This window comes from Argopecten irradians, chromosome 3 (genome assembly GCF_041381155.1).
Source record: "Argopecten irradians isolate NY chromosome 3, Ai_NY, whole genome shotgun sequence".
Classification (NCBI taxonomy): domain Eukaryota; kingdom Metazoa; phylum Mollusca; class Bivalvia; order Pectinida; family Pectinidae; genus Argopecten; species Argopecten irradians.
This window is the reverse complement of record NC_091136.1, coordinates 24,262,982-24,335,070: the sequence shown is the minus strand read 5'-3', so window position 1 is coordinate 24,335,070 and position 72,089 is coordinate 24,262,982. Positions and strand designations below refer to the sequence as shown.

At 35.7% G+C, this 72,089-nt stretch overlaps 4 protein-coding genes and 1 long non-coding RNA gene across 5 annotated transcripts in view; 1 reads left to right on the top strand and 4 right to left on the bottom strand.

Moving 5' to 3' along the window:
* Window positions 1-2,390, bottom strand: part of LOC138319990 (uncharacterized) — a 5,375-nt gene extending 2,985 nt beyond the window's left edge. Inside the window, exons 1-3 of the long non-coding RNA XR_011208062.1 lie at window positions 2,260-2,390; window positions 1,237-1,266; window positions 562-759 (exon numbers count right to left, since the gene is read on the bottom strand). This is a non-coding gene — a long non-coding RNA (uncharacterized lncRNA). The remainder of the gene's footprint in view (window positions 1-561; window positions 760-1,236; window positions 1,267-2,259) is intronic.
* A 9,746-nt stretch (window positions 2,391-12,136) lies between these two features.
* On the bottom strand, window positions 12,137-31,525 carry LOC138317940 (ribosomal protein S6 kinase delta-1-like). The gene is made up of 15 exons (XM_069259919.1): window positions 31,401-31,525; window positions 29,598-29,633; window positions 29,010-29,127; window positions 28,475-28,590; window positions 27,612-27,814; window positions 26,841-27,082; window positions 26,328-26,398; window positions 25,438-25,912; window positions 24,899-25,020; window positions 24,170-24,325; window positions 21,627-23,254; window positions 21,117-21,244; window positions 20,094-20,176; window positions 18,929-19,024; window positions 12,137-18,092 (listed from the first exon to the last, which is right to left on the bottom strand). The coding sequence occupies exons 1-15, from the start codon at window positions 31,500-31,502 to the stop codon at window positions 17,973-17,975; spliced, it is 3,696 nt and encodes a 1,231-aa protein (XP_069116020.1). The 5' UTR covers window positions 31,503-31,525; the 3' UTR covers window positions 12,137-17,972.
* Window positions 31,526-31,708: 183 nt separating this feature from the next.
* Window positions 31,709-39,111, top strand: LOC138317942 (ADP-ribosylation factor-like protein 2). Its single transcript, XM_069259922.1, has 5 exons — window positions 31,709-31,874; window positions 33,368-33,478; window positions 34,082-34,244; window positions 34,579-34,659; window positions 36,292-39,111. Exons 1-5 carry the CDS (start codon window positions 31,810-31,812, stop codon window positions 36,424-36,426), a joined length of 555 nt encoding a protein of 184 aa, XP_069116023.1. The 5' UTR covers window positions 31,709-31,809; the 3' UTR covers window positions 36,427-39,111.
* On the bottom strand, window positions 38,891-45,788 carry LOC138317941 (uncharacterized). The gene is made up of 8 exons (XM_069259920.1): window positions 45,630-45,788; window positions 44,206-44,296; window positions 43,407-43,596; window positions 42,818-42,924; window positions 42,040-42,207; window positions 40,464-40,598; window positions 40,015-40,149; window positions 38,891-39,697 (listed from the first exon to the last, which is right to left on the bottom strand). Exons 1-8 carry the CDS (start codon window positions 45,728-45,730, stop codon window positions 39,563-39,565), a joined length of 1,062 nt encoding a protein of 353 aa, XP_069116021.1. The 5' UTR covers window positions 45,731-45,788; the 3' UTR covers window positions 38,891-39,562.
* A 5,265-nt stretch (window positions 45,789-51,053) lies between these two features.
* Window positions 51,054-55,013, bottom strand: LOC138317939 (calmodulin-B-like). The gene is made up of 5 exons (XM_069259918.1): window positions 54,894-55,013; window positions 54,452-54,488; window positions 53,768-53,908; window positions 52,421-52,675; window positions 51,054-51,804 (listed from the first exon to the last, which is right to left on the bottom strand). Exons 1-5 carry the CDS (start codon window positions 54,894-54,896, stop codon window positions 51,749-51,751), a joined length of 492 nt encoding a protein of 163 aa, XP_069116019.1. The 5' UTR covers window positions 54,897-55,013; the 3' UTR covers window positions 51,054-51,748.
* Between the last annotated feature and the right edge of the window lie 17,076 nt (window positions 55,014-72,089).

The following is a 72,089-nucleotide window of genomic DNA, read 5'->3' as shown; positions in this document are numbered from 1 at the left end:
ATGATATGTTAATCTTAAATCATATATCAACAAATTAAATATTTAATAAATATTGTTTAAATGGGATGAAAATAGATAAAGTTAATGTAGAACTATATTTTGTGTACTCTCTGAATTTGACAACATTTCCGCCAAATCGAAGCCAGCTATTCTGGGATTCCATCAATTGACCGGTTGTTCCAACAATCGTATAACATTGAAAAAAAAACATTATTTTATTTGAACACTTAATTTTTAATGAAATAGTCGGTCGAAACGTAAATATAAGGAATGATTATTATTGTTTGTTGTTTACTGGTGTGTAAACTGCATTTTTTGTACAGATATTTCAACATGACGCGCTAACAATATCTTGTACAAAAAATATCTGTACAAAAAATGCTGGTTTATACACCAGTAAACAACAAACATAAAAAAGTTCTTAAATAAAAAACCGCACTTATATAATATACGTTTCTATTTGATAAGTTATCATTTTCCTGGGTACTAGACATAAAATAAGAGGAACTCAAACAGAAGTTTGGTAGGAATATCAGCTGTATTAAAGAGTTGGATACTTACTGTTTGTTTTTTACACTGGTGTTGGTGTACATGGATCGGGGGTGACCGAACTGCGCCATTCACATATTTTGTTGCTGTCATCCCACACAAGACCACCAGGGCAGTCATACATGTATTTTATTTCATTAGCACATTTGATAAATTGGAAGCAGTTTGCTAGGTTAGGATACATTCCGTCTGATTGGCCCGCGCAGGAAACTATGAAATGAAATATCTAAATAAGCATATTACATACGAAAACTCAAAGGCTTTTAAAACTGGTATCAATTATTTGGGCAATGGTTTTAATGTAACTTAATGACAAAAGTTTTAGTTAGGAGTATATTTACCAACAAATTCATTTCAGTTATAATTCAATTTTTTATACAAGTCTTTGGAGTAGATAGAAAGTGATTACTCTTTAGCACGCGTTTCTCTACGTAATACTTGTCTGATGCATATTTTGTTGAACTACGTTATGTACGTAATAGTCTACTGGCATTATCTGTTTTCAATAAAACAATTTTATTGCCATTATCGACGTTATACGAATACTATTATTAAAAAAATAGATACCATCCTAGCGCATGACATTATCATGCACTAGTTTTACTTACAACCTATATTCCAATTTGTTATCTTATCGTTATATAAGATTAAAGGTGTAAAACAAAGTGTGATATTAGCATTACTCACATGAACCGTAAACGCATTCTGCCACATTAGCTAAAAAAGAAACCGAAGACAATAATTATCAAGAAATACATGTACATGTATTACCAACTCCAACTCCGCAACTCGTCATAGTATTCTAGTGCCTCTTTTTTATTTTAAATCAACTATGTAATTATTTCAGTGAATCTGTTTTGTAGTTTTTATTTTTATTATAATGTAATTATTTGAGTGAATCTGTTTTGTAGTTTTTATTTTTATTATAATGTAATTATTTGAGTGAATCTGTTTTGTAGTTTTTATTTGTATTATAAAATATTTTGACCGATGATATTCCTACCAAAAACGAAACATTTGAATATATATGACAATCTTAATTACGTACTAAATGAATGTTGAATGTTCTAATCATTTTCAAATTCTGAAGAGGATAGGTTTGAACTCGTTTATCATATGAAAATTATAATTCTGAAAAGCGTAAAAGCTTAGATTGTTATTGAAAATCCATAACAGTAACATGAAAATGTGCACGCACTGTTGTCAAGTCGCCAGTCACAACTCCATAAAATTTAGCAAATGTCGTAACACGAACATTGCAAGAAGTCAAGTCACGTGCAGTACATGTACCAGACAAAATCTATTAAATGATTAGTTGACCAATTAACGAATATTATTAACGATTAACAACAGTTTAACACTGTAACTCTTTAACGTATGTTAAATAAGCATCGCTAATAACAATGTAGTAGAATTAAGCATTGATGTCACAATCATTTAATATCATAGGGTAATGGAAATAATTTTGTTCATAACGCAACGAAATTAAAAATACGTTTTACTCTACGATTCCATTGATGTTTTTACAAAGAAATTCTTCATCAAAATCGATACCTATTACCAATGTCAATTGGTGCCTTTCGTTAGCGCCCTGTATTCGCGACATTAATGGATTCTTGCTCATAGTAATATGAAAAGTATTGGCCAATCAGTTTGTCAGTGTGAAACCAATACAAGTTAATTATGTATTCATGAACTATATGTACTTACTCAGAGTTAGCACCAGCGCCAAGGCTAGCAGGACTGTAGATGAATTCATTCTGAAGACTTCCAGCTGCAATAAACCTGTCTGAAATAGCCTTGATAACACTACCGCTTATATAACAGATCTTGGATATAAACTCTTCACCTTTGTATTGCAAACATAGCAAGTTATGTCGCCTCCAGCTAATTTTAGCTTTGATATGAAAGATACGTTTCATTGCAACTTTATTATTAATTGCAACAAAGTCAGCAAACTACAACCATTGACAACAATTTGGTTAAACTTGTTTTACTTTTTTAGTAATGTAATTATTTCCACAATTTCTGATATAAACAACGAAAACTTACTAAAGTCTCTATGATTGATAACCACATTCTCTGAATAATTCCATGTGTCGTTTCAAATGTGTGTGCTGTGTTCATATCTTTTAACTAAATAAAACAACAATCAGTCCGGCGTCTTGTGTGAGAAGACACCAACAGAATATGTGAATTGGGCCACTCAGTCGTCCCTGATCCATGTTAACTATACAAAACAAACAGAGGTATTCAACTCTTTAATATAAATTTGATATTGTTCCCATTGTTGCATCTTTCGTCGGGGTTCTTCTTTATTTGATGCGTTTTACTTTTTCCCTTTGCAATTCTCTATTCCCTTTTTGAATGGACGTTAAGTACACTTATAGATAATCATCGGTCTACTCTATTAGCTCCCTTCACAGACATTACTTTTGTTGCTATATATTTTTGAATACCAATACGTAGATAGCTTTACATTAATAATAATATTTTTTTGTTTCGAAGTGAAAGGTTTTACGGTGAACATAAAAGCGATTGACCTTATCTCTGATTTTTTCTGTCGCCTTTGACAATCGGAATGCAGCATTGACATTGAAAATATAATGTTGATTGTTATGTCATTATTTTTTGCGCGAAAATTACGCCAAATTTCGTATAACGAAATGACGTTATGATCACAAAAATGCGCCGAAATAATCGCAGGGAAAATAACTCTACAATATTACAGTCTATTAACAGCCAAGGTCATGTAAGGACGGCCTCATGTATGCGGTGTGTAGCGTGTGTGAAGTGTGTGTTTTGGGAGACTGCGGTATATTCGTGTTGTCTTCTTGTAAAATGGAAATGTTGCCTTTTTTATAGTGTTATATCAATGGAGTATGCCGCCGAAGACACCAAGCAAAACACCCCATCCGGTCGTATTACACTGACAAGGGGCGAACCAGTCGTCCTACTCACTGAATGCTGAGCGCTAAGCAGTGGCAGAAACTACCAATTTTATAGACTATGGTGTGTCTCGTCTAGAGGACAGAACCCAGAACCATCCTCACATAGGAGAGCTCCCAACAGTCTCCTTAAATACGCGCCTAACACTTCATACACGCAACACACTGCATATATGGTGACCGCCTTATATCTCTACGGCCCAATAGTCCGAAGGCCTAGTCCTAAGTACGCGCATCACCCTCACATGTGACCCGTTTGCATGTCATCGTAACAGAAGCACGTCAAGCGACACCTCATAACCCTATCCCCATTTCCACACCACGTTGTTACATTAAAAGTACAACATATGAATTGTTGCAGAAATCTGTGCTTCTATAAAACGGTATTCAGCTTCATAAAGATTAAAAGTAGATTAATATTGAAATTGAGTGAACTGTCTTCTGTAGAAAAGCAACATTTGCTTTCATCCCCGCACACAACAGCCTGTCCGCCATTTTGACGTCTTGGTCGAAGCGCAACGTTATAATGACGTAATGTAATGGTGACGTCACAATACATTCACGTTCAAGTTTGCGCCACTTCAATAGTGCCCGCTTGCCCGGGCACTATTGCAAATAGTATCCATCTGTGTAGCCAATCATAATCCAGCATTCTGTCACGTGATGTACTAATGTACAATATATATGGTAAAGGGTACATGTATTCAACGACTTATTTTTGCTTCCCCATTCTCTGAATTGTTTTCGGACTATCGGGCCTTCGGACTATATGGCCTTCGGACTATATGGCCTTCGGACTAACGGGCCTTAGGACTAATGGGCCTTCGGACTGACGGGCCTTCGGACTATTGGGCCGTAGAGATATAAGGCGGTCACCGTCTTTACATGACCCTGGCTGTCAATATGACGTTAATTTAATTAAAGACTTTTATAGGTTTATCATAACTCTTACAACAACTCCTACAGGTACGAGAAAATGAAATTTGAGCTTTAACTTTGATACAGAAATGTGGTTAAAATTCATAAATTTCCATTTAAGGTAACAAAATATCGCTCAGGTCAGAATTATTCATTATATCTTAGTTACTAATACCTTCCTTCATAAGATAAGAATAAATTCTAGTCCTAAGAGTACTTGTAATATGTTATATGGAATATGGAAAGGGAGATAATTATACGTTGCTTATGGGAATGAGAGGAGGGGCAAACTTTTCTTCAGAATTTTGAAAGTTTATTAGATGTGCTGTTTATCCCTTTTGCATATGATAAGGATTCATTTCTTTTTGGAAGAGTTTTACAAAATTGTAGCTTTGTTGACAATAAAATTTTGATACTTATGAAACATTACATATATAAAACCAGATGTCTTATTAACTCTTTGAATACCAATGCTCTTATAATTGTAATTAAGGATAATTTTGTAGTTACGTGTATAATAGTCAAAGTGGCAATGTTAAAAGGCAATTTGAGTTTGGCTGGGGTAAATGGAAACTTTTATTGGACCTTTGAGTCTATACCTTTACCCTAGTTTTACACTTAGTCAGTCTATTATTACTGCTAATTTACACTTTAATTTTCTCTTATCTTTTGTTGGGGTTTGTATGGCTGACCAGCCCAATGATTTCACATCTGAGCAGTTTTGTTTATTTATAATAACTATCTGTAAGCTATAATATACTTGTATATGTGTAATTCAAAATGGTGTGTGATGGTGTGTGTAATGGAGGGAGGGTGATGGTGTGCGTGATGGAGGGTGTGTGTGATGGTGTGTGTGGCGTGATGGAGGTGTGTGTGTGATGGAGGGTGTGTGTGATGGTGTGTGTTGGAGGGTGGGTGATGGTGTGTGTGCAATGGTGTGTGTGATGGAGGATGGGTGATGGTGTGTGTGATGGTGTGTGCTGGAGGGTGGGTGATGGTGTGTGTTGGAGGGTGGGTGATGGTGTGTGTGATGGTGTGTGTGATGGAGGGTGGGTGATGGTGTGTATGATGGTGTGTGTGATGGAGGGTGTGTGTTGGAGGGTGGGTGATGGTGTGTGTGATGGTGTGTGTGATGGAGGGTGGGTGATGGTGTGTGCGATAGTGTGTGTGATGGAGGGTGGGTGATGGTGCGTGTGATGGAGGGTGTGTGATGGTGTGTGTGTGATGGAGGGTGGGTGATGGTGTGTGTGGATGTGTGTGTGATGGAGGGTGGGTGATGGTGCGTGTGATGGAGGGTGTGTGATGGTGTGTGTGATGGAGGGTGAGTGATGGTGTGTGTGATGGTGTGTGTGATGGAGGATGGGTGATGGTGTGTGTGATGGTGCGTGTTGGAGGGTGGGTGATGGTGTGTGCGATGGTGTGTGCGATGGAGGGTGGGTGATGGTGTGTGTGTGATGGTGTGTGTGAGGGGTGATGGTGTGTGTGATGGAGGGTGGGTGATGGTGTGTGCGATGGTATGTGTGATGGAGGGTGGATGATGGTGTGTGTGATGGAGAATGGTTGATGGTGTGTGTGATGGAGGGTGGGTGATGGTGGTGTGATGGAGGGTAGTTGATGGTGTGTGTGATGGAGGGTGGTTGATGGTGTGTGTGTGATGGAGGGTGTTGATGGTGTGTGTGATGGAGGGTAGTTGATGGTGTGTAGATGGAGGGTGAGTGATGGTGTGTGTGATGGAGGGTGTGTGATGGTGTGTGTGATGGAGGGTGGTTGATGGTGTGTGTGATGGAGGGTGTTGATGGTGTGTGTGATGGAGGGTGGTTGATGGTGTGTGTGATGGAGGGTGGGTGATGGTGTGTGTGATGGAGGGTGGTTGATGGTGTGTGTGATGGAGGGTGGGTGATGGTGTGTGTGATGGAGGGTGGTTGATGGTGTGTGTGATGGAGGGTGGTTGATGGTGTGTGTGATGGATGGGTGTTGATGGTGTGTGTGATGGAGGGTAGTTGATGGTGTGTGTGATGGAGGGTGTTGATGGTGTGTGTGATGGAGGGTGTGTTGATGGTGTGATGGAGGTGTTGGTGTGTGTGATGGAGGGTGGTTGATGGTGTGTGTGATGGAGGGTGAGTGATGGTGTGTGTGATGGAGGGGTGATGTGTGTGTGTGATGGAGGTGTGTGGTGGAGTGTGTGATGGTGTGTGTGATGGAGGGTGTTGATGGTGTGTGTGATGGAGGGTAGTTGATGGTGTGTGTGATGGAGGGTAGTTGATGGTGTGTGTGATGGAGGTGTAGTGATGGTGTGTGTGATGGAGGGTGAGTGATGGTGTGTGTGATGGATGGTGGTGATGGTGTGTGTGATGGAGGGTGGTGATGGTGTTTGTGATGGAGGGTGAGTGATGGTGTGTGTGATGGAGGGTGTGATGGTGTGTGTGATGGAGGGTGAGTGATGGTGTGTGTGATGGAGGGTGTGTGTGATGGTGTGTGTGTGGATGGAGGGTGTTGATGGTGTGTGTGATGGAGGGTGGTTGATGGTGTGTGTGATGGAGGGTGGTTGATGGTGTGTGTGATGGAGGGTGAGTGATGGTGTGTGTGATGGAGGGTGGGTGATGGTGTGTGTGATGGAGGGTGGTGATGGTGTGTGTGTGATGGAGGGTGAGTGATGGTGTGTGTGATGGAGGGTGGTTGATGGTGTGTGTGATGGAGGGTGGTTGATGGTGTGTGTGATGGAGGGTGGTGATGGTGTGTGTGTGATGGTTGATGTGTGTGTGATGGGGTGTGATGGTGGTGTGTGATGGTGTGTGTGATGTGTGTGTGATGGTGTGTGTGATGGAGGGTGTGATGGTGTGTGTGATGGAGGGTGAGTGATGGTGTGTGTGATGGAGGGTGTGTGATGGTGTGTGTGATGGTGGTGTGATGGAGGGTGTGTGTGTGATGGAGGGTGTGTGATGGTGTGTGTGATGGAGGTTGTGTGATGGTGTGTGTGATGGTGTGTGTGATGGAGTGTGTGTGATGGTGTGTGTGATGGGGTGTGTGGTGTGGATGGTGTGTGTGGAGGGTGTGTGTGATGGTGTGTGTGATGGAGGTGATGGATGGTGTGTGATGGAGGGTGTGTGATGTGTGTGTGATGGTGTGTGTGATGATGTGTGAGGGTGTGTGATGGAGGGTAGTGATGGTGTGTGTGTGATGGAGGTTGGGTGATGGTGTGTGTGATGTGTGTGTGATGTGTGTGATGGAGGGTGGGTGATGGTGTGTGTGATGGAGGGTGAGTGATGGTGTTTGTGATGGAGGTTGGGTGATGGTGTGTGTGATGGTGTGTGTGGATGGAGGTTGGGTGATGGTGTGTGTGATGGTGTGTGTGATGGAGGGTGTGGGTGATGGTGTGTGTGATGGAGGGTAATTGATGGTGTGTGTGATGGAGGTTGGGTGATGGTGTGTGTGTGATGGTGTTTGTGATGGGGGTGAGTGATGGTGTGTGTGATGGAGGGTGGTTGATGGTGTGTGTGATGGAGGGTGAGTGATGGTGTGTGTGATGGAGGGTGGTTGATGGTGTGTGTGATGGAGGGTGGTTGATGGTGTGTGTGATGGAGGGTGTTGATGGTGTGTGTGATGGAGGGTGGTTGATGGTGTGTGTGATGGAGGGTGGTTGATGGTGTGTGTGATGGAGGGTAGTTGATGGTGTGTGTGATGGAGGGGTGAGTGATGGTGTGTGTGATGGAGGGTAGTGGGATGGTGTGTGTGATGGAGGGGTGAGTGATGGTGTGTGTGATGGAGGGTGAGTGATGGTGTGTGTGATGGAGGTGGTGATGGTGTGTGTGATGGAGGTGGTGATGGTGTGTGTGATGGAGGGTGGTGATGGGTGTGTGTGATGGAGGGTGGGTGATGGTGTGTGTGATGGTGGGTGGTGATGGTGTGTGTGATGGAGGGTGGTGATGATGGTGTGTGTGATGGAGGGTGGTGATGGTGTGTGTGATGGAGGGTGAGTGATGGTGTGTGTGATGGAGGGTGTGTGATGGTGTGTGTGATGGAGGGTGGTTGATGGTGTGTGTGATGGAGGGTGGGTGATGGTGTGTGTGATGGAGGGTGGTGATGGTGTGTGTGTGGAGGTGGATGGTGGTGTGATGATGGAGTGGTGATGTGTGATGTGATGGGTGGGTGATGGTGTGTGTGATGGAGGGTGGTTGATGGTGTGTGTGTGATGGAGGGTGGGTGATGGTGTGTGTGATGGAGGGTGGGTGATGGTGTGTGTGATGGAGGGTGGGTGATGGTGTGTGTGATGGAGGGTGGTGTGGTGTGTGTGATGGTGGGTGTGATGTGTGTGTGATGGAGGGTGAGTGATGGTGTGTGTGATGGAGGGTGTGTGTGTGATGGTGTGATGGTGTGTGTGATGGAGGGTGGTGTGATGGTGTTTGTGATGGTGGGTGTGTGTGTGATGGTGTTTGTGATCGAGGTGGTTGATGGTGTGTGTGATGGTGTGTGTGTCATTTTTTTATATCAAGGACGCTGTTGGCGGTTAGAAAATACTGGAAAAAATGGAAATTGAAGATTAAAAAATGATGATTTGATCTTAAGGTTCCTTACATTATGGTGAACTCATGAATTATCAAAGTACAGAGACTTATAATATTGATTATGAATTAATGTCTATGGGTTTTGAGTTAAAAAATCAATACTTTAACAAACCGTAAACTTTATCAATTTTTAAAGCATTTGGTAAAACTTAGTAGGTCATTGAGTTCAAAAACAAAACCACACGTACTATCAAATACTTTTGAATATTAAACATGTCTATAAGTGGATTGATCGATATACGTAGTAGGTCATTTGGGACGTTTCAGGTATTCGCCCCCTTTGTCCTTCGCCCTTTTCCATTTTCAAATTATTCTTAAAACGCCTACATGTACATACACTTAGTACACTACATATTTGCGTTATGTCAAGGTACGTCGTATTCATTTTAGAATTATTTTTTCATTGTTATTTTATATGTACCCTCTGTAGACGATAAGATGCAATAATTATATGGTTATTTGGTAAATGAATTCAGTATGACCCTACCTGTAAAAAGAAGCATTGATCAACACTTAAGACGTGATGTAAACGAACAAATTTGTGCAATTCGATACAACATACAAATTATCGCTACTATATCAACTTAAACAGGGTCAAACACCTTAATGTCAACTGATGAGTTAAAATGTGCAGTTCTCATCACGAGGAACCAGAATGTGTCCAAGCTATTTATATTCCAATCGTTCGCTATCGTCTGAACAATGTGATGTCCGAAATCTATGTCAGCGTTTTTACCCGGGTATTTTGTCAGCGTTTTAAAGGAAACTAATTTATGCTACGTATCAAAGCAACACACATGGGTCAATTTTTTGGTCACTTTTTACAAGAGGAAACTTGGTATTTATGCATATGCGTATCAAAAGCGGTGTACTGGCAACACACATACAATTATTCTTAACCTCGAAAAAAAAAACGAATCAAAGGAATTTGAATCAAGAAAATGGTGTGAGAGCCCTTCTGCGAAAGGGAAATACATGTATCAATATGGTTATTTATATTGATTTATTGCTTTTTTTAAATAAAGGAAATGTAAATGGGAGTAAAAATCATCGACCTTATCATATTTATTTTAAACTCTCCGGATTTCATGACAGAGAACCATTCTCATCTATCGTGATACTTGGATGAGATGGATTATCCCGTGATCCTATATGACTCTATTGATTAACAAAGACAAAGAGGCCCACAGGGCCTGTATCGCTCATCTGGTTAGTAATGCCAAGTTATATTCTGAAAACAGGTTCACTGTTCCTTTTCTGAAGGAACTTTAATTTTACCTGTAATTTCCCTATTGATACCTCTCATTCTGCTCCAGGGGGTCAGAGCCAAAATGTATACAAACTCTGTTCCCTTCCCCCAAAAATGTTGCTGGCCAAATTTGGTTACATTCCATGCAGAACTCTATGACTAGTAGCGATTTAAAAGATTTACCTCTATTTCCCGTATTGGGCCCCGCCCCTCCTCTCCCCAGGGGGTTAGAGCCAACATTTATAGTAATTATGTTCCCCTTCCCCTGGGGATGTTTCTAGTCAGTTTAGTTATAATCCATGCAGAACTCAATGACTAGTAGCGATATTAAGGATTAACCTCTATTTCCTGTATTGGGCCCCACCCCTCCTGTCGCAATGGGGTCAGAGCCAAAATATATACAAACTCTATTTCCTTTCACCCAAGGATGTTTAATCTAACATTTGGTAACAATACATGCTTAACTCTATGACTAGTACCGATTTAAAGTATTTACTTCTATTTCCCTCTTGGGCCCCACCCCTCCTGTCCCCGAGGGATCAGAGCCAAAATTTATACAAACTACGTTCCCATTCCTCAGAGGATGTTTCTGTCCAAATTTGGTTAAAATCCATGAAGAGCTTTATGACTTCGGGCCAGGTGAGCTAAAAATGGCATAAATAAGTAATATTATAATAACATAAGAACAGTTTTGTCAATGGCCAACGATGAAGTTACAACTTAAAACAAAATTTCCTTGTGTAAATCTATGTTAATAAAGAAGGCTCATTTTGCAGCTCTGTCGCGTGGTGCAGTGTATCCCCAAAGTAATAAACGTGTCTGTAAATGTACCGACCTCTTGATGAAAGAATGAAAGAATGGGATTTTAGCACCATATATATCATTGGAGGTAAAAAAAACAACAACAAAAAAACCAACACATTAATAAATGTTCTGTTCATGAATAATTGCAGGTTTGGAGTCATTTAAAGAAAGACTAACAATTATAGCAAATAAACATAAATCAACATGAAAACTGTTTTGGTTAAAAAATAATAGTTTTGGTTTGTTGATAATACATGTGTGATTTAAGGACGTCTCCCGAGTATTTGGTGTCTTACCTGTGAAGTGCGAGTTACGTGTTTTAGGAGACTGTGGTATATCCATGTCGTGTCTTCTTGTATAGTGGAATATATCATTGCGGCATGCCTCCGAAGACACCAAGCAACGGACATCGGGCGAACCAGTCGTCCCGATACCTTAATGCTGAGCGCTAGGCAGGAGCAGATGAACTACCATTTTTATAAGACTATGGTGTGTCTCGGCCTGAGCATTCCTCACAGAAGCGAGCGCTCAAGTGTAGACCAAACGTGAGGCAGTGTCAAGGGAGACGTTGGGAAGGACAAAGTCAGAAAGAGAAAAGATAAGATCCTAAAATTATACGCCTTTTGCGATCATGCAATTGGGGCAGTAGGTACAACTGTGGTCGATCCTTTCAGATGGAATCTCGCGTATTTGCGTTTACCACAAACATGTTTTTCTTTTTAATTTTCCTGTGTTGTAGAAGTTATACATTTTCCGTTTATATACAATTTATCAAATGACAATTTCATACTTTTTTTTCCTTACTTACTAATGCATTAATTTTGTATTTATTGATAGGAAATAATATCACTGAAAAAGTTAAATCTTTCAAAAACTTACACTTAGATACTTCGAGTAACTTGAAAAAATACTAACATGTCTTTAACTTCTTTGTGTCAAATCAGAGGAAGAAAGTACCTTTGTAATATCAGGTAGATTGGCCTGTTGTGGTCGTCAGATAAGTCCCTAGAAGAAGGGAAACGCGCATTACAGCACATAACATGCTCACAATGTTATTTACGTTTCTGGGTGATTTACTTATCAAAAGAAATACAAAATTCCAATGCTTTGAATGTTTACAATGTTTTATTTTTTTCTCCACAGTCACGTTTTCTTTATACACCGACATAGTGTATATTGCACCAGGTTTGTATACATGAAACATAATCCAAATTTACCATACATATATCAAAATAGATAAAAGAGGTACATTATAATGTTAAATAATAAATACACTATCTGTATGTTATATCTCCTCGTTGGAGGCCCATTGTTGCACTACGCTACGCTTCACTTCTCAAACAATAGTGATAAAAGTAGCGTAGCTCAGTGTAATCAACCGTGGGTCTCTGACGATAGTTATGTTTATTCCAAGTGGAAATCAAACTTAAGATGTAGATATAGAAAACCATAGCTGACATAATATATAAACTGTTCAAAACAGTCAGACTCTTATAGCTCTATAGCTTAATGGTTTTTATGCACACTGATTGGAGGTAACTCGAACAAATAGAACTGCAATTTGGTTAGAAACTGCATTTAAATTCAAATCCCAAATATTCAATTAAAATCAATACAATGAAATCTACCCCTATTCTAGCAGAAGATATTCTGATTACTGAAATAATTACTTGTTCTGATAACTTTTTACCATTCATAGATGTGCAATAAATTCATTTGTGTTGAAGTATTTCAAAACGCTGGATTTTGTTAAGATACTAATACAGTAAAACTCGAATATAACAAACTCTGTTAAAACGAATTTTCATGTAAAACGAAATTAAAATCAATCCCCGACTGCAGCACTATGAAATATTAGTGATACAAACACGTTTATAACGAAGTTAAAAGTGAATACGTTAGTTAGGCAAAGGAAGGCTATAGTCGGTAAAAATGTTATAAATATATCCAGTATAATTTCTTATGAAAGAGAAAAATAAAACTTCCTGTCAAAATTGATCTGCATGTAAAGAAATTAATTTTTATTATAGGAATCCTAAAATGTCCTCTCGGCTGGCTATCCATGATGACATTGTTAGCCGAATTTATTTTTAGAACAGTGATTAATTTACACGGGGCTTTCCGATAAATTCAATGGTCATTACTGGACAACATAAGCAGAACTTGACTGTCGTTTTCAATAATTTGATATATATACTTTTATAAGGCCAATGCATGCATTTTGACTTGTTTTCTTTGTCCGACTATTCACTTTAAATAATAATATTTGGTTTATAACAAACTCTTTCTCGTATTCGTTCCCCTCTTTTTTTTGATAATAATTAAACATTTTCAACAACAACCTCTAAGTTTTCTTTTCTGGAATAAGAGAAAGGTTGTTCGCTTGTGAACACAATGCTATCTGAATTCTGTATTTCTAAAGTAAATTTTGGAAAAGAAATAATTAATAGTATAGGTACTCACATCAAGTTCTTTCAATTTAGCTCTATCTATACAACAAAGTACTGAACTCCCATGTCAGTTGCAATTCCTCATAAACGAGTAATTTTGTATTGTTACATTAAATTATAAACAGATGAAGAAGATCGACGTTGCTCTCTAGACTGTGTCATTTAACAGGTGACAGAGGGCGTATAATTTTCATCAATAAAGAGTGTCATAAAAGAAACATTCATAGATTTTGCCTTGAAAGAGGTGATAAAACCAATGCTTTTTATGGTTACCCATGCTTTGCAACCTTCTAACATCACTGCGTCGACAAAAGTTTTATTAGTAAAATTTTAACGTTATTTTCAGAGACAAGCATGGTAAGCCAAACAGTGGGATTTGCATTGACTGGCAGTGATGGGTTTTCTTCGAATTTATTACTGCAGAATTTCCAAAATGGTGATATATGTAATTGTAAAATTCTAATAAAAACGTTATGGTACAAGAGAAAAATACTCTTTCATATATGTATGTGGATATGAAGGATAGGGATATTCTACCCTCGGTATTCCAACATGTTGTAAAACATCAGCAAGCCTAGCTACATTTTGTTGCCCTTAGCCTTGGAAGAATATCTATATCCACATATAGTCTTATAATACTGAATTATATATAGTCCTAATAACATTTATACTCCCAAAATATTTATCCCTAAACGTTCATTTGGACTCTCCCGATTCTAAAGGTTGAACAGTTCACTAAACATTTAACGGATGACAGGGTACTGATATTCAAGATGTTGTGATATAGTTAAAATGAAATATAATATCACAATAATCAACATTAAATGAGACAAAATCAAATTACATTGATAAAATATTACATCTAAAAGAACACATTTATTCAGGTGGGCTGAATCAATATTGATATATATATATATTACTAGAATTCAAACAAACCTTGCTCAGTGTGTAGTTCGCTGTTGTTTTCCACTTATGTGCACTGCAGAACAAAACATTTCAGATTTTTTTTAATTACAATAGTAAAACATGTGGAGAATAGCATATCACGTACCTCTGTATACCGTCAATGTATTACAATCACTGTCTATACACATTCCATATGTATATTCCTGAATCATTTTACAATCAATTCCTATAGCATAACATGTGTGTGTGAATCTTGAAATGTGTATTTTCCTTGAAAAACAAACTGAACATAAAGTAAATCAATTAAATTCCTGGAGCATTTCTAAACTAAGTAATATGAGTTCTTCATTTTGAATTTAGGAAAATATATGACAGATTTCTCAAATAGTTATTTATGTATTTATAATAATCCTATAAATATCTATGATATATTGTACATATTACAGTGTTTACATACTATCAAAGATATAACATCAATAATTGTGACTTGTATGACGATTGGCATGAAAATCAATTGATTTAAGAAAGACATATAGTTACATACACAGTACTTAAAAAAACAACAAATTAAAAATTAAAACATTACAGGCATACCACTTAATATTTCCCTTATAAAATATTTTGAACGATATTTTTCACATTTAGTCACACGGAATTAAATTTTCCACATTTATCACAAATGTTTTACTATGTAAAAGGCATGAATTATCACAAACATCAAACAATATCTCAATCAACGTAATCTTTAAATCCATTCATCAATTAAAATGTCACTTCCCATAAAATTTTCAAACCTTTAAGAGAGAAAACTCACAGGGGTATAAAAGTCAGACCTCAGTGCCTATAATGTCAGCCTACATAAAATTTTCATATGGCTGGCTATGGGTGTAGATAAAAAAAAATCACAATTTTATAATAAAACGGAGAATTAATTTTTAAATGATCCTAATTTCGCTATCTTTCTAATAAGAGGATATATAATTTAATACTAAATTTATCGGTTTGTGCATCACAATTCCTCAACAACAACAACAGTACCCTGCTGAATTGTGCGGAAAAAATACTTGCAAAAAAACATTAAAAAAATTTAACAGAATATATATGCTAAACTGGCACCAAAACTACTCAAAACCTTTATCGGCATATACAATTTACAACAGCCTCTTGACAGCCCATCATAAAATATCATTATGTACTATATGGATTAGGGTCAAGTCCACATATATATTGAGATTTCAATGTAAATATTTGTTACATAAATACAGTTATCTCCCCACACTGAAAATGAAACATCAGTTTGTCCTCATTTTTGCCTTTTATAGCGCCGATTGCCCTATAATTCATTGGCTCTCCCCTTTGTTGTGGAGGTATCAAAACTCAACCCAGCACTTATATTACACATCCTTTCCTTTCCTTTTGTAAAAAAACCCAAAAAAACCCCATTTGTATTCCTTATTAAAAGCTCATATTTATACTGGTAAGCACACATTGTATACTGTAAACCAACTTCCATTATGTGCAATTTACTTTCAAGAATTTTGCATTCCAAGTAAATCCGCGAAAGTGTATCTAACATTTACATAAAATTTATTGATAGGAATTGTTTTCCAATGTTGAAATAAAAGAATTTTAATCTTCGCAAACTTATTTTGGAAAGGAAATGGCAAAGTATACTAGTCGCAAAAGTTGCACATCTACAGGTCACCAAAATTGACCTCAAAATAGTTTTATGTCACAAGTAACAATATGATCTATAACTTAACAACACGACAGAAATGAATTTGCACCTAAAACGGATCCCTGCTGACCAGTGAATAAAGGGGGATAACTCTTACTGGTTTTAGAAAATTTGAAACAGTCACAAAATTTGTTGTTTTTTTTCACTCATAATTATGGTATTTTTCACTTTAACAATTTAGGATCCGATTTAAAGTGAATAGTCGGGCAAAGAAAACCAGTTTAAATGCGTTCATTGGCCTTCCAAAAGTTCTAACACATTAATACGACGGTCAAGTTCTGCTTAGTTTCCCAGTTCTGACCATAAAAGTAAAGAAAATTTGAAAGCATTGAAAGCGAGGCTGCGTGGAAATGTAACCACGGACATTGTGAGCCAGGAGGACGTTTTAGAATTTCCATACTTTAAATTAATTTCCTCGTACGCAGACAGATTTTGACGAGAGATTTTATTTTACCATTTCATTAGAAATTATACTGGATACATTCACACCATTTTTACCGACTTTAGCCATCCTTGCCCGACTGTTCACTTTAAACTACATATTGAAACTGATTCCTGGCAAATTGAACCAGTAGTTAAATATATATAAGCAGTTAAATTTTGAACAATGAAAGGCTGTGGCAGCCATCATGGATGCTGGTCAGAAAAAATGAAACAAGTCAACACATTTGCAGGTCACCAGAAATGACCTCGCGATCCAATTTATAGTTTTCGAGAAAATGGTCAGACAAAGCCGCGGCGGAAGAAGAAGAACCAGAAGAAGAAGAAGAAGAATAAGAAGCGGAGCAAACACAATAGGTTCCTCACTCCGTTGGGGTAACTTAACTAACTGATAAGAGAGAGCTAGTCCTACCACTCATAGATGAAATCATAAACAATTTGGGAACAGTGTTCCAACTTAAAGTCTTATCTCTTCATTAATCAGTATGTAATGTTTACTTTCACCGTTTAAATTATGAGAAATGATCACATGTACATGTCATAAGGTATGACACTGTTTTAAATTCATCCTGTAAAATATGTGTGGGTAAGGATAAAGCATAATCCAAAACTGAGGATTGTGTGTAATTATGGTCCTTTAAAGTATAGTTTAAAGTGTACATGTTATTTTTGACAATGAAATCGCATATAAATGTGGAGACTAAAATTTCATTTTTTAATTAAGAAATGACACAAACATTAATTATTATTTACAAATCCTTATATCCTGTCTTCATTTAAATTAGAATAATGCAATTTTGACAGCAGTTACATTTAATTTACATTTGAATAGCAACCTTAATTTTTGTGTGTGAACACGTGTCTTTTTTTGATAAAATTGACACACACCTGAATGCTTGAAACAATAAACTATTTGACCTCTGACCCTGATTTTTTTCTTCAATAAAAAATGCCTTTCTACCATTGCATTGAACACTGTCTATGTTTGAATCAAGTCTACAGGTACATAGTTCATTACTGTAAGCATCCTATTAAACTGTAAAATTTTTTTATCAGGAACAAATATACTTTTTCATTCCATGACCTTGGGGTCAAGGTCAGAGTGACCTAATGGCCAAAGATATGCATGTGTAACCCACGTTTCAGTAAGGTATCGATCCTGTTTTTTCTCTGTTACACTAATATTAATATTGTAAGACAAACTTTTTCATCTGGTTATTATAACTAAATTTTGGATGCAGCTCAAAGTTGACTAGATTGTGCAATATCAGCTTAATGTCTCCAAGCCAATGTCTTTATATACATTTGAAGCAATGCATAATAATTAAATAGTCAAAACCTGATCTTAATCTACATTAAGGATGGTATTTCTCACACTGGATAATTTTAAGTCTAGAAGATGTTTTTTTATGAACAGAGATTCTCCAAGGAATTCCAGTTGACTCCATTGAAGAAAGGATGTGCTTTTATTTCCTCTGCACCGTTGATTCCAGCTCCAAGGCGTTCACGTGGGTTGTAACACAACAACTGTGAGGGGTAAAACAATGTTAAAATATGTAATTCTCAAGAAAGTATCAAGAAATATGTTTTACTTTTGATTTGTCTAATTTTGAAAAGAAGATATGATACTCCCTTCAGTATTAATTACCATAAGAACATGCAATAACAAATTCATTAAGCATCAAGCTGGTCCTTATAATGATGCCATTTTTCACTATTCTATATTTACATATTACAGAGTTATATGCACTTGCTGGTAGGTATTGATTGTGTCGTTATGTGTTTGTGTAACGTCAAACCTTTCGGTGAAAACGATGTTAATTGCACTTACAAATTAATGATGTAACAATTGATACCTGCCCGCAAGGGAGCTAACTCTGTGATATGCAAAGACAGAATATATAATGAGGCCCTTCAAAAAGTACCCCTCCCAAAATCCATCTGTCCCGATATATAATGACACCATCCAAACATTACCCCACCCAAGTTTCATGTGTCCATATATATAATGACACCATACAAAAATCACCCTTCTCAAGATTTAGGTGTGGACAGTGTACAGTGGACCCTCGATAATCCGGACACATTCGTTCACAGTCTAAACCGTCCCGATTCCAAAGTCAGTTTGAATTTCTTTGTCAAAAATTACATTAATCATCTCCCACATTATATAAATAGCATTGATATCAATTTAGCAACAAGAATTCTGAATAATTTACTCTACTGCTCCACTGTAGAGAAATCAAAGATGATAGTTGTTGTTGAGTGCCTTTTAACAGAGTTTGAATATTTTATAACAGCAAAGAATACAAATGTTATGGTATCTTATTTTTACAGTGTTAAATTATACGTGTATGCCATACCTGCTGTAGAAGTCCCCGCGCTTCTGATGATATACTCTCCGGTATAAACAGTTGAGTGTGAGAGGTTATCCCCCCTGGGTGGCAGCTCAATAAGCTCTACAAAAGTTACAACAGATAAACTTTAGAAATGCAACAACATAAAAGAAAATGCTTAGTACATATGAGATATGATTTGTATAATTTCAAAGCACATTCAATTTTATGCAATATTTGAAATTACATTTGTACAATATAAAGACGGTAAATGATAATGATGATTCTGATGATAGTGATGAATGTGATGATGGCGATGACGAATATGATGATGAATGGTATAACTAATTTTAGTGTTACTGATGATGTTATATCATAAGAAGGATGAGGATCAACATGTATTCTAATACCTTTTGTTTTGTCTTTTATATATTTAATAATAATGCCCGTCAATGTGGAATAAAAAAAAAAATGGCCAGTTTTTATTATTCAGATATGAATATGATATAAAACTAGAACTGTCGCCACTAGAGTGAATGACTAATACCCTCACAAACTCCATGATATGATATAAAGAAGTCCCCACGAGAGTGAAGCTAATACCCTCACAAACTCCCTGAACTGTCGCCACTAGAGTGAATGACTTAATACCCTCACAAACTCATGAAACAGTCGCCACTAGAGTAATGACTAATACCTCACAAATAAAGTATTACTCCATGAATGGTGGCCATTGCAGAACCCTATATAGTTTACCCTTTATGTCAGGGTTCTGTGTTCCAAATTTTCTCAAAATTAAAATCACCAGATGGTTGGATTGAGTACAAGTATACTCAATCCATGTTATTTTACTATCTCAAAACCCCAATAACTGTTTAAAATATTATATTTATTAACTTCACATAAATATCTATGTTTATAGATTGGGATCTGATAACTGATCATGAGTGGTTACAATATTAAAAATGTTCCGACATATTATCACCAGCTAGTCAACCCTCTATCGAGCCCGGGTCACATATTTCACATATCACATGTGGGGTAGTGGCCGATTATGTTTACTGCCTGCAGGTCGGTGGTTTTTCTCCAGGCACTCCATTTTTTCCTCCACCTCCTTATCCTGACATGTCCAGAAATGGCCCTAGTTATCAATAAGACTAATCAAATCAAACTACATTTACAGACAACTTACCCGTCCAGTGAGAAGTTCGTAGAGGAGAGCTCCTATACTCCACCAATCACACACATCTGTATAGCCACAGATACTCCTCACCTCTGTCATAAACAAATCATTCAATTATCACATTGTCAATAACAGTCAATGGTGTAATGTACAGTTGCTTTTATTCATGTGGGATTCAATTTTACTATAATCATGTTCAATTAAATGTTCATGAATTTGATATACAATAATAATGCGGGAAAAAAGGCCTCTAAATTAAAGCTTGCTGATGTTAAATACATGTATTTACAAATGTATTATAATAATATTGCTTTTGGTGAATTTGTATCAAAGAGGATATCACCAAATTTGCAACTGGTGAAACTACACAATTATACAGTATTTTACCATTGGCAGATACGTATACCCTGATATCAAGATTATTTGTAGGTAATAATACCCGGGTATCAAGATTATTTGTAGGTAATAAACTTAACATGAAAACCTGAAAAAATAGGAGGATTGACTGTACCTGGAGCTACATAAAGCTGGTCCACAGCCTCGAAGTCTAATTAAGTTTAAGAGATTTGACTGTACCTGTAACTACATAAAGCTGGTCCACAGCCTCAAAGTCTAATTAAGTTTACTGAGATTTGACTGTACCTGGAGCTACATAAAGCTGGTCCACAGCCTCAAAGTCTAATTAAGTCAATGAGATTTGACTGTACCTGGAGCTACATAAAGCTGGTCCACAGCCTCAAAGTCTAATTAAGTTACTGAGATTTGACTGTACCTGGAGCTACATAAAGCTGGTCCACAGCCTCAAAGTCTAATTAAGTTACTGAGATTTGACTGTACCTGGAGCTACATAAAGCTGGTCCACAGCCTCAAAGTCTAATTAAGTTAATGAGATTTGACTGTACCTGGAGCTACATAAAGCTGGTCCACACCCTTGAAGTCTAATTAAGTTACTGAGATTTGACTGTACCTGGAGCTACATAAAGCTGGTCCACAGCCTCAAAGTCTAATTAAGTTACTGAGATTTGACTGTACCTGGAGCTACATAAAGCTGGTCCACAGCCTCAAAGTCTACATCTCTCTCTGTAGTACTGATCTCACAAAAATATGTAAGTAAGATGTGTCCCCGCTCTCCCAGCAAGATATTGTCAGGCTTCAGATCTCTATGAAATAAGAAAGAAATGGAAGTTATCTAAAATACAGTGAAACCCTCTCTTACGACCACCTACAATCAATTCAGTAAAAGACATGTCAAACCCTGCTTTGACATGGCAATTTGGTCTATCAACATGTACAGAGTAAAATAAAGTGAGATGTGAAAACAATGGAATTCGAAGCCACTTGTGATGTCAGTCTTATTCCATGTGTGTCATATATATGATAACTTTTTCAAAAAGTTTTCAAAAATTGTAATCTTAAACTGTCTAAATTAGAAATGTAATATTGAATTCATCAATATTCTGTCCAAAATGAGTTGAAAAAGCTTCATCTCTGATCATTAAAGACATTAAATAATTCATTGTCTATAACCGTCTGATTCTTTACCTGCAGAGAATTCCCTCTGCGTGAAGTCTTGATACCGCCACCACCATCTCAGCTGCCCACTGTTGGATACAGGATTCTGGCAGACGGACTTGATCAGGGCTACTAGTGGCTAGATCTAACTGTTGGAAAACTCCCGATAAATTTCTGTGTCTCGTCTTTAATGGTGAGGTCAGTTCTCGTTCCATGGATGCTGACCGACAAAGCTCTTTGGAGTTCATACGGGTCAGACTTAATTTCTTAGGTGGTGTCGGGTGTCTTGTCAGTGAGTGTTCGGTGAATGTGGATGACCTTGACTCCTTGCGGTCAAGGTCACTGTATCTTCTTGAGGACAAGTCAGGGTCAGAACTGGGTTTGACTAAGGTACTTGATCTGTCTTTATTATCTACTACCAAATCTAGATCAGAAAGATGTTTGTGTGGAGAACCATTTGACGATTTCACGGGTTCACTATCGCTTGTGTCATCACAGGATCTGTTCAGGTCATATATACTAGTTTCATTAGAACTATCATAATCCTCCGTCAGATTTTCTGACGTTTCACTTTTTACCCGGTCATCCTGAAGGTCACTTATATTTTGAGACGTAGGCGTGCCTGAAGACAAATCATTACAGTCTTGAACACTAGAACTATTCTTTCTACATTCAACATCAAAATCTGATAATTTTTTTGGTGATATCACTTCCTCAACTTCCGAATCGACGAGAGATAATGTCCTTTCGACTGACTTTATCAACTTTTTTGCATTTTGCACAATTGCTTCAGCGTCATCCTCAGGAACTAGTACATGATTTTCATGGTTATCTGAATCCTTATTTCCAGGAAATACATCATCTGTAACCAGAGGCCGGCATTTTGGTGACATTTCATTTTCTTCAGGAATACACTCGAATGTCTGGTTGTCTGAAGTGTTACTGTCCATTCTCTGAACACCTTCATTACTTTCTATACTATTAATGCTGAAACAGTCTAAATTAGATTTGGTATTCTCTAAAATATCACTGATTTGGAATTCCTTCTGGTCTAACACACATGACTCCCGCGCGTCTGTTTCACTGATGTCTTGGTTATCTAAGGACGATATACTACTCAGTATTCGGTTCCTTGATTTTTGATTGGCAGGACTAGTATTCTTTTCTTTACCAAAGTTTTTGTCATCAGAAACCTTTCCTTTCTCACCCAGAACATTCGAATCTGTATCGGTTAATTCACCGTCCGTTTTTCTATGATTGTAGGCACATGTTTCATTGTCTTTTGTGTATTTCATATGAAGAGCAGCAAATTCAGAATCATTACACACTTTCTCTGTATCACCATTCTGTCTACTGACTTCCAATTTATTTGAATCAGAGATCTTGTTATCATCGCTATGGATTTTTTGTCCCATATACGCATGACTGAACTGATCGCGATCTGTGACAAGCCCAGGGGCATTGTCCCTCATGTTGCCACGATTAGCCTGTAGGTATGCTCCGATGTATGTCCACAATTTTCCACCAGTGGCATACTGCAGTAATAGGTGAATGGCGTTGTCTGTTTCGTAAAACTTGTGCAGTCCAACCATATATGGACATGACACTGGCAAAATTGTCCTTGACCTTGTAATACAAGTACTGGACTTATGGACAGTCTGTAATAAATGATAGTAAACACGTATGCACATTAAAACCATAATCAATGCCATGTTAATTATGATGGCTCATATATCTAACTTTATTTGAATTGAATTTGAGGGTAAAACTGATTTTTTGTTTTTGTTTGGTGTATCCAAAGCTAGAAAAACCTCTTTTCAAACCCAGGACTTAATTGATCATGCTAGAAGTAATCTATTTCAGAGTATGCTAGTGTTAGACAGAAATTAAAAATAATACCAAGTAATAGTTGATCATTGTACCGAAAAGACCATTATTCCCCATCTACTTTCATTGATGGGGAATCTGCACAAAAATTTGTAATTATTTTATAATTAATATTCTGTGAGGTTATCAGAGGTTTATTTACTTATTGCTCCCTTAACAATTATGATATATTATGACAATTTATACAGTATCATACCTTCCTATGGAAAATTTCACTTGAATAATTTATCTCTTGCTGTTCTGCATTTGCATATCACAGAGTTATCTGCACTTGCAAGAAGGAATTGAATATCATATCATGATTTTGTGAGCCTAAGGGAAAACTACATAATTTGTGCTGACAAAATGATAACATCAGAACTGATAACTACCAATAAGGGCAAATAACTCTGTAATATGTTACCAGGGCCGTTTTCGTTTATTCGGAACAACCGGTTCGACCGTTTGTTAAAGTCATTATTTCAAGTATAAATCCTGACGGAACTGCAGCTTTTGATACAGGCCTTTGAGGGCTTTGTCAAGGCTTGTTTGAAAACAATATAATATCACCAGGTCTGTCTTTAATTCATAAACTAGGTCCAACTAGTCAAACTGTATAATCGGAAACGGCCCTGTCCTGAAAAACAGGGCTGGAATGGGTCATTATCAAATTATAGGGATGTTTAGGTTAATATGAGCAATTTTACCTTCATGATGTACGTGTCGTCTGTTGTTTTGTCCATGACTAACAACACGTGGTCAACAGTTCCTAGTACCTTGTAATTCTTAAGTTCCCCTGTAGACCCCTTCAGCAGGGCTAGAGAAGGGTCGACTTCTGACAGTGGCGACAAATCTCCGTCCGCCTAAAATAACAACATCAATTTAAACTGATGTGTCTATAATTATTTGGTAGAGAAGCTGAGATTTTCCATCATTTTGGAATATAATATTAAATACACATTCTGTAAAAAATCCTACATCAGATGATTTCTATTTGGTTTGATCTTTAATAACATGTATTATAAATATTATATCACAAAAATTTAGAAAAAATATGATTATCAAAACCAAAACTCACAAATAACAGATACATTCCCTTCCATTCAGTCCTATGGTTTACAAGTTAGATAATAAGCACTTGCCAGGGCTTATGCAGTATGGTCATCAACAGCATGTGATTAATAAAGCAATTGAAGGGAGATCACTTTGTAAACTGCCCACTACTACCTCCCCTATTTCAATCATTATTTCTTTATATAATCAATTTTTTTTCCCTTTTCTTGGCTTAAGACACATTTATATTTCCATGTTTAATTAAAGCACCAAAATATTCACTACAGAATTAAATGCATACATAAAAATATAATAAAAATAGTAAAATAAATTGTCAATAAAATTGGGTCATGATCAGACACTGAAAATTTCCTCACACGTACCGCCCAGCGTTTGTGGTCGAGCGTTTCTTTAGCCAGATGTCGGTTATATAGATCCTCAGCCTTTATCAGGTACTGTGCCGTTTTCCTCCGTACTGCATCCCTCCTTGCTTTATTCTTATCACCTGTTTTAATAGTAGAATATAGAAATGTATATCATATTCTGAAGGTTGTTATTTTAAAGATAGGTTCACAGCAGTTTTACACTGGATTTGAATTCTGTGCCTACATATTTCACTTTTCATATTTCTTCATAGTTAAATATGTTATGGAATTTGTGTAAATACAACAAAAACATTTTTTAGGAAAAACAAATCAAGTATCATGGTAATAGATATTAATGATTTTCATTTTCAAACTTGAAGCCAAAAAAATATCATCTTTGAATTCATTATCTACATGTATTTTCTTAAAATCACGCCTGTACATGTGTTAGTTTGGTGTCAAGTAATGACAGTGATGTCATTGTTCTGCAATAATAAAGTTTATTATTCAGCAACAAAAGATATAAAAAGAAACTTTCGGCTAAATTCTGTTTTTACCTTGGACTCCCTGAAGTAGAATCCCAACACCACTTTTGTAAGAGGAGAAGGCATGTTCATATCGACCATTAGCCTCGTGGTCCTGTGCCTGACAAATCTGATTGGCTGCCACATAGATGTAGTCCTCTTTACCTCCAAGGTCCATGGTGGAGACAGACTCACCCGTATGGGACCGAAGCCTTCGTGGACTACGACCAACCTGGCGTGCCGGAGATGACGTTGCACTAGATGCTGCGCTATTGCTACGAGACGACATGCTTCCTTTACCAGTAGCGTTAGAAAGATCCAGGTCACCTTTACCATACTCAACTTTCGATTCCGTTCGTATTCTCAGTGGGTCAAATTCACTGAGGTCTGGTGTTGAGGATTTTTGGCTTTCATTTTCAGTATCAGACATATGGGCGCTATCCACTTTGACCTCTATTACTGTTTCAGTTGAAGCCATCATCTCTTCCGTCTTTTCATCAAAGTCAATCTGTTTTATTTAAACAATGAAATCATGGAAAATCCATTCTTATACTGTATTTAAGATTGAATGAACAGATAACTGTAAATTTAAAACTTATTTTCATGTTTTTTATCTCCCAATATATAGCAAAAGTTTATAAATTGAATTTCAAAAACATGACACTTAACGGGTACAGTGATTTGTATTTATCTCTTAGTTTTAAAAACAATACACTTCTTCGAGCTTTTGGAAGCCTTATGAAGATTAGAACCATTGAAAATATCTCCAGTGTTTATCAAACCATAATGAATTCACATGTGGAATCAAAATTTTAAAGAATATCAGCAGAATTGAGCTATATATCATTATTTTGTATCTTTTAATTAAGAGAAAGACCATAGTTTTATCAGAAATCATTGGAGGAACTTAATTTAATTATTACCTGTATACCAGCATCAGTATCTGATGGTGTCGTGGAATCTGTTTCATCTCTCATGTCATCTGAATCCATTTCTTTCAAAAACAACAAAACCCTCAGTGTTACAGACATAAATAAATTATAACTATTTTTTTTTCTTTTTTTTTTAAAATTATCATTATTTGTTTCTTATTTTAATCTTTGATAATAAACAAATGAGACAAATTAGTTCTATATTATATGCTTAGGGTGTTTTTGGTTAACATCCGCTTACAGATGTTAACAAACCTTTACAGCAAGGTTCAGATGGAGGAAAACCAGAGTACCTGGAAAAAACCCACTGACCTACAATCAGCATCAAGCAACTACATGTCTCATGTGAGTTTTGAATTTACAACTCAAAAGTGGAGGGCTGGTGGTAGTATGTCCGAACTACTTAACCCACACCAACCACATCATTATTTATAGAGCCTAGTTTAAGAGCTGTATCATATCACAAAGTCAACTTTTAAAGTCAAAATGGTTGTAAATAATCACCTGCACAGGTATTCATAGCGGCAAACAGCCAACTACCACTTGTATGTATGTCTGGTTTGCCATTGTGTTCTTCAGTTGAGAGAGGATCGAAACAGGCGATGTCCGTATCGGGGAGAGAGGCACTGAGATTTGACTCCACATCCCCCTCCTGGTCTGTATCATCATCGTACGAGTTGAGACTGATGTTGTCCGGGATCTGTGGGAAGTTCCATACTCCCTCCAACCTCATATCCTTCTGTTCACTGAAGCAAAACCAATTTGATATATAATTATTTTAAGACATGATAATGTCATACAGTATAACCCCTCTAACTCGTACTCACATACCTTGAATATTTGCAATTCGTCGAACTGATTGCTAGCCCCGATCATGCCTCTATATAATCTATGTAACTAAACCCTGGATAGCTTGAACTGCTATTTGTCGAATACCTGTCATTCCTCAAACAGAAATATATCCCCTTCCCTTCAAATACATAGTAAAGAAACCATCTATTCATCGAAAGCTGGAGAACCTGGAGAAAAAAACACCAACCAGCTGTCATTTCGGGCCACTGGCCCATGTGGATTTCAAATATGCAACCCACAGGTGGTAGGTTTGTGTCAACAAGTTAGCATATAAGCTAAATCCTTTAACAGACTAAGGATGAAAATGTACATTAATCTCATAGGCATGTACATGTATATTTTTTGAGTATTATGAACAATCTTTGGTAAAAAAAATCTTCTGAATCATAACTCTCAAATTATCAGCCATGAAACCTAAATTACCTGTTCTCTGAATCTCCGTCCGTGTTGCCATCAGACGAGATACTGTTCGGCTCAGAAGGTGGATGTTTGACTGGCTGTAGTGACGACTCTTCGCTGGATTTCGTCAGGGAATCTTCAGTGGAGGATGAGGTATCAGGAGACAGAATATCCAACTTGGATGGCTTCATCACATTTCCAGACAAACCTTGTATCTGTTTCCCTCCCTTGGGAGAAAAATATAAGTAATCATACAACATTCACTGATAAACATTTCATTTCAAGAAAACAGAAGCTAAATTATAAGCTTATGCTAAATATTTCAAATACAACAGCTTAATTACTTACCACTTATTTGAAAAATTGATGGATTAATTTGGATTTGGGGGCTAATAAGGGCCCAAACCATACATTCTAGTCCTTTTGACTAACCTTTCATAAAATTGTTGCACAAATAAAGTTAGCCGCGAGTCAATTTGAAACAGATCAAATAAAGAGGGGGAATGTACTTATAGGGATGGGGAGTGTTGTGGTTTGAATATGGTTTACTTTTGTATGTGAAACCATCATTTTTTTTTCAACATTTCTTTTGATACTAATTTTATAAAAAATACTTTTTATTTCAATGATTGTGCCTATATATTACATGTCACAATTTTTTTTTTAATTTATGTTACTCAGGACTATATTTCAATTTTCATAATTATCTACTTCTTATTTGATAACTTGATTTTGAAATGTCCTTCAGTCCTCAAAATTATTATGTTATATCCGTAAGTTGATGAATGTAAACTGTGACGCGGTAGCTTTTTTGTTCAATGGGACAAACTTGGATTTTTAAATACATTGAAGTGTTCAAGTCCACAGAAATATGATTGCATGATTACCTTAAGAAACTCCTGGAATGCCTTAGACTTGTGCAGATGAGCTTGGTTCCCAATAAAATTCAATAACTGAAGGGCACTAAGGCGCCGTTCCTCTATCACAGAATCTTCAAACCGACCTGATTAAACATCAAATTAATGAAGTCATCCATGGAATTCAAACTGCATGTCTGTTGAGGTGCATTGCAATTATTCTTTTGTACCTTGAAACATTTGGTCCATTAGGCGTCTTAACATTCTCAAAATCCTGAGGTTTCTCCTTTAAATAACCCCCTCTTTTGACAGCTGAGCAAAAATTGAAACATGTATCTGATATTGGTAATTATATAGTGGTGATTTTGTTCCAATACTATTTTACAAATGCCCTTCCCCCATTGCAAATCCCTTTGAAGTTTAGACGTCTTGCAAAGTAACAACTACAGCAATTTAAGAATCTTGCTTTTTTTCAAATTGTTATATTAATTATTTCTTGTAAAAAACAGTACATGTACATTGTGTATATGTATAATAGGGAACAATTAAGGTATATGCTTCATACCAAACAGTTTGGGCTTTGCAAATTGTGGAAAGTCCTCCTTTCTGTGAAGGGCTCTGTGAAGTGCTAGCATCATTTTAAATAAATTCTTGAAGTCATTGTATCTTTTCCAAATAAGAATCTGAGAAGAAATAAAAGCATCACATTTCAAAAAGTTGGGGCAGCAGTGCATGTTGATTGTAGATTGATAAGTTCCGTTGAAGGTCAATTAACATACAAGAGAGTTTCATAATTTATATAGGCCATTGGATATACATGTATGAATTGGCCATGAAATTCTTACAATAGGTGAGCTCAATATTGTTTTTCTTTGCATATATGCGCATGTACTCAAGATTTCATATATAATATCTTTAAATGTATTCAGTTAGCAGGGTAAATCAATGCATATATATATATATATATATTGTCTTTTCTTTTCATGATATTCATTTGTATGCTGCAAGACAATTAAAATTATATCATATGCAATTGAAGTACAATATTCAAGATTTGTTAGATAATGCAATAATCAAAGAAGACAAAGCATCCAAAAATTAATGAAACCTTCAACTTGATATGTACACCACATACATATACGTATACAACTACCTCTGTCAAACTTTCTGGTGAGTGAATTTGAAACACCTGAAAACAAATAAAAACTAAATGAGTAATTGTATGTGTACAGTTATCAATTAATTACATTTCAATAAAATGTGGATCTTAATGAAGTGATATAAATCTACTGTTTAAGCTTATGATAACTTTCAATACTGAATACAGCAACCTTACAACTACATGTATAAAATTATAGCCGTGCGTTCCTTTCGAAATTCACTCTCCGTCTTGTTTTCAACAAAAAATATTAAACAATTCGATGACAAACGAAAAATCTCGGGTTTGCTATCTTGGATTAAATGGTATCGGTTTGCTCCTGAAAATGAGCCGCTTGTACCAGTTGGTTCGACTGGTACAGTGCATTCCATTTGAAATACAACAGATCCATATTGATACAACCAGTTAACTGGTACTAATCTGCAAATGGAATGCACCGTAATTTAAGTGTAGCAGGTTTTAGCTGTAAATAGTGATCACTATACTGTCGCCTTTCCGGAAAGGAGGAATTTCCTTTCCTATCAGTCGGTAGAACACTCGATGGACCTGGAAGTCCAGAGTCACGCCCTTTTTCATTAGTATTCATAAGAAATATCAATTGATTAATTATTTAATCCTAATATATATAATTTACAAAATATCAATATCTGCTTGATGCATAAGTACATAATTTGATAAAGCTAAACGTAGTATTTTTTTCCGATATACTTGATTTTGAGTTTGAAATCTTCCATATGTCTTATAATTAATTGTTCTCAATATTGCAGGCAAAATGGAATCTATACAAGTAATATAACCAACACATTAGCTATTGCTGTCATGTTTGAATCCCAGTCTGGCCGCTACATTTTCTCCTTTCCTGTTACAAAATTGGTGCCCAACTAAAATACCCACGCTGGTGGTATTGGGATCGACCTCATCAGATGTCTTTGAGGGTGAAGACTTTTAAAAAGGAAAGGAGGAGTGTAGCAGGATTGGACTAGGTTGATCATCGGTGACCAGGTAGCTCAGCAGTAGAGCTAGTGTTCTGAGGTCCCGGATTCGAATCCCGGTCTGGCTTCTACATTTTCATCTCTCCTGTTACAATTGTAATTATAATAGGGCAAGCCAAGTAGTGCGCTGCCTGCTGGGCTCAAACCAGTGACCCCGGACTTACTGGTTCATCGTTCTACCAACTAAGCTAAAGGGATATTCCCTTTAGCACGAAGCTAGAAGTCGACCGTATCACTATGTAAACTATACTGTAGTGTATACGACCAAAACCTGCTACACTCTTGTGCACTGTAATTGTAACTCCACCGATCACGAGTCATTCAAATAAAATTATATAAAAACAAAATGGGCAGAGATTCATATATATGAAGAATATCTTTCCGTTTTTGTCTAACCTATGACTTCATAAACCCAAAAGATATTGAGAATAATTGACACATTATACATGTAAATGAATTCAATTTAATGACCATCTGATGATGACGTGCCGGCGTGTCGGATTATATCTGATTATGGATAGGTACAACATTGTAAAATAAAGATTTAAATATATTTATGCTATCCATCATTTTATGGTTTTGTCCAATTAATCAAATATTCGTTATTGCAGAATTTAGACATTTTGTTAGAACGGCAACATTTAAACGTCGACGTCGCTGGACCCCCGCATCAATCTATCAATATCGATGCATCGGTTTTGCAAACAGCTTAACAGCTGGTTAAAAAATTGATTTTCTAGCGTATTTTGAGAATATATTGACTATATAAATGCTTATATTGAAAATTAAGTAATTTATTACCAACCTTGCATGATACTTTGTAAATAGTAAATCCATCTGGATGTTTGGTTGGATCGGAAACGTCAAACTGCCAGAGCCGATCTCTATTTTTGGTCTTGGCCGCCATCTTTGCCTTGTGACGATTTACGACATACACAAAATAACTCTTCAAGTGTACATAAATAACACAAATATATTTATTATAATACTTCTTATGATTTGTCGATTTTGAGAATTTTGTTAAAATTGAAAGGCTTATTTTATAAATGTCGTGATGAAATTTGGACGTTTTTTGGTAAAATAAATTCTGATCTCCAACCCAGAAGAGTTCGAAATAAACAAATGTGATAGCGGATCGCGACATGACATGCTGAAATAGCAGGCCTGTTTTGTACTGTGTTTATCCTAAATTTGGATACAATCCACCTCAAAAGATGGGTCTACTCACAATTTTAAAGAAGATGAAACAGAAGGAGAAAGAAGTCAGAATTTTAATGTTGTATCCTTTTTTATTTATTCATAATTCAGACTTATATTTTCAATTTGATTTGTCATCAGCAGCTATGTGTATTGAGTGAGTCATATCTAAATCAAACACAGAACATACCTACGATTTCAGTGTCTTATGGGTTGGCAATCTCGACATCTTGTTTTTTATGTCTCTATCTGATTGCCAATCAATGGCAATTAGTGTCCTGCTGTCCTAAATCACACTTTCATACAGTTGACAGTTACACATGTTGGAGTGTTAAGCTGTTTTAGTAGTTGTAATAGGAGAGGATAAAAGGTAACAGTTAGCGGCCAAAACCCGGCTCGAATTGTAGCCAGATTCTCTACCAATTATAGCTAGGCCTGTTCATCAAAGGGTTTCAATAGTAGGCGGTACCCGGTACTTTTTTCCGGTTGAACCTGGCTGTGGTACCACTTGATTTGGACTAAATTACATTAGATAGCATACAGATAGTATAGAAAAGTACCCCCTGAAATTGCAATTGTACCGCCTCTGCTGAAAGATAATGAAACCCCTGGACTCATCTATGATCGGCCCTGGTGACTCCTTTCTCCATGTCTTCGCGCCCAAACAAACTCACAAGTTGACATATTCCCTGCTAAGCATATATATGTAACAGGAGAGGAGAAAATGTAGACTTGGATTCGAACCCAGGACCTCTGAACACTAGCCGAATGTGCTATTGCTGAGTTACCGTTGATCGACCCAGTCCAGTCCTGCTCCACTCCTCCCTCCTTTTTCAAAGTCATACAAGACCCTTATACCACCACCGTGGGTATTTTAGTTGGGTGTCAATTTTGTAGCAGGAGAGAAGAAAATGTAGCGACTAGACAGGGATTTGCACCCGGGACATCCGAACACTAGCCAAATGCTCTACCGCTGAACTACCTGGTCACCGATGATTGACCCAGTCCAATCCCACTACATATGTATACTCCAAATGCTTGAAAAAGGAATTGGCAAAAAGGAGAGAGAAAAATGTAGCAGCCAGATGGGCTTGAACCTGGCATGCTGTACCGATCAAGCGCCACCTATATAATCATCAATGATCGACCTAGTCTGAGATACTCTGGCCTTGACACCAGACTTCGACATTATGAAAGATAGATGTCTAGTGTAGGGCCAGAGCGTAGTACTTTATCAAAAGGTGGAACTCTCCGACACTGTTTGGGCTATGATCGACCTAGTCCAATTCTACTGCATAGTGAATAGTTGAGTTCTATATATCTGTATATCTATATACAATTTTAGGTACATGTACCGGTATTAGAAAGTAGCTTACTAATAAGCAAAAGTTCTTTCAGGACTGGGAGTGGGCAGTACAAAATTTGTAATGAGTCAAAATTACAGATTAGAGTACAGATTTAAATTTTCCTGGTGTTATAGGCAAGCATGATTAGCTGGCTCAGATTCAATGCAGTAACATATGATTTAAGAAATAAGTACATTTTACACTTACACAACCTTGACTAAATACCTAGAGGACTAGACAATGCTGGTAAGACTACAATACTGAAGAAGTTTAACGGAGAGGATATCGATACCATATCGCCAACACTAGGTTTTAACATCAAGACACTAGAGCACAGAGGGTAGGTATACCACCTTAGAGATTTTTTTTTCTCTGTTGTTCATATTTAACATTGGTAAACCTTTAATTTCATAAAGAAGCATACTTGTGTCTTTCTTATTTTTAAATAGGTACAGGTGACACAATATTTGATTTATCTGGTTGCCAGTGAGTGGCCTGGTTCAAATCTGCTTCAATATGTTATGTGCATATATGTAAACTATATTCTGTCTTTGCATATTACAAAGTATAAGCACCCTTGCAGGTAGGTATCCATTGTGACAACATTATTTTGTGGGCACAATTTACATCACTTTCTCTGAAAAGTACGCACAAACACATGACCTCATAATCAATACTTACCCACAAGGGCAGATAACTCTTTAATATGCAAATACAGAATATCATCAATTACAAAATATAATTTAGTTGACATAATGGAGTGAATGAAATGTTTCAAGGGATTAATTAGATCATCATCCATGTGAATATAGAATAAAGGGGGACAACTGTTACCTGCATATTTTTGTATAGTTTTACATATGTTCAAATGATTTTTACTGCATATTGATTATAATATTAAAGTCTTAGAGACATCTTTTGGTTTTATCACATTTCTTGTCAGGTTTAAGTTGAATATATGGGACGTAGGAGGTCAGAAGTCACTGCGGTCCTATTGGAGAAACTACTTTGAGAGTACCGACGGTTTAATATGGGTAGTCGATAGCGCTGATAGGATGCGACTTCAGGACTGCAAACAGGAACTGGAGAACCTTCTAGTGGAAGAGGTATATAATATGACGCTATTTAAAAATATAGCTACCCAGGATCTTTGGTCACTTGGCCCTATTGAAAAAAAAATTTCAAACTGAGATTGATCTCAACTTGAGGTTTAAGCTCAAGATTAATCTCAAAATTGAAAGTTTTTCTCAAATTGGCTTTCATGACGTATTTACTTTTTTTATTTCCTTGTTAACTTTTAAATTTTAGTATTCAAGAACCCAGATGCAATAAACACTATCGTATGCTAATTATATAATATCAAAGGAGATTGATCGTATCTTCCATGTTGATAAGTATTGACTGTCATTGCTTCATTGATATTATTTCTGATTATTTCAGAGATTGGCTGGTGCTACGTTACTAGTGTTTGCAAATAAACAAGATTTACCTGGTGCTTTATCAGCAGAATCAATTAAAGATGTAAGTACACACATATAATATATTCTCTACCAACGATTTATAAGCGAGAAGTATTTGTCTTGTGGGGTTTTGGAAGAATAGGTCACGAGCGCTTTTGTGTTTGTGCACGGACCGTGACTTTGGGCAACGACTGATTTTTCTTTGATATCTGCCAGTGCAACCTTTGATTTAGCATGCGGGTGCCAGACTTACTGTCTTACTTTCTGAAGCAGGTTGTCATTTCATGAGCTGTCGGATTGTTTTAATGAAAATTTTAGAATTTTCTTCTAAATCTTGTGTCCTTAAACAAATGACTACCTCACCCCGGTAGATATCGTGAAAATTATTATGACTTGATAAGACAAGTATTTGTTGAGATAAATGGTTTTTATTCGTGGTTCATATGTATCTAGCATGGTGTTTATCTCCTTTCTCGTTATCGTACATAAATCCTTCTCCTTCTCACTGAGCGTTGTATTATGTGCCTCCACCAGAAGTACGCATTGTCTGTACCCTTGACAGTACAAATAACTTGCAATTATTATCTAAGGGAGATAATGCAGATGACATCACAAAACACTCCCATAATTTACAAAAAATCTTCAGATCATTTGAGTTCAGTTAATTGAATATCCCTTAACTCAGTCACCTCTAGTCTTTTATTTAGAAGAGCTCGAGCCTAAATGTGTTTTCAGGGCTGAAGGAGTTAACTTACCATAAGTTAACTCCCTTACTTCAAATTTTCCATAAAAAAAAACAAAAGAACATTAAAATTATTAAAGACGCTCCACCGCCGACAAATGGTATATTTTGGGAAAAAGTCCACGGATCAAAATCCTCTATCACCTTATTCAACTACTCTGGTGTTACATGACGAACATCAGTGTTTCATTAAAGATGCAACACTACGGACGAATGGTATTTTGCTTCTATCAAAAACAGAAGCAGACAAATTCTGGTATTTTTATTCAGTTATAAAAGTTAATTACTTTACACCATTACCACCATTAAAAAGATTGAGCTTCCCATTTTACTTCAAGATAAAAACATTGAAAATAATTAATTGCATCCTGAAAAATATTCCATGGTACTATTTCTTTTTTGGAATGAATAACTGATTGTGCATGCAACAAAAGCAAAATAAATGATCTTATATTATTTTTTGTGTTAATTAGAAATATATACATGTATACATGATTAAACCCCAATGATTGTTCAAATGATAAGCATCGCTTATGCTCTGTCAGCGATAGAGCATCTTTAAGAAAAACATCTCAATTACATTAAGTTTATGAACTTTCCTTAACATCTAAAACTGAGCCTTTGTTTGTTTTTTGTGCCTCCACCATAAGAACCCATTGTCTGCATGGTAATGCTATGCCAAGTTGACCATCTTGTGTCATTTTTAGGCATTGTTTACAGAGTAGATGTTCTTTTCTTCCCTTAAACAACTGTGACATCCTTCGATTTGCAGGCCCACAATGATACCTGCATATGTATAGATGTGTTGCAATGCAACTTATATTCCGTTGTGTTTTCCTGTTTAACAATTTCACTGGGATTTTGTATCAAATTATGAACTTTCCTTTATTTTTTTTCAGAATATAATGTATACAATCTAGCATTCTGTATTTGAGTTTATTTTACTTCCAGGCATTACAGTTGGAATCCATCACAACTCACCATTGGTTAATACAGGGCTGCAGTGCAGTGACTGGTGACAACCTACTGAAGGGCATCGATTGGGTCGTAGACGATATAGCATCTCGTATATTTACCATGGACTAAATATAAATCACCAATGTTTTAATATGTATTATGTATATAAAGTATATCACGAACAGGATCAGGGCTGACGGTAGTAATAAATCCAATGAAACACTTACCTGAACCTCAGTTGGCTGTAGGTATTGGACAGTCTACAACTAGCACTCCACCACTAGTCCCTAATCTTTGGTACAGAGTAGTTAAATGATATAGGCATCCACTAGCCATCCATCTCTGGGCTATAGTGGTCATATGGTTGAAATGTTGAACATATCCTACCAATAGCCCCTCTAATTTCTGGGTTGCGACTCCGGTGTTGGTTAAAGGTGTCCAACATTCTACCACTGGCCCTCCGTCTCTGGGCTATAGTGGCCAAATTTAGGAGTTGTCATACATTCTACCCTCCGTCTCTGGGCTATAATGACCAGATTTAGGAGTTGTCATACATTCTACCCTCCGTCTCTGGGCTATAGTGGGCAGATTTAGGAGTTGTCATACATTCTACCCTCCGTCTCTGGGCTATAGTGGCCAGATTTTGGAGGTGTCATACATTCTACCCTCCGTCTCTGGGCTATAGTGGCCAGATTTAGGAGTTGTCATACATTCTACCCTCCGTCTCTGGGCTATAGTGGGCAGATTTAGGAGTTGTCATACATTCTACCCTCCGTCTCTGGGCTATAGTGGCCAGATTTAGGAGTTGTCATACATTCTACCCTCCGTCTCTGGGCTATAGTGGCCAGATTTAGGAGTTGTCATACATTCTACCCTCCGTCTCTGGGCTACAGTGGCCAGAGTTAGGAGTTGTCATACATTCTACCCTTCGTCTCTGGGCTACAGTGGCCAGATTTAGGAGTTGTCATACATTCTACCCTCCGTCTCTGGGCTATAGTGGCCAGATTTAGGAGTTGTCATACACTCTACCCTCCGTCTCTGGCCTATAGTGGGCAGATTTAGGAGTTGTCATACATTCTACCCTCCGTCTCTGGGCTATAGTGGCCAGATTTAGGAGTTGTCATACATTCTACCCTCCGTCTCTGGGCTATAGTGGCCAGATTTAGGAGTTGTCATACACTCTACCATTAGCCCCTAACCTGTGGGGTGTAGATGCATAGTGGTTAAAGGTATCCAATACCACCAGCCACTAGTCCTCCATCTTATTGCCAGGAGACTGAAGTTGTTTGATAGTCTGCAATTAGCTTTTCACTTTTGAGCTATGAAATTGATAATGTAAGAGATGTTGGCAGACACATCATGACCAAACAATGGGTTTTCTCTTCCTTTACTCTACCATCAGAAGTTTACATGAACATGTCTTTCCTGTTTTGAGACATTAAACAAATCAATCATTGAACACTAGTCTAACATTAGTTATCAGCTTGGTGTAAGTGAGCTTTTATGGCATTGTGCACTGCCTGAAGTGCAAGTAAGCTTATATGGCAAGATGTAGCTTCAATCGTCCAACCTTTTGGATGAAGGGCTTCCATATATAATTGTTTACATGTTTGACCTTGACCTTCATTCTCGGCACAGGGGTCAAATAGGCTTCTTGTCAATATTTAGAGACCTAGCTATTGAGGGATAACATTGGACCTGTTGCATGCTGAGATAAGGAGCTACAATTTGTTGAAATGTATGACCTTGACCTTCATTCAAAAACATGTGGGTCAAATGGGATCAAATCTTCAAATGCTTTGTCAATAATAATGAAGTCTAAAGACCTGATATTGGGCCTATGGTATGCTGGGATGAAGTAAGTTTAAATGAATGAACTTGACAAGTTACTTTAATAAATTATATTATAAATTAAACACCAATTAGCATGGACGAACTTCCAATTTACGATCTTGGGCCTTTACTTTAGTAATATTCACTATGCTGAGCGATTCAGACCCATTGTATATATGAAAAAAGTAATGGAAAATAGAAACGAGAAATCCAGTCATTGAGCTTAACTATTTAAGAGTCCAAGGATCAGGGAAAACTTTTAACTGAATCACTGAATCAGCCCTGAAGGGAAAAGAGCTGAAAGTTTAATAAAAAAAAAAAAAAACTGATGAAAGTTTTCAGTTTGAATCAAATGCTTGGATGCTTTAGTATGGTTGTGATATATTGATTAGGTATTTATATTGTGTAGTATGCCGATAAAAGTATATGGAATGTAATTATGAGGAATGCATAAGTGTATAATAATGTGATGTTTGTATAAGACTTGTTGACTGAGAAAGATATGCAGTATACTTAGAGAAATATAAAGTATACTGAGAGATATATAAAGTATGTTAGATAATTCACACATCAATATATTTGATTATTTGTATGTACTTGTTTTATGTTTAAAGATCTGAAGGTCAGTGATTTGACTTATGGAACAAAACATTTATCAATGGACTCTCTGCTTAAATAATGTTTGCTTTTATTGTCAAGAGAAATAAGAAATCTCTATATTGATATGCTTGAATGAGACACAGAAGGGGAGACTAGTGCACACATTTTAGGCACTTTTATTAGTACTATGCAACAGTGCTACTGGCTATTAATAAGCAATTCACACATGGTTTTCAATTTCATGAAAACAGTCTAAAATAATTAAATAGAGAGTCAGGTAATGAAAATAAAATGTTGCTACATGTATTTGTTCATGTCTTTAACTTCATATTCAGTTTCACGAATAGAGACAAATGAATAAATAATTTTCATTTATATCAATTATTCTTCATGGTGTTGTCAATCCACATGAACAAACAAATTGTAATCACCCTGTAGCATTACAATGATTTATTTCTTTGTGATATGTTTCTTTGTGATATGTAAAGCCTTATCACAATAGCTGTATTCAATATCCATTTCATCCAAATACAATCTCATTTTACTTAATATCAGTTTAACTTGAACAGCACAATCCTATGAATACTTCAGGGAGTATTTCTCTAGCACAATTCCTTCAACTGTTGAAATGAAAACAGCAGTACAAGACTACATATTTCTGCTCTGTCAATCATGTCTGAAATATCACAAAGTGTCGGGCTTCTTATGAAACACAGTTCACATGCCTTTTAAACATTATCATCAATCTTCATTTGATTCTCATGAAGTAAGGACACTTTTCAACAGTCTGATCGATGTTGTCAAAACAAATAAATACTTCACTCCATCACTATCAAGTTGGGGACACTTTAACAGCATGGACGCTGTTGTCAAGGCAACCAAACACAACTTCTTTTGTTCCGTCTCCATCAAGGTCGGCGATCTCCAAGGAATTTATCCAGTCAGGTGTTTGGTGTTGGCCCACTTTCTACAATTGAGGAAAATGTGACCATGCAGCCATTGTTAAAATCATCAGAAGCTTGAACAATCACAAAATACATTAAATTGAATAATCTTTTTCATTTCCTGGGCAATAAACAAATGCAAAAAGTTATGCATTATCATATTAGAAGCAAAATGAAGAACAATTAAGGGGCTCAAGGGGCCTTACATTCACCAAAGTTCCACACATTTCACTTTTATCTTTCTTGGTAGTGTCTGTTATGCAGGGCTAATAAGTGTACCTAAATATCCTTCCATCCAATCCGAACATATTAGTTAAGTATGAATATATTGGGAACTGACCTTTCCATCTGAGTAGATGTTTAATGAATTGAAGTGACCGGTACACAGCAGTAGGTCTGTATCTTTATCAGCGACTGTCAGAGCACGAAGGTTTGTGATTGGATACTGAGTATTTGCATATTCATCTTCCGTCACCTGATGGAAACAAGAATATAAATAATAAATATGTCTTCTTTATACATGTTAATTTCCTCAAATTGATAAACTTGATATGGATATTAAACTATTCACTGACACATTAGGATAAGCGTTTTAAAGGGGATAATTAGCTTGCAAGTCATGGACATGTAGAACTCCTCCAAATATAAAAGTTGAAGCTATCACTCTTAATACTTCTAAAAATTGTCTAAATGCCCAAGAAAAATACTTTGCCACTGGCAGCCATGGGGTACTGTTTGATGTGAACCCCTGACTTTGTTTATTATCTCCCATTCTGTGAATGTGCTTACATTGAAGTTATGGAAGATGTACACAGCACCACTCTCTGATCCTAGAGCCACTTGTGTTGAGACAGAATGTCCTCCCCCAGATGGCAGACCTGTGGGCAGGAGTTTGTCATCCACCACAAACCTGCCCTGGCACATCTGTTAAAAGACAGAAAATATACGAAATCCCTTAGGTAAAATTAGAACTTAAAAGAAATTTTAACACCTTCACCCCTGAAACTTTTACTGTTACAACCCTTGAGCTAGAAGAGTCCAAATGCATCTTTAGGTGTGAAGGTGCCATTACTATTGCCATGTATTAGAAACCTGGTGAATCTTCATTACTTGTATTCATTAGTTGACAATATTTTATACTCTATATTTCTATGTCAATTACAGTTACTATAGATAGATTATAATGATGCTTTTTGAAGTGTTGATTGACTTGCTGAGGGTGTTTAAACATTTCTTCTCCAAAACATTTTTTGCAAGACTTACAATATTGATCAACTGCAGCATTTTGAACAGGCTATTCAGGGATTACTATCACTGTCGTAATATCCAAACCTTGACAAAATCATAGCAAAACTGAAGGTTCTATAAGTGACAACAGACGAGACAGATAGTTTACTCCTTTAAAGTACATTACAAAAATCAAATAATGGTACATTGTATCGTCTTTGAAGTTAAGCATCACTTCGTAATCTTGAAAGGGAGTCTCTGTAGACCTGTAATTGGTCAAATTTTTGTTTCTCTCATGAAATGCATTTAGTTTCACTGTGACGTAGTCTAGGGGTGGATTATCAAAGCTTGTAGAGTCCAAGTGTAACGTAATCAGAAGCCTTGGCTAGGGAACTATGGAAGATAGCGGTGGATATTACGAAAGTGATAGTATTCCCTGGAATATTGAGAATGTGAACAGGTGACATATGGGAAACTTTGAATCTGAATGAACGGAAAAAGTTAAAAGATCTGTCTGCTGTGACTGAAAAGCTATAGAGGCATATAGGTAGTGTAAGGTGCCGAGGTCGGGCCTAAACCAACGGAGCCGTCACTCATCTCAGCGCTCACCGTTGCTTAACTACGACACAAAGTACCGACACTCGTCTGAATAGCCAGAAAAGCTAGCAGATGGACTATGCGACTGAAATGCCCATATTCATGTATCGTCACATTACTCCCCTCATCGACAAGCTTCGTCCGGAAAATTTCCTGGGTTCAAAACCTGACATCCTCAGCACCCACAACTGTCCCTGCTGTTGTTATGTGGTGCCGCCTCATGACTAGAACCCCACTATTCACCAACCAGTTCCAGGAACATTGTGCTTCCTGTGCTGTCCGACGGCACCCTACAGGATACTAGGCCCGTTGCTGCCACAAAATGAAACTTTCCAAGGGCAGGGCCCAAACCAAAGGAGCCGTCGCCCATCCCAGAGTGGGACGTGCTCACCTTTGCTTAACTACGATACACAATTCTGACTCTCATCCACGCAGCCAAAAAAGCTAGCTGATATACTATGCAGCTGAAATACCCATACCCATGTATCGTCACAGTAATAAACATAAACGAACATTTCAGAATATGGCCGCCATTACTTACAGCAGTGATTACTGAGGATGTCCTGAGGATGGATACGACTGTGCCTTGATGGATGATGATCAAGTTCTTGTTGTCGTCTGCTGCCATAATGTAACTTGATTTGTGTCCATGGTGATTGACCAATTCAGCTGCTAACAGACTCCGCACAGAAATGGTCTGTTTTGGGTTCTAGTAAGACAATAATTGTCAATGTAAAATCAGTTGAAAGGAAGATTGTTTTCATTTTATAGAAAAAAGATCAAAACGTAAGCTCAAAATACATGTACATGTTGTAAAACAATGTACTAGCTAAATATAGACAAATTTTGATTGTAAAAATTATTTTAGTGCAAAAAATATTTTCTTTATAGGTAAATCTTTTACCTGCCACAGAAATACACGAATGATGATTATCTCTCTTACCACATTTGCCTAACTTGTTTTGCCCTCTTCTACTTCTAGAATATATAACTTGATTCTTCGGTTATTCTGAAAGATCTTCTGGGAAAGCTTCTCTTCTTAGAAGAGCACAAATTGAGTTGAGCTTTGGAAAATATAGAATCTTTTTATACCATGCCTATTTCATCACTTAGACACTGGAGATCAAGGAGATCTGAGTGATGTCAAACATCTGAGTGACAATATAGTTTCAGTAGTTTTAGAAAAAGATGTTTAGATTTTTTCAGTGAGAAGGGAGATAATCATCATTTGTATGATTTATCTATAGCTGGTAAAAAACAAACACAATATCACTCCAGTATTACACCAATATATAATGTTTCCAATTAACTTTCCATACTGTATTAGTGCCGAGATCGTGGAGGTTGATACGCCACAGCTCACTGGAGGGAAGAACACCGCTGATTACACCAGTCTCTGTACTCATCACAATCACAACATTCCCCGCTACAATGTGGGGGGGAAAAGGAATTTTAACATTTTCATTAACAAATTATGAAGTGTATGTGGCATTTAGTTAAACTCACTAAGAAATTGGGTGTGTTCATTAGCATTATAATCTGTTGTAAATACTATCTTTATTGTACATACCTGGTATATTGATCATACAGGTATGTTTCAACAGATAAACCATATACTTAAAGGTATCAATTTCAGTTGACTTTGATGCTTTGTTAAGAGAGCAATGAAACAAACGTTATGGTTGTTCAGGTGTAATTTGTGAAGGTGGGTTATCAGAAGTGTATAACACTTTATAGAAAGATAAACTTGGAACAGTCTATGCAGTCCAAGCTTTAAACCTAAACTCTGCCATCCTTCTACGCAAATGGAATTGGAATATAAGGCCTAGTATCTGAGGCAAACCTTTTTATGAATAAGTGGCCTGGTAACATTAAAGGAACTAAGAATATAATGACAATATTTTGTACTTTTGTCCTTGTCGACTTGAATGGAGCTGATACTGGATTCAGCCACACTTTGTCTACACAGGATCTGTCGACTACAGAATACAGTCATTGTTCCACAGGAATCAGCCACTATCAGATCGTTATGATAAAACTTTGTGACATCATGAATAGCCATCGCCTGTATAGGCCCACTTTTAGTCTCCAGTGTTGTCTGTAAGAGATAATTTTCTATATTAATACATACATGTACATGTAATTGATTAGTAAAAACACCTTTAAATACCTACTTGCCAATTTTATCATTTTTAAGCATTGCAAAATATTTGCATTGTGTTGCCTTGATTGCATGCAAGATCATATGATAAAATTGGACATGCATATATTCATTTAAGATCTATTCAAGAATTCAAGAGTTAAAATGATCTTCACATTTTCTTCAGAAAAAATATCATCATTAAAGGTATGTGTATATGTACATTTTGTATGCAGCTGAACCTATATTGCGCGATATATATGTTTATCTTTATATCCCTATAAATAATGTGATCCCGTATGATGCCATTGTTTAACTATTGTATTCTTACCTTGCCCAACACTAAATTAATAAGTCCAAATAAATAATAATGACATCTGTCTTTAAAATGTCTGACAAATTTGCAATTTGATGATTCATTATCTACAAGTAGATGTAATGATCATCAAATTTTAAATAAATGGAATGTCAGGGGCACATTGCAATCAGCATCCATCAATATATATCTACATCTGTAACCCGATATTAATATACAGTAGTGTACTGTATACCAGGTATGTACTGTACCTGTTGTGATTTGAATCCTTCTGTAGAAGACAGGTCGTATAATCTGATGATTCCATCTTCTCCACCAAGGGCAAGGGTCAGGCCGCTCTGTCTACATGGGAAATAATGGAAAGGGCTCCATGTAATAAAATAAGGTACTAAAGATACTAGAGATACTATATAATACATCTGTGGTAAAATTGTTAAAGACACAGGGTTTGGGCTGGGTGTTTCATAATTGGTCCTTCTATTACTCTGATACAATGGGGCCCCCTAAAGTAATTGGAATGAGTTTCAGAATAAAAGTGAGGTCTTTTTTCATATGCTTGAAAAGGATATGGGGACAATGTAAAGTAAATGCAAACCCTATGTGACAGCAAGATTGTATCACATTTTAAATCATACAAAATGCATATATACATGTACTTGTATATGACCATCCTCGATGTTCCAGTGATTACTATCACTGATGTTATATCCACCCCTGGACTATCTCAGTAAAACTGGAGGCAGTTCAAGAGACAAAAGTAATTTAGATCTGCTCCTTTGATATAATCGAATAAAATCATAGTTGAATAACGGTACACTGTGATCGACTGCATGGCTAATTTGAATAACGGTACACCGTGATCGACTGCATGGCTAATTTGAAGTCGGGCATCACTATCTCTATAATCTTCAAAGGAAGTCTCTGCAGGCCTGTGATTGGTCAGCTTTTTTCATCTGAACTGTCCCAAGTTTTACTATGAGATAGTCCTGGGGTGGATATAATGTCAGTAATTTAAGAGTAACCCATGGAATATCAAAGATGGCATGATGTAGAAGAACAGGAAAATACACATATGACACCTGTCGAGTGCCCAGACCAGGAATCAAAACCCAGCTAGTTCTCGGTTACAGTCGGTGTGAAAAACTATGGCTCTACTGATAGAGAAAAAGAAGCATGCTCGGCCAGCGGAGTGACTGAGACTGTATTTAACACTCTGTACAAGCCACACCGAATTATTGCTCCTTTTACAATGACATGCAAATGAACAAATATGTGTATGTATACCTTTAGGACAAATGTAATGCTTGGAGTTCTGACAGTACATAACTTAAATATTACATTACTATTGTAAATATGGCACTGTACAGTGTACATTCATACAATCAGTATTACTATACATGTGTATGACCATGAGAAGTACATTTTGAACATGTACCAAAATTGCAAGGGGTTTATATTATCTTAATGAACAATAGGTCAAACTACTGTTCTTAGACCATACCTTACTACATGGTTATTACAACGAAAGCAACAGTCACACCATAGACTTAGATATAACCGTTATAATATAATCTACAGAATGACAGAATGAATACACATACAATGACACATGCAGACCACTGTGTATAGGATATTAAAGTTGTGAGAATTGTCTGTCAGTTTTTACATTGTTTACCTGAAAAGTGTACCTAAGCACAACGTATTAAAACGGAAAGTCGTCGTGTGCTCCCATAAATGACGAATACACACACTGTCTGAGCCTTCAACCTTCTTCATTTTCCCACTTTTTTTATCCACATTGGTAACACCCGAGAAGTATCGAAAGGACACAGAGTAAGGGAGATAATATTTAACCATAACTATTTTTTCGAATAGAGTAATACTGGTTCCCTCCCTTTATCAATCTTGTTTTCTTTTTTCCAATATTTTTTTATCCGCATGTCTGCTATTGAAAATCCAACAGTGACGTTAGATACCATATATTGTCTTTTTACTGTTTTTTTTTTTAGACCTAAACACCTTCGGTTTACAGGCATTTTTCTAGCTAAAATATCGAAATAATTATTTTTATAGTATGTATGTGAAATAATAATTATATAACGTTAAGTAGCCCGAGATACTCTGGCCCTGACACCAGACTTAGACATTATAACAGATAGATGTCTGGCGTAGGGCCAGAGCGCAGTAGTAATCGAAAACCTAGAATAAGCCGATACCGTTTTGTATCGGGCCAGGTCATCTCCATCCTCGATACTCCAGGGCTTCCGATCACTTACGATCTCTACACCCCTGGACTATCTCATAGTGAAATTGAAGGCAGCTCAGCGGAAAACATTTGACCAATCACAGGCTAGCAAAGATTTCCTTTGAAGACTTCAGAGAGAGCGACGCCTAACATCTAAGCCACACAGTCAACCACAGTGTACCGTTATGCGGCTCTTTTGATGTACATCAAATGACTAAATTACCTGTTCTATTCTGTTGCCTCCAGTTTTACTATGAGATAGTCCAGGGGTGTAGAGATCGTAAGTGATCGGAAGCCCTGGAGTATCGAGGATGGGTCATCTCCGATTCAGACTTCTTACAGAATATTACCACCGAGAATCGCCACTTACCTTGGTCTTTTCAACAAATGAATAATTTATCTACTCATAGTCATCAATTTCATCACATATGCACGTTCTATAGTGTCAACACAGTAGTTTCTTTTCCGCAACTTTAAATTTCCCTCGTCGTCGTCGCCATTTTCTCGTAGTATGCAAATCACCTTTAATCTCGACGGATTGCTTTATTTGGGTAGATATAATATTCATTTGTTTAATAGACTAAGGTTAGTAATGCTTCTCGGTGGTCAGTCTGAATCGGAGATGACCTGACCCGATACCAAACGGTGTCGGCTTATTCCAGGTTTTCGAGTACTACTGCGCTCTGGCCCTACGCCAGACATCTATCTGTTATGATGTCTAAGTCTGGTGTCAGGGCCAGAGTATCTCGGGCTATTATATAAGGAACAAAACATATTAATATATTTCTCCTGAAAAATAAACTCATACAGTTTCCCTGGACTAGGATGAATTAATATTTTAATTAGAAACTTAGATACCAATACCCACCATCAACAAGACAATAAATATGGTTAGTAAAGTCGATGTACATCTACAGGCGATATTATGAATAGGAACACAAGCACTTTCATTTTACAATATTGGTTTAAAAAATTATAACTGTCAAACACAGATTTTTTTGTAAAGAAAAGAAAATATAAGAGTCCAAAAGTCGTCTTTTATGATCACGCCATGGGCCAAAAAGGTAAATTAAAACAGTAGAATAGACGCCGTCTATATTGTACGCTTGCATCATATTGTACTTTATATAGGCCTAGTTTGTTACAAAGACATTATAGTAAGAGTCGTTAAATCCAGACTGAAACGAAAATTGAAATAAGATACCTAATTGTCTATATGTTTATATTATCATTATTATGAAAACCGTTTAAAAATCTGAAATATACAAGTCTACGTATAATTACTAATAAAACGAAACAATCTTATCATTCAATAAGATTTGAAAATCATAAATCTACTTATTAATTAACCATTTATTATAAAAGATAACTTCAATATATAAAGGATTATGTTTAAGTGACGGTTTGAAGAATTTATACACAAAATTTTATCGAATTGCATAAATAATTGACGATTTAATTGCAAGAATATCAAAGAAGGATGAACTATCTATCTATATCTATATATGATACGTTGTAGAACCCGTTTAAGGTTTTAACACAACGGTAGAGAGAGGATCTTACAGGGCGTGTTTAAAAGCCTCCAATGTTGGGGCACATACTACCTTTTCCTCTAAGTGGTTCCAGTCAATGAATGTACGCACAAAGAAGGAATTCCTGTATTGTTCACAGTTGTGTGTCGGTACCGTGAGGGGTTTTGAATTTCTGGTGACATTTTTTTCAACAACATTTGTGGTGATGTGATTTTCGTAATACTTAGCTTTGATGTTTCTTTTGGGTCGTTGTTTTGTTAAGTACTGATCTGGGGGTATTGATGGTACCATCCCCTCCACCACTTTATATAGGAAGGTCAGTCTCTGTTGTTCACGTCTGATCTGAAGTGATGGTAGTTTCAGATCCTCTAGCATTCTTGTAACGCATCCTTCCTCCCTGGTCTTGTAGTCGTTGGAAATGAATCTGGCTGCTAGTCTTTGTATTCTTTCAAGTTTGTCAATGTCTTTTTTGATATAAGGGTCCCAAATTATTGCACCATACTCAAGGATGGAGCACACCAGTGAAATATAAGCTATTTTTTTTGCACGTAGTTGGGCAGTGTTTCAGGTTCCGTTTTAGAAAGCCTAGTGTGGAGCTAGCTTTTTTTGCTATTTTTGTTATATGAGTGTCCCATTTCAAATCGTCCGAACTATGCAAAGATATATTCCATATCTAAATAACGGAATAACATAATAACCCTGGCCACGCCACTATTGTTGGTGTTTACCTACCACTACTAGTGCACTAGTATATATAAATGTGTAAAGGTTAGCTTATATATATAATTACACACAATTGTACAAATGTACATATATATACGTGCATTATATAGCTCTTTCAATGTCCCAATAACCTGGCACATTTTTTTACAAACTATGCACGGATCGTATTCATGATGTGTTTACGCCTAAGCTTGTTTACCCCTTGTTGTTATCTAATCAGTAATTATTATTTATAATATCTACTTTTCATTTGTTTAATTTTCTAAGCTTCTGAGCGATGTTGATAATCCATATTATTCTATTTAAACAATTAGGGCACTCCTTTGGTGTTTGTTTTACTGATTTTCTGTGATATAAATTAGTGATGTACTTCATATACAAGTATGTTTGTCAGAATAAGCTATGTCTTTTATTAATGCTCATATAAATATATGTTAGATATGCTCTGATTTTCCGCTATTTCCATTGGCTACTACATGATATGATGACAAATAACACATCAACTCGGTGTTCCCATTTTAGAAACTCCGAGTCAGTATTCCTCTGAGAACTCCATTGGCCAAACCCTGCATTCTTCAGGGTGGCGTTCTTTGATATGCACATAAGAGATTGTTTCTGTCCATTGAGTTTATATCGCCACTGTAGAGTTTAAAATAATGACCTCGCCGGTTCTCGGTTATTATTTATTCTACTCGGGAGATAAAACATATATGGACCTCAACAAAGGTCCATAATTGATATATATAACATAACTTATACCAAGAGGACCTGCTATGTATGGAATCGGTTTTTATGTTTCGTTATTTTCGTTTGTCGAAATGCAAACTATTGATAGCGTAAGTAATATGTTATATATATTCGACTGGTAATACAGTGTCTTATACGCAGCTCATATCACTCATTATATAAAAATTGCATATATATATATATATATGAAAACATTGCCAGGATTTCTCGATTCCCAAACTACTGCTTACGTGTTGGCGTCCAAAATGTACTATAGTCTTATAGCTTTGGTAATATTGCATTTTGTAACAATCAGGAAACAACACTGACAATTAGCCATATTGTATTTCGATAGTCTATTTTCTCAAGAAAAAAAAATACAAAAAGAGGGTTCTCGCAAAATAAATGTATAGGGTTTACTTGGTCCTGAGTCATGCATATGTAGGATATTGATTACCGAGATCCAGAATCACGAATTGCAATGGTCATATCGAATTGTTTACACTTGATGGGCGCCAAGACTCCCCATCGCCAAAAATAGTAATGAAATGTGAGCAATGCGATACTTCTTCAATTTACCCCAAGAAAGATCACAAAAGTATACACGAAAGGTACATTGTTAGAAATGGTGGTGAAAAGTCATGTTCTACTGTTACCCAGGTATGATAAAGATACATAATAGATGTCTTGGTAATATTCTCTGATATCATTACCAAGTGCTGTCATCTTATTTTTTCAAGTCTCCAAATGCGCGCGGGTATGATTTCTACAGAAGAATGATAACACATAGTAGTTTTTACCTCGTAAGAATATAAACTAAGAATAATCACCATTGGTATTTTTCTATGGAGTGTCATTTTTTCTCCATTAAGGCTTACACCCGCTCCTCCCATAGTTAGAACTTTCATGTTTTCCTAGTTTTAATCATAGATAAGACTATATATTTACGTGTAAACATATTTCGTTGCAATTCAGTATCAAGTCCGCTAAACCTGCCTATATTATTAGGCTTTTTAAATTAAAAAAAAACAACTATAAAAACCTAATTATATAGGCAGGCTATTTAGTATCCAATTTGATGAAGAGTTTTGTTCTGACGTCTTTGAAGATGACAGGAAGCATTATTTCAAAAATGTATGTGCATGTGCCTGACAGAAAAGCAATCCAAAACAAACGTGTGTATTCCTAAAACAATTTAATGAACTAGCTGAGCACGAAGTGATTATGTGATTTACATATGTATTTGAAAACTGCCACACTAATAATTTCGAAATTACATATCCCCACGTCGTTTTCTCTTACGTGCACTCACAAACACGTAACGTAACAATAAACCGCCCACAAGAGGAGATAACTCACTCAATTTTCCCGCCCTATACATCACCTTTATTAATTTGATAACTTCCATTATTTTACATCCTATTGTGTTTTTCGCTTAAAACCAATTTTAAAATTTACAAATGGCAAATTATCTAAAGGTTGGCATCTATATGTGTTGAAATTCTAAATGTAAAATAAATACAAGAAAGTTCCTTATATATATGTGTATCAAAATGTTAATCATTAACGTATAATTAAAAATGTATCAGATGTTTGCGAGAAATAGATTATATAGTGAATCACAAATATTGTCGGTTCTTTTCTAATCGAAATCGTGAATTTAAACGAAAGATTGCTAAGCGAGATGTATTTCACTTCAAATTAATTCTACTGTAATTAAAATTAGTCACTTCTTATATAGACCGTCCGATGTTACAATGGCAGTCTACGAGGAGCGACAATGAAGATCTTAAATAAGATTGACTAAAATAAGATGCAGTACTACTCTATTGTAAGAATAATTACCCATACCGAATCAAACAGTGATATTGGGTTGTTTTTTTTTTTTTTTTTTTTTTTAAATGCGACAATGAAAACAAGATCATCAGATGTACAAACGGAATATTTTTACATTCATGCTTTACAACTCTGGTAATTACCATTTTTCAGTCTGACAAAAATGACATTTCATGAAAATCCCGAAATGAATAATATGTTGTGACGTAATAATAGAAACACAGAAAGAACTATTTAAAATACCAAGTGACACAATCTTTACAAATATTATAAACATATATCGATACAACGATAACACAGCGACTAATCTGTCATATTTCATAAGAGCACATACAGTATATATGATTATGTAAATAATGAAAGCATTTATAAAAAAATAAATAAAATGTGATATCGACAATTTTGTCAATGATTCTCGGTCGCACTTTACCACTCAAAATCACACCCAGCTCTTATATTCTCACAGCTGTGAATTGGCAGGAAATGTATCTACACATTCGGTAATAACTACATGTAGCATACAATAGTCTATATGACTGTACGCTCCAATATTGTGATAATCCACAGCGAACTTCACTATCTCACTATTGAAAAAGAACAGTCCAGTATGAATAAGATCTCACTATCAACAAATTAAAGAACGGTCCAGAAGGTGCAAGTTCTAAGTGTCTGCTATCCTCGGGAAATTAATTGGTTCCAAGTCCATTTTATTTGTCAAATGCTTCGATGTGATTAACTCTTCCCCAAAGGTATCGGTATTAGACACGTCATCATCCTGGCGATAAATTCTGGAAGAAAATAATTCGTCATTATTACAGAATTAAAGAAAACAACCAGATATATGATCGGAAAGCCAATTAGCTAAAGGATGATTTTTGCATTAAAGTATTGTCTTATGACTTATCAGTTAATTTTTCTATATGAAAGCGATGGGAACCTCGATATTTGAGCTAAACTCATCGATAAATGTTCTTATGCATTTGATAAAGATAATTTTTCTTTATTTCTTCAGGATTTTTTCTCGATCCCGTATAGGTACATCCTATAATTTTCTTTAAAATGTGTGCACATCTTGGCATGGAAATAAATAACTTCATGTTTATCATTATACATAAAAAAACGACAGTGAAATAAACAAATACAATAAAATGCATGAACAGTGAATTTGAAACAACAAAATCTTGTCTGTATCGACAATTTTCACTACACCGTATTATATCTTATTGGCTGTTATAACAGCGCAACGACCATCACCGAAAGGAATTTGGATTTATTTAAGTTGACTTTATGTTCTTTAAGGAGCTCCGAAGCATGAAAATCTATTTAGATTTTTTTAATAAAACAAATTAACAAATGTAACATGAGCGGTCACAGAAGAACAATGACCTTGGCCTATAACCTTACCACCGATATCGACGTGACCATCTTGATCCAAGTCTGCCTCTTGTATTAGCTCATTGCATTCCTCATCTGTCCACTTTTCACCATGGTTACTTAAATGCTTTTTCAACTCATCTGACGAAATGTAGCCATTGTTATCCTCGTCCAGTTCTGCAAATGCTTCACGTAGTTTGATTTCTAATTCTTCAGGTGATGGCAATTGTTCTCGTCGTTTCATCAGATATACTCTTAATTCCTCTCTGTCTATTAATCCATTGCCTGAAAAAAGAATACATGATGATAATATGATTTATAAACAAGGACATTTAAGAAAAAAATACTGTTTAAGACGAGTGTGTGGTGTTCATTTTCTAACAAATATGCGGGATATGAGGAGGAAAAATCATCCAGTTTAATCCAGCAAACGCATTTTCGCGAATTTACCAGTTATTTGATGTACTAAAAAGTGACTTAATATACCGTTAGTTTTCTAACGTACACTGCTCGAAGAACATTCCTGTTCAATCTAAACTGGCCATACGAAATGTACCACGTGGACAACTCAGTGAGGCTACTTTAATCGTTACATAACTAACAAACAAAAACAACATAAAAGTATTATTCTACATTTTTTATGAAAAATAAAACAAATAACAGATTCCGAGAATTTCGATTATTACTGTTGAAATTTCATATCGTGTAGCTACATATATACGATTAAGCAGAAACATATAATTATCATGTATGAATGTTCCTTGATCCCCGGATTCTGGAGTCGGTGCCACATATTATAAGTTAAACAAATGCAATAAATAGCCACTGAAGAGTTGATAAACGTGTAAGGTAAGGTAAACATGCTACTCTAAGAGCGATATGAGAAGTTCTAGAAAAAAGTTGCTTTACTCCATTGGAGCGAGACAAGATTAGGCAAACAAGACGTTGGACCACAGACGGACCACAGGTTTACGACGCGCAAAAAAAAAAATACTGTAAAAATCAGTATTTTTAGTATTTATTTTTTTTGCGCGTCGTAAACCTGTGGACGGACATTCATTCAGCGAGTTTTACCATTTCTCACAGTGGCCAGTCCCAGCCCGTGTAGAGATAGGAGGAGGGACATTTTCTCGAGTAAAGGTTGTAATCTAAATCTAGACTTTACAAGCCCAACAATCAATCAAAATTGCTGGCATATTGTGATGCCAACAACATCGGACTAAATACCATTGGCTAGCGAAGTTGTGAAGCCAACTTCTTGAACAACTATCATTAGAAATGGTTTGTTTCCGATGTATATGCAAATTGTAATCTTAGCAGACACAAAAGGTAATTAACTGTAAAGTGTGACTTTTTCGTGGCGTAGCTGATATTTACCATCCGTATCTACATCTTTAAGGTCACTTTCTGACGGATTAAAGCCCATCTCTCTCATCACCAATCCGTATCCTAAACTATCCAAAAATCCGTCTCCATTGTGAAGTTCGTCTGCTCGCCGAAAGGAATCGCTGAACAATTCTGGAAATAGAGTTAGGATTCACTAAAAATTCACTGATAATTGGTAAATATGCAGTTATGACTCCTTTAGCATTTTGTCAAATTTATTTTTTCAGAGGAGGGGGTTTACGAAATTTTTAAAATTGTTCGAGTACCTAGAAAACTCTCGACATATTTTGCATATCATTTTTTGAGAAGAAAACAATCTAAAACATTGATTTATGTTTTTAAACCAAATGGGCAAACAATCTAAAATGAAAGTTAGATTAATTTTAAATAATGACTGTGCTTAAGGTTGTAATCTACAATTAAAACACTACATTATTACATTTCTACGTTTATGCTTTTAGATATTTTTGAAAGTTTCAGAACGAAACAGTTGTTCTTAATGCCTTTTCAATTTCATTTGTTTGAGCTTTGTCTTCATGTAAAGACTGAACATGAAATAATTTGGTGATGGAGAATTTTGGAAGTATCGTCGGATATAAACTATCGACATTAATCAATGTGGTATATCATCGGCATATTCATATACTTCGACAATTTATTTTAATTTTTACTTACCTTCGAACTCCTCTTCATTGTACATTATCGTCTGTGCCTGAAAATCAATAAGTAATGATAGCATGTAAATTTATGAGTCTATGCACTCTTCGTCATATTGATCTCGCCGGAAACAAAGTTTTATGGTCAAATTCTATACGGGTAGTTTGTATTGTAATTGCCACACATACAACATAACAACATAGAATTTCAGCATTATAATGCACACATATATTATAATGTGCATGCACATATGCACTTGTAGTTCATTTTACATAGAGATTACAATGACTCCTATTCCCTTCAGTACACTCATAGCTATCATAATATACCAACCCGTATTGAAATAAAGACACATTTTAAATATCCCAGACACAACCGTACCAAACTGTAAATAAACATTTCCTCAGTTAGTCAACACTTCAGTTACGAACCTGAAACAAATTTCGCCAAATAATCTTACCATTTTGAGGTGGTGTGAGACAGGGATGTAATGCCTCTCCGTTGTTATTTGTTGTGAACGGGAACAGCTATGACACTACCTATATACAGCAAAGATTTTATCACGGCCAACGTAAAACAAAGGTTTGGTTTTCGTGCTCGTCATTGATCACAAAACAATATCATTTAAATTCATTGTCCCGGTTTGACGTGGCTTTGTCAACTTGAATAAGTTCAAATAAGACTTAACTGGAATTGGAATGTCGAGCTGTAGTTGGATTTGTTTTTAACTTTTTGTTTTTGATCCAAATTTGTAACGAAAACACTAAAAGGTATAACAAACAAGTTGACAGGAACGTCTACAAATAGAATAAAAGATGCCCTTGCAAGAATGCGCTTGATGAATGTGTCAGTTTTAGAGTGTACGCCCTTTGACGAACGGGATGACTAAAAACACCCAAATATGATGAAAATGTGGTTATAAAATTTTCAAAATGACACAGGGATGGCAGTTAATTTTTTTCATCAAATAGGAAGACATCTTTAATATAACTTTAACAAAGAATTATAACGCTTTGGTCTTATTTTTGAGTCGGCTCCAAATTCTGTCCGTCATGGTCTGCTAACCTCAAAGAGAAATTTAAATTCTTCGTGTGGCCTAACCCAACTCGACTATATTTTAAATACATATCCGATCATCTTGATGGATTGATATATATCTTGAATGATTAATGATAGATCCATACAGAATCACTGGAGCATGAACAATACAATGTTAAAAACGCCTATTATTGTTTAATAATTGAAAATTTAGCTCGGATTAATTGGAGTTATATTTGGCGTATTTGTGTATAAGACATCGTTTCCACTATCCTCGGTATGGTCGTGACGTTGTAACATACGCACGTGGGTCTATATGTGATACTATCTATTGTATAATAGTTAATTTCGTATGTGGTTGTGACACGTGAACCAAACAACCTTTTGAATGACGTCACATAGACTATTTGCAGATGTTTTTAATCGTTAATATGTCTTTATGGCAATCGCGTAAACTGATTTTCCAATTGATTTGAAGATTTTATTACATGTATTATATCTTTGAGTCTTTTATGGCTAAGTACTTGTAGAACATATATATCTATGAATTTAACTTATCTCATTATTTAAATTACCATTAGAAAGACCCTAGATCGTGGACATCGGTAATACATTATAAATGTTATGAAATTAACACAATCCCTTAATCACCATTTGTCCCATCGCTAAAATCAACCTTTGAGCATGATATCGTGTTAAATTGGGGCCCGATCAAACTTTTTCCAAAAAGGGATTTATTGACGTATAATCTGTGATCATTTTGCAACCAGAGGCGACCTTCCTGTTTTCTGGACACGTATTTAATGTGTATGATGTTGTTTTGATGATTAATACCACGTGGTGACTCTATATGTAAAATTGTGACGTTTTTACTCTGTCGTCGTTGTCGTGCACGTGCACAAGGTCGTTTTACCTGGTGTCACGTGACCACTCCATCTCTTTGTCACGTGATATTAAGAACTCTCTAGATCCTCCTTTACACATGGTCAGTCCGACGTTCCGTCCTCACGTGATCGCCCATAATTATTAATCAGCGTCTCAATGATCTTGTATCTGTTATATATTTTATCTGACCATCCCGTCGCCCGAGAACGATCTATCGGAGTTACTTCCCTTCGTTTCGCTCCCTTAGTACAACCGTAAATCTCGGAAACATTTCCAACAATCTTCGGAAAGATAAATTTAAAATATAATTCCGGAGATTGCCGAAAATTTCTCCGAGATGTTGCGATTTACTCCATCAATACTGACAAAGTGAAGCAATGGGGAGGAACTCCATGCGACTCAATGAGACGTCAGCCATGGCGGGATATTCAATTGTGATATGATGATATCTAAATGAAGCTGGCGTCAGGTTTAATAATGGCGTTAAACAAAGATGGCGTGACATTTAACACACTTTGACGTTGGAATAGTTCAAAATTTATGTTGGTGTGCATTACAGTCTTGTGATCATTTCAGATGATCTTGAACTCCAATGAAACTTGTTTCGAAATATCATGTTTCCTCGCCAAGGCTTTCAATGAAAACGAAACGTTTAAGACTCGATCCATAATCTTTCAAATGAAAATAACACTCGATATAAGAAATATTTATATATGTTTTCTATTGAGGATATCGGCCTTAACAAAGTACATACACACATGATATATGATATACTGATCAAGTTTTGTGTATATTTCTATTTATGACCCTGGCTGTTAATAGGACGTAAAACTAAACAAACCAAAAAAATATTTCTAACATGTCATACTGTGGAATGAGATGTAAGCATGCAGAGCACCGAGTATTCGGTTTAATATTTTGATTTACTTATTTAGGGCCATTGGAGGGGTGAAGGTTGAACCGATGTCATTACGTTATTCAATAGAACAATTCATGAAACAATTACAGAATTAATATGAAAAAATACTAAATTAAAAGAATTTCTTTTTTACATAATACATCAATGTCCACCCTTATCATAATTGTGGTATAGTTTGCTAACTATGAATAAGATCAAAAGAAATCACTATACAAAACAATTTGGCGGTTTATCAAAGTGTGTTTAGCTATTTCTGCTATACATCATTATAGTCGATATATGTATTCAATCAAGGGCCGAGTGGTTAAGGTGTCTACTTCTACCCATAAACCTCAACCTCTGGTTGCAAGTTCGAAACCCACATGGCATGGGTCAGCGATTTACTATGAAATATCAAGGTGTCAATTGAATGGTATATATTTCCGCTTGCGGGTTCAACCAAAACTTGTGAGTTATAGATACACAGTAACAGTTTGTAGAAGTTGTGTAGGATGATTGTGAAAGGAAAATTATCGCTCTTTCCATCAGTAGTAATTGGTTCTTTTGAAGACTTGCTTGAAATGTGAATTTTAGCCGTTAAAGCTAGGTAGGGTAGAAGTTTTGTCTTGGAGAGCTTTCCACCCTTTACATGTATAGTACAATGTAGAATAGGATTTTTAACGATTTTTTATCTAGACCCCTGGAACCTGTAAAATGGTCTATGGACAGTCTGGTGGGTCCATAATACTGTAACTAATTCTCAGATCCCTAAGCTTCAGGCCCTACCCTACAGCATACATATGTACTAAAATACTAAATACTTTTTTACTAATTAGCTTCACAAGAAACGGAATAATAATGATAAGAAGAATAAAAAACCGTAACGAAAACAAAAAGTCTTTAGCCTTAAAAAATAGTCGTCACTCTTATGAAAAATGCTAGGTATATATACATGCATTGTATAACAACTACGTATGAATGGTATTGACACCTCCCATGTAGTCTGTTTGCAAAGTAAGGTCGTATGAATTACCTCCCTTCGTACAATGTAAAGGTATATTTTACATTCAGGGTGTATTAAAGGCCCATAATCTTTCCGAAAAAGAGTTAAACTTCTTGAAAATTATAATAAAATTAGAAAATATTGATGGTCTAAGATGAGGCTACAATTTACATGATGATCATATAAGTGTAATATTAACAATAGGCTTAAAACTTTTGCGACTCTACAATTCTCTTTTGTTAAACATCATTGATACATATATGTTTGGGTATTATATTTGACATTGACACCGGTCTTTAGGCACACAGGGGTCAACGGGCTACTTTAAAAAGTAACTGTATATTGCCTTTGCCTAATTAAAAATGATGCCATATTTCGGTCTCATATATATATATATTGTTAAGTCATATTATGCGCCTTTCATCATCTATAACGGACAGTGACATTGTGAATTCCAGAAACTTATTTCATTGGTTAAAATTGACACGTGGACCTGCTGTGAAGATTGGAGAAGATTAGATAGAGATCTAGTAAAGAAAGAAATGTAACTGTCAGTTTCCTGCGCGGGTCGTGCGACCATCACCGCGATGATAACGACCCCTATCGGCAGATTATCGGCCCTGATTAAGCGGGTGACGGACGACATCCCTCGGTTGTCTTAAAACTCAATTTAATTAAGAAAGAGTGTCGTTATTATCTTCCTGCAGAGAGTTGTTAGCTGGTCGATGAAGGAGGCAGTCAAATTGGTAACGATGTTTTTTGGACCACAAGACAATCCTCTTGTAGTTTCTCTCCTGTAATTAAAGTAATTTGTAAAATGCCTGGTACATTGTCTCCCGAGGATAATGTGTCATTCGGAGTCTGCCAGGCGTCATCATTAGAATAATGACCAACGTTTTGGTAACTGCCACGAAGGGAGATCGTACGAGTTACTTCCCTTCTGACAATGAGGGACTGACTTTCTTACACTAAAATTCCCAAGACTTGCTACAAGCAGCATCCGAAATAACCAAAGGATTTTCTTGAGTTTTCAATTAAAAATGCCCAACATTAATGATCATGTTTCCGTACTATCATTACCACGTCATAAACTGTTATAACACACTCTTTGTCCTTTATATAACAGAATGGCTTTGGTTTTATTATTTTAACAGCCAGGGTCATTTAAAGACGTGCAAGGTTTGTTGGTGGATGAAAGCCGGAGTACCCGGAGAAAAACCATCCACCAGCGGTCAGTACCTTTCAACTGCCCCACTTGTCCATCTCTCGACCCAGAGAGGGAGGGATTGTGGTAATATATCGAGACATCATAACCACTCGACCCTATATATGTAAGTCTACAGTACAGATGATGGCGTCACACAACAGCTAAGGTCACATGACAACGGTGTCTACATATGATTGGGTCACACAACAGCTATGGTCACATGACAACGTTGTCTACAGATGATTGTGTCATACAACAGGTAAGGCCATATAACAACAGCATGTTAAAACAGTCATATGGCGACGCGTCTACATATATTATGAAGTCATTCAGCAAGGAACATTTCAATCTTTTAAGAATATGTGACCAAAAGGATAGGTTTCCATGACAACCTGCCCTGTATAATGCGATTTTGGGATTTGAGGTGCTAAATACCAGACAAATTTGAACCTGGTATTATACATCTTCATAATGTTAAGACGTAAAAACATACAACGTATCCATGGACATATTGGTTTTATAAATCTGACGTTGGACAGACACGACAACACTCGTATCACGGAGTACTCCAGCAATGTTAGAGGTATAGCACGACGAGACACTTTTGATCATTACGTCGTAGGTATTGCCCATCAGAAGTTTCTCAATATCGAGATCTAATATTATTGGATTAATCACGGGGTATTGAACGGGTATGTGAGAAATGCATGCGGAATGGGTCTCAATTTTGAGCCGATAAACAATTTTCAAAGTGTCTATTTGGTCCCCACGTCTCCTCCCCCAAACTCGCACGGCCATTTAGTAAGGTCACGGGGTGGTACGTGTTTATAATACCAGGGACACAAGTGGTGAAGACAATCTACATGGAACGCTTAATTTATGTTTTCTATATGTTTCCCCAGCTGGTCCCTTTTCAATGCTTAACAATGGTCTAAAGTTGGTTTAACATTTCGCGTAAAGTACGAGTGTTACATTATCGAGGATATAAATTACTTGACAGTTCATTTGATACTATCATTATACCCGTAAATGTAGCATTAGACAAGGACATGGCCCCGTGGAGTAGCGTTCAACGGCTACGTCAAGCAATGCTTCTCTCGCCCTGAGTTACAGTTTAGAATTACCACACGGAAACTTAAGCTTCAGACGCCTTTCACTCGACAGAGGAGAAATAATATTACTATTGAGGGTTGAAAGTTTTATTGAAAATTAAATGGTATGTTTATAGAGAATCTGTGAATCATTGCATACCACACGTGTTGAACCTTTCTTCAACTATTTCATATCATTTATTCAGAAGACAGTAATTGTCTCAATTTCGCAAGGTATTGTGTTGCTGTGAGAATTGTATCTAGCACACTCTATTATACATATAACTAAATTTTATTAAGATTTGATTTTCCATTTTTAGTCGGATCACGAAACCGCAAAAATAACAATGTATACTGTACGACATTTCGAAGTCCTGATCAGTGGATACCGTACAGACATACTATACAGACTCACTCAATCCCATAATATTTCGTGTTAATGAATTTCAGAATATACTCTGTATTGTGTTCAGAATTCTTGAATTTCTTTGGAAACACGATTACAGCGAAAATAACTCTCCCACGAAAGTAAACAGCTATACAGTACGTGATAAATCTCCCGAGTAATAGAATTTAGGATGGTCATAGTTTGTTCGGGGTCTACGTATATACTCTCTTAAAATAACGGTTTGACAAAAAAAATAAAAATAAAATAAAAATAAAAAACAAGTTTGATTATAGAGGAAGAGCTTTGTTTAATATATAAAATGATAAGTTTATAACTGGTTACAAAACAATATTATTTAAACTAAATAAAAACTACAATTGAAGTTTGGATCAAAGTATTTTTCATGATTGGTTTGCTTCTCAACAAAATCTAAATATCTGAGATGTAGGAATTTGATTTGGTTTCCCGGGTCGGTTTGAACAGCTATGGGCCATTCTACACCAGTAAAGTTGCCAGGATAAAATTTATTCAATGTCCACGGGTACTCTTTTATCCGGGTTATATTTTTTTTTACTTTGAATAAACTTAAAACTTTTCATTCCCAATGTCGCAATGTTGCCATTAGATATGTCGACTTGCTCCAGATTTGACCTAGATTTGCTTATAATTAGATTTTACTGATGAAACTAGAATTGCCCTTGTTCTTTTTACTGAATCTCCCTGCATGGTATGATGAAATATGCATTCACATCTTCCTTCTTCCTATCGTCTCTCTTGACACTGCTTCACATTAACCTGTGACTGTGTGTTTTGTCTTTACATGATGAAGAATATGAGTTCTGTTGTATGGTCGGGAAAGTGTACTTCATGGCTTGTGAAATGAATAGGCCCCATTTTCACGCCATTTTCAGGTGATTTCCAGGTCAAGTTCATTTTCAGGTAGAATTGATCTGAAGGCATTAATTTGGACTGTGTAATACTATTTATCTTTAACAAAGTTATTGATAGGATAGTATGCACACCAAAACCAAACGAAACCAAAATTGTAAGCCAACCTCATTACACACGATGTATTACTTTCAATATCCAAGACACTCCCTCCTTGCTTAGCCGTAGATGTGACCATAGCTGTTAATATGACGTTTAGCTTAATCACCCTTAGACTTATAACTTTCATATTAATACCAAAGTTACAATGTAATAATAAAGTTAAAATATTTTTTTCAATACATATCAAAAAAATTAAAAAGGATTAAGTTTGGCAAAGACGACTATTAAGGATGTACTCCTCTGAGAAGTCAAAATTTTCTTGTATTAAACTTTTTTTCTCATATAGATTTTTGGAAATTGGAGTTCATGTTATAAACGAAAATGGAAGAAAAAACATATGTCCGTGTGCTCGTTTTTGAGATATTGTCACTCAAAGATACCTAGTTGACAAAATATTGGATTTTATGCGAATTTTGCGGTTTTGACCATATACACATGAGATTAAAGTCATAATTTCCTATCGAGGTGTTTGATATGTATGGATGTTTGTAGAATTTATTTTCCAGTAGTCTTCTTTAAAAACATACCAGTTTTGATTAATAAGACTAATATTTTTTTCTCAGAATAACAACATATGCTACCCCTACCCCTTAATTTTGAGCTAAAAAATGCACCATTTTCAGCCATTTTTTGCCAAATTTAACCCTTTATAGAAAGAGTTCTGGTATTAAACTTTTGTTCATATTTTGCATATCAACAGGGAAAGGGTTGTTCTTTCTAAATCAGGCAGAAAAATAAGGGGTCCGTGTGCTTACTTTTTTTTGCCTCATTTGAATATTTGTTATTTTTCAATATTTTAGGAGTAAAAAATAAAAGTGCCCAAATTACCATTAAATGTCAAAATAAAGTGACAAAAGTGTATCATTTCACACATTAATGCTCAATATTTTAATTACCACGAACCCAGTAACGATTTACAGCAAAAATTAGTTCGATACAGCTAAAAATACTGGCGCAGTGATGATTTAAGTAAAAACAATTTCAGTAAAAAATGGTAAAACTGTGGCGCTATTCAAAGCGAAAAAAGACACAATTTCAAAATGGCCGCCAAATGGACCATTTCTTAAAGTCCCCGTATAAAAAAATCTACTAAAAATAGAAATGTAATTTTTTGACAGAATTTGCAACTGGCAACTTGCTAAAGATATTGATAGATTTTATCTTAAAATCTCATAACTTCTTTGATCTATGTCGAAACGAGACTTCAACGGGACTGAAACCTCAGAAGAATACAACCTTAAAGAGGCAGTATTAACAAAATAATGGAATTAAGTCTAATGTGCAGTTAAGTAAGTTCACACGGTGTAACCATGATGGTGATTAGAACAGTGGTCGCTAACCTTATTAAATGTCTTTAAAATATGGATAGTATATGATAAAGTTGAATCCTTAAATTATAAATATTTTTCCGTCTAAACATATACTGTATAGGTGCATCAGAAGCAAGCATGTTTTTTACCATTTTATAAAATCTGTATGTCAATGACCTTAATGATTTATACGAATTATTTCATCGAAACTTCTGGGTGTCGATAGATTTCCCAAGGGAAAAAACAGTACGTCAAAACTTCCTACCAGCTATATATTTAAATGACCTTAGCTGTTAGTCGGGCGATAGACAAATCATAACCAACTAGATCTCATGAATGTCCGAAAATTGCGATATCAGCATCACTTGGCGAGGATCATTTAGTACATAACTTTAATGTATTCATACTTTGTAAACACTATGTCCTCAATGTTATGGTAAACATGCTTCTGATAACGATCTTATCACAACTTCTAACGTTATCTACAAATTGTAGCTAAATGGCGACGGCAATATACCTGTCTTCATAAACTGCATACTATGCACCACCCGAAAGAAAAATCTTAAAGAATATATTATTCATATCTAGTATGAAATATCGAGCAAGGATGTACGATTTATGGAATGATAATTTCAGAAGAGTTTGTCGAAAAGATGTCATTCACTACTTAATGTAGAGACATCTTTTATTGTATGCACTTTATAAATTTTAAAATTTGTTATGGAAAACTCAAATGCATGATTTTTCCTGTAGCAGAGTTATCAAGACCGACGCATCTTTAATCTTAAGTCTGATTATCTGTTATCCTTGAAGCAGGTTGATTGCATCCAAGATATTTGCAGTTAGTTCTCAGCTGGAGAGAAAACTATAAAGTTTATGACAATTTTCTTATCATATTTTGCTGCAGGGATTACTCTAGTGCACTTTTGAAAATGTTATAGCAATCTGCAGCGAAGTCCATTTAAGGAAATCCTACACACCGAGTTATCATTGGTATTGTTCACTGGCGCTCAGCGTTTTTGGTATGAGACGACTGCACTTTCCCATTGTCTATATAATATGACCTACTAGCTTGTGCCCGATGTCGTTGACAGTGTGCCTTATATCGTAGACTCGCCATCAGTCTCTAGAATATTAAAAGCATCACTTAAATATGAAAACTAAAACTCTGCGACATGTCTGATAAGTTTTAATCTAGGGGGGGGGGGGGGGGGGGGGGGGAATGTAGTATCAGCATTATACAGAGAAAATCTTAACAACCTTTCAGGGCAAGTCAAGTGTCAATGATATGCATGTTCACTACTTCTAAAAAAGCATTCGAATTTAAAACATCTAACCTTAGATTTTGATAGAATGTTAAAATGAATAGTCGGGCAAAGAAAACCAGTCTTAATGTGTCCATTGGCCGTCCAAAACTCCTGACTTATCAAAACGACGATCAAGCTCTGCTTATGTTGTCCAGTTTTGATAACTGAAATTATAGAAAAGTTCGGTGTAAATTTAGCACAGTTCGAAAGCGAGGCTGCGTCAACACGGATATAGCCAGTCGGGAGGACATTTTAGGATTCCTATAATATAAATTAATTTCTTCGGATGCAGAGCGATTTTGAAGCCTACCTCTGCCCGACTATTCACTTTAAGCAAAATACATGTAGAATCAAGCAAAATAATCATACATATAAAACAAAATTGTAGCTTTTTAATCTTTTGCTATGGAAACGATCCCTGGAATGATATGAAAACACTGCTTTACAGCTAAATGAAATAATTTACATGTATACAATATTCTGCATGTAGAATCTCAGTTCAAAGATCATGTGGAAACATCATCAATCGTTTTTTAGATTCAAAACGCATGTAAATTGTATACAATATCAGGTCCTTTATGGCATTATCTTCATGTTGTGATTTATTTCAGCTTTGAGTAATACACGGTTTGAATGCAATATATTCATTTTGCTATGTTAAACATACTAAGTAAATGACAATGTTGCTGATTGCATATTCTATTTCTATGAAATCCATGTCAACGCCGAAAACGAAATCAGTTGCAAAGGACACAGCAAAGAAAATTAAAATTGGACATAAAGACACTTAGCATTCATTACAAACACAATCAGCCACGCTCTCTCGTCTCATTGTGTGATTCTGACTTGCAATTTCAGATCTATGATATCCAATAATGGGATTTGAATTAAAATTCGAAACAAAATGTTACCTGTTAAAGTTCTTTTTTATGAGATAAACAGTACAATTGTCCATACATCGAACTCTCAAATAATGCGATAAAAAAGTATTTTTAAAGTAAAATCATTAATTAAAATTGATAGTATTTACAAAACACCCGACCTTCTAATGTTTCTAAGCGAGCGATTGGTGTTTCACTCCCTGATCCGACCTTTCCAGTCACATCCAGCCATTTCATTTCCTTTAAAAATAGATTTTATTAAATTATACATCGTAATTAACTATAGGAGACAAATGTAACTTAGATCAAATCTAAGCGTATGGCAAACGAAAGGCACCAAACAAAACCCAACTTCACTGCAGAGAATTTAAATGAAAAGGGATACATCGAATGGAGATTCAATATAGTTTCATTGGCATTCAGAATGTTTTGTCGTGTTTGCAATTTACGTTTGCTGAAGTTCAAAGAATAAAAAAATGCTAATATTGATAAAGAAGTATTTTTATTTTGGTTTTAAATAAAGAGTTTATCTAAGTTTTGCATCAATTTTCAGTGATACATACCCTGACCTGGTCTTAACGTTAGAACCAATTAGACTTCTCAAAACGATGCACTGTTATAATTTGACCGATATGCTCTTCTTGATTATAAAATCAAATTATCATTTATTATCTTTCAAACATGTTGATAAGCGAGACGGCTACTTGCGTTACTGGTGTGCAGATGTATACGCTTTTTAGAAAATAAACAAATTTTATAACCTTAATTCCATCCCAACGAGAAGGAAGCACGTCTTTGGTTTCTAAGATAAGAACACAACGGAGACACAAAGTGTGGAACAGTAGGCACTTAAGAGTACATTCGACCGCTCACGTAATGTCAAGGACAAGCATTGGAAGGGGAATCTTACACGCGTACCCAAGTCGTAACCGCCAAAACTAGCAAAGACCATGGCGAACAATAATCTAGGTTAAAAAAGCTTGACAGATCGCAAAATGGCGGCTTCTTGTTTTACATCCTTAAATAAAGATCTGAGTGGAAGCGCCGAAACAATAAATAGAACAAATATCATTGCAAATATATCCTTGTAAAAACTACAAGGGGAAAACAGAATTTCATGTTGTCAAACACATGATTATACAGGTCATGGTATATCAAGTGATTCGTTTCACTCCTTTTGCGATTATTATATTATATCACAAATCAGTAAACGTAATATGATGGCATCTTAAAGTGATATGTGCCATGACTGTGCGAACATTTTAAAATCATTTTTTTCTTCAGTATGCCTTATCTATTGAATACCCTAGTTTTGATTAGTAAAGCTACGGAAATCATTCAAATCGACAAACAAACATGTATGACGTTTTTACACTATAAACATTTACAATGGCATAATATTTGTATACTGGAATTGTTCTTGTTTTAATGCTTTATAAATGAAAGAAGTGACGTTATGATATCTCTGTACAACTGAAATGGTAGAACTTGGCTCCTTGGTTTGACCTTATTAGTCTTTTTATTCCAGTTTTTATGTAAATAACATGATCTTGACAGTACTTCCAAAAATCATTTTGAACTCTTATTTGGCTTTGTAAAATTAAAATCTATGCAAGTATTGGAATTTTCAAAATGTTAGTAACTTTTGGTTGTGAACAATAACTTAAAAACTCTCATTGGTTCATGAGAATGGAAATAAATATCTACATGTATATGCATCAACGAACAATTAAAATTTTTTAAAAAATCGAGAAAGAAAGAAATCGGTATAACGACGTTCAAATTTTACGTCTACAATTTTGAACTGAAACTTAGATATGGTCATTTTTAAGATAAAATGTAGTTCACTTTGAAAATGAGATTTTCTGGAAAAACATAAATTATAAAAACAAGTAAAATTATTTTCTAAGACTAAAGTTCGTTTAACATAACCAAATCCATGGAATAATTTTTGTTTCGAAGCTGAGCATCCATGTGGACGAACTATCGGGATCTTTATTTGCCATCTCTCTAAACATAAGTATATTATAGTAAATGTGGATATTAAGATAGTATCCAAAATTAATTCCTTCTGAAGGAAAATGATTCGTCAATACGCTTTAGTATGAGGTGATACAACGACCTTATTGAAAAACACAATATATCCATGCATACGTGAAAGTTTAAGAGAAAGAGCTCAAGGGTTTGTGTCAAACGCGTTGCTCGCTGTTAAAGCAATAACTGTCACAATGTCGAATCACCCACCTCTCCCTAGCGCTGGCTAATCTATCATTAGAAAGTTTCATCATTCCCAACATACTGCCGAAATTGGAATGAAATAGCTGGCGAATAAAAGGGAGGGTAGGTCAGAGACCTAAAACGTATTGACGACTAGACAAAACATCACACTATCAGTGTGGTGGGCCTACCCACAAAGGCTTCAGCTGCAGATATGATGTGCTCGCTAATTATATATTACAACAATGTTTGATGAAAAGTGATGGGTTCTTCGGCCGAATAACTTTAATATCGATGGAAAATAAGCAGTTTCAATACGATGTAATTACAAGTTATAAAATCTTAGATTTCCAAAGAATCCGACTTTAACTGAAGTTTTAAAACTTCAGCTTTTGTGTGAAATATTGAAAAAAAATCCGATCAGTTGGGTCTTAATTCCTTACTACAATGGCGTAATTACACAGTAGATTGACTTGATACTATTGTCAATGAGGCGGTGTTGATGCCTGCTATCCATCCCAGGATTCGTGGCGGAGTGTGTCTCTGTAAAAGTAAAAATTTATTCGGGTTTAAGCGTTCATGCAAATATATTTGATGTCGGACATCTTAATATGCAAATGTTTACAGTCATTAGAACAACTAAGAAATGTATCGCTTTGTACTGATTGTGTATTGACTTAAGTTGTAAAACTAGCTTTAATGAAAAAATATTAATTTGTTTGAGCGTTAATATTAATTTGATCATATTCAAACAAATGCGATTGGGAAAAGTTAAAGAAATTAGCCGGGAACATCTGCACTGCATTGTTGTGTATCTGTAAATGATTGTACCATTTCATACAGTACATAATTAATAATATTTTTGAATCCTGTTCATCCACTTTGTTCGGCACATTAACTTTAGAAACAAGACGAAACAAAATGCAAATAATTGAAAAAAGGAAGCCATGATATCAAATACGTTGTTCCAAAATACAAATTGTATTATGATAGGAAAATTGTCTTATCTCTGTTTGTATGAATTGACACACTGAATGACATTGAACGTGTAAAAGTGTCTGAGTGCATTCGTAGACTGAATCCTGTGTGTGATGGTATTAACATTTGTTAGTTTCGCTGTGCCAAACCGGGGGTACTGTTGCAAAACCTCCCTGTGGAGCATACATCGAGTTTAAACAAACCCTCCCAAACCACTCCATAGATACATCCTTTATTAATTCAAAATTTATAGATAAACTGCCTAACAAATTTCTTCCATGTCATCTGTACTATGTATCTCTTTAAGTAATCTTCACATGGAAATGAGCTTTCCATTTTCTTTGGGAAAACGTTCCTGATCTTTTGATGCTTTCACCTCCACGGTTTGAGTCTACTCGGATCACAAATAGGTATGGTGCCACTTAAATATTGACATCAAATAGATTGTAGTTTCTTTGTAAGTGTGGATTCAAGTACTAGTCTTCTGTTAGCACCTTCTGTGTTTACATAGAGACTCGACATCGGAACTGCTCCGTAGCTATGCAAGGTCAACCCGAAGAGGTGGTCCGCTTCGATATCAGAAGTCATTATCAGAGATGAAAAACCTCAAGTTTACATAGCCATGCCCAGTCAAATTAGCGCTCAAGTACCTGTAATGGAGGTACACTATTGTTTTTTCCAGATGTTTCGAAACATCATTGGAAAACTGTAAACAGAAATATGCAGGGAACCACGTGAGAAAATATACGGTAATTACGTAGTAAATATACCACTCTTGTATCTAACATGACGTCTTTGATGTGTATTCTAGTGTTTTACAGTTCTAAGTAGGTCCATGGTTACTATACTGAAACATAAAAAAGATCCCCCGTATCATGTTAACTGCTAGTCATATGAGGATTAGCTCCATGATGTGGTTTTGATATAGTCCAGCTGACCATGCTGGCATGTCTTCGGAGATAAGTTTGGCTTTAGTCAACGTGATAAACAGTAGACGATAAACAACAAGAAAGGTTGTGTTGAACTGACACCAACATTAAAACACGAAATCAATCAGTATTTATACCATGCCATACCGTATAACCGGTTGTTTTTGCGGGATCGAAATTTTAGAGATTTTGATTTAAAACCGGAAATTAATTTATTAAATAAACTGATCTTTTCGCAGATGGAATTTTTGCGACCACACTAGTGTACTGCGAAATCGCGAAGTTAAATCAGATATACGATATTAGCGTTTTTTTCGCGAGGCAAACATTTAGACACAAAATGAAAAAAATTGCGATCCGGCTATTAAAGCATCTGAAGGATGTGAAAACACCATGATCAAACCAAAAGTAAGGACAATGTCTTCCTCCGCGAAAATCACCAAATATACGGGTAGATCATACAGAAGCTTTGTCGAAATAGTACACCAGCGCCAATTCATATCCCTGATAGTATTTATTCAAAGGATGTTTTTGTTGGTGAGGCAAGAAATTCGAACCAAATTTTAAAAGAAAAAATTCAAAAATCCTCAATCACAAAACAATTTTCTCGAAACAGACGCCATTTCGAAGGGAGCATTTCATTTGTCTCCGTGGAATGTCTAAATAAGTCACATTTGAAAATGAAATAATGTATTGCAAAATAATATGGATTTCATTTTTGTTGATTTGTGTTGTTTTTAATCCCAGCTCTTATCAAAAAGTAAAGTGTTAATTATTTTTCAGATTAGGAATTCAGTCTTTCATCACATTGAAAAATGGATTATTTTGCAAAACATATGAAATTAAGGTATGTTTTACTTTTTATTAAGGATATTTTCCTTTTTAAAGAAGGAATTGGATATTGATGTTTTACAAAGCGATGATGTTTCCATAATGTTAAAACTTGTATTTGATATATGTACTTATAATTTGTGAAACAGAGGTGACCACAATGCAAATAAATATATGAATAAACATACAATAATATAAAATAAAGTTTAAGTGTTTCATCGAGTCTGAAGACTATGTTGCCTCACTGCAAGGTCTAGTAGTATTACTATATTAAATAATAGATTTCCTTATGGATAGATTTCGGAATGTATATAAATACTACAGTAAGAAGTACATTTCACGTACTACGCATATGTACACTCGGTAATGGCGAGTCAGTATCAAGAGGATTTTACAAATATAATCTTTTATCGACTGACATGACCTACAATTTGATATACGTGTGTTTCAATTTTAAATACAAATGCCTAAATCAGCAAACATCACTTAGAAAAAAATGGCATGAAAAGAAAATCGTTTGCTATCTCATTTTACAACTGTCAAAGCAATTAAATTAATGGAAGAGTATTTTCTATAGCTCAATAAATTTAAGCATCAAATGTAGAAAATGTGTATGGCTTTCCATCTTGCTTGCGGCGATGTAACCAATCATATTTTACTAAACAGATTTAGACATTTTTTAGCTTTTAAGATGCTGTCATGTGTAGTCAGCCATGACGCTAAATACATTGTCAGATTGACGACAAGCAGACGACACTAGTCGGTTTCATTGGTTACACAAATATTAAAATCACTTATACATCGGTTATCCGTCATCTTGTCAGGATTTCACTTTTATGAGATATAAATATTCTTTTCCGTTGTACAACTAACGTTAATATTTCTTCTCCAGACAAAATAACAGTGGTAACCTGCATTTTGATATGTAAGATGGCTGATACATATAAAATTGAACGTATGTATCAGTATGTTTACCTTTTCGAATATGATTTAATTTAAGTTATATATTTACTATACATCAACTTAAAATTAGATCGATATATTATGTCGGTTATTACAAAAAATACTTCATTTAAAAAAATGATTTATTTAAATGTACAAAAAATAATTAAATAAAAATGACTAAAATATTTTAGATTGAAGGATATTCTTATCTGAATGCACCTCAGATAAGTTTCAAGTATGAGGTTGGAATGAAAGGAGTACGTTATGTTATATTTAATAATAAAATTGATGTAGGTATTTCAGAACGATAACAATAAAGTATTTTTAATCAAAGAATAACAGAAATGAATGGAAGAAACAAACAAAAACAAAAGAATTTCTAAGGACTTTTTGATAACGCAACGTACGTCGCTGAAAAGTAATTTGATGAACATCGGGGTGGTTCGCGGAGAAAGTGGCTTCAGACTGTTTTCACTTGGGTTTCAGTATTTGTTGATAAATGGATCTTTACATGTAAGTGTATCGTAACATATATTTCATTTTCTATCAAATGATATTCTAAATTCCATTTTGCATTTTGACAAATTATAAATAGTCTGCTATCACTCAAAGTGATTTTTTAAAACTGTTTTATTAACCTATGGATATCATGGTACACTAGCAATGTAAACAACTGGAAAAATAAAGTTATTCAAGTA

What these genes read in the sequence shown, in the direction of transcription:
- LOC138317940 (XM_069259919.1), bottom strand. Translation starts at nt 31,502, where the DNA reads ATGGCGGCCAAGACCAAAAATAGAGATCGGCTCTGGCAGTTTGACGTT. An exon ending in GACGGAGATTCAGAGAACAG is followed by an intron (nt 27,083 to 27,611) that starts GTAATTTAGGTT and finishes GTTTTGCTTCAG; the next exon opens with TGAACAGAAGGATATGAGGT. An exon ending in ATACTGATGCTGGTATACAG is followed by an intron (nt 25,913 to 26,327) that starts GTAATAATTAAA and finishes TAAATAAAACAG; the next exon opens with ATTGACTTTGATGAAAAGAC.
- LOC138317942 (XM_069259922.1), top strand. Translation starts at nt 31,810, where the DNA reads ATGGGTCTACTCACAATTTTAAAGAAGATGAAACAGAAGGAGAAAGAA. An exon ending in GAAGTCAGAATTTTAATGTT is followed by an intron (nt 31,875 to 33,367) that starts GTATCCTTTTTT and finishes CTAAATACCTAG; the next exon opens with AGGACTAGACAATGCTGGTA. An exon ending in AGAACCTTCTAGTGGAAGAG is followed by an intron (nt 34,245 to 34,578) that starts GTATATAATATG and finishes TGATTATTTCAG; the next exon opens with AGATTGGCTGGTGCTACGTT.
- LOC138317941 (XM_069259920.1), bottom strand. Translation starts at nt 45,730, where the DNA reads ATGAAGAAGGTTGAAGGCTCAGACAGTGTGTGTATTCGTCATTTATGG. An exon ending in TGCTTAGGTACACTTTTCAG is followed by an intron (nt 44,297 to 45,629) that starts GTAAACAATGTA and finishes TTTCCCATGTAG; the next exon opens with ACAGAGCGGCCTGACCCTTG. An exon ending in CATCCTCAGTAATCACTGCT is followed by an intron (nt 40,599 to 42,039) that starts GTAAGTAATGGC and finishes GTCTTTTAACAG; the next exon opens with ATGTGCCAGGGCAGGTTTGT.
- LOC138317939 (XM_069259918.1), bottom strand. An exon ending in CAATGAAGAGGAGTTCGAAG is followed by an intron (nt 53,909 to 54,451) that starts GTAAGTAAAAAT and finishes CTCTATTTCCAG; the next exon opens with AATTGTTCAGCGATTCCTTT. An exon ending in TAAAGATGTAGATACGGATG is followed by an intron (nt 52,676 to 53,767) that starts GTAAATATCAGC and finishes TTCTTTTTTCAG; the next exon opens with GCAATGGATTAATAGACAGA.